The sequence below is a fragment of the Pelodiscus sinensis genome, chromosome 1 (genome assembly GCF_049634645.1).
Source record: "Pelodiscus sinensis isolate JC-2024 chromosome 1, ASM4963464v1, whole genome shotgun sequence".
NCBI lineage: Eukaryota > Metazoa > Chordata > Testudines > Trionychidae > Pelodiscus > Pelodiscus sinensis.
The window spans coordinates 335386061-335456403 of NC_134711.1; the positions used below are offsets into that span (position 1 = coordinate 335386061).

A 70343-nucleotide genomic window follows, 5' to 3' on the forward strand; every position below is an offset into this window, starting at 1 on the left:
CCAGCAGACCCTGCAACTGCCACAACATGAGCCAGCCACCCGAGGACTCCCAGTCCCTCACTGCTCCCCAGGACCAGCCTGGCGGCTCCCAGGAGCCTGCCCAGGGGCATAAAAGGCGGGCACCCACCTGGTCAAGTGCGGAGATCGTGGACCTCATCGACCTGCTCGACCGCTTCCCATTTCCTCCTCCTGCTGCTCCCCCTGCTCCTCCTGCTCCCCCTCCTCCTCCCCCTCCTGCTCCCGCTCCCCCTCCTGCTCCTGCTCCTGCTTCCGCTCCTGCTTCCTCCACACCCCCTGTCCCTCCTGCCCCCCCTTCCACAACAATTTCCCACCGACGCCCCCGGACCCGCAGTGTGGCGAGATGGGAGAGGCAGCCGGACTCCCACCCCTGAGCTTTCCTTTCCCTTCCTCCCTTCCCTCCCCTTCCAGCTCCCTCATCCCAGGTTTCCCCCTCCCCTCTCCATCCCTCATTCCTCCCTTCCCGCACCCAGTTATGTTAAATAAACAGACGTTTTTCTTTCAAAAACAGGTGTCTTTATTTTACAGTAGATAGGGAGGGGAAAGGGGAAGGGAGGTAGGGTGGAAGAAGGCCCCAGTGGGGCATGCAGGGAGAGGTCAGTCCTCCTCCTCCTCCACCTGGAAGCTCTCCCGCAGGGCTTCCCAGATCCGGACGGCCCCCCGCTGGGCTTCCCGGATGGCGGCGGTGCAGGGCTGACCGTAGTTTCCAGCCATGCGGTCAGCATCAGCCATGCAGGCTGGCAGGAAAGCCTCACCCTTTCGCTCACACAAATTGTGGAGCACACAACATGCCGCCACCACGGGAGGGATGTTGTTCTCAGCCAGGTCCAGACGGGTGAAGAGGCATCGAAAGCGGGCTTTCAGTCGACCGAAGGCCCCCTCCACCACGATTCGGGCCCTGGTCAGCCTGGCATTGAAGGCCTGGCGGGAGGGATTGAGGTGCCCCGTGTAGGGCTTCATGAGCCAGGGCTGCAGTGGGTAGGCGGCATCCCCCACCAGGCACACGGGCATGTCCACGTCCCTGACCCTGATGTGGCGGTCGGGGAAGAAGGTCCCGGCCTGAAGCCGCTGGCACACGGAGGAGTTGCGGTACACCCGGGCGTCGTGTGCTTTTTCGGACCAGCCCACATTAATGTCCGTGAACTGGCCCCGGTGGTCACACACGGCCTGCAGGATCACGGAGAAGTACCCCTTGCGGTTCACGTACCGGGACGCCTGGTGTTCCGGGGCACGGATGGGGATGTGCGTCCCGTCGATGGCCCCCCGCAGTTGGGGAAGCCGAGGGCGCTGAATCCCCGGATGACGGTGTCCGGGTCGGCGAGGCGGACCACCCTGCGGAGCAGCACCTGGTTGATGGCCTTGACCACCTGCGGAGAGAGACACAGCAAAGCGCCAATCAGTGGGGCACCCGGGTGGCTGGGAGTATTCGTGCCCTGGCAGTGCCCCGCGCCCCACTCCCAGTAGCAACCCCCTGGCGGCGTGTAGTACGGCCGGGACAGACCGACCCCTCAGGTGTGGGGCGCTTTCGCCTCCTCCCGCCCCCCTTTGTCCCTGGGGCGGCCCATCCCCTCCTCGCAGCCCGCCTCCCCCCCGGCTTGGTGGCCGACGAGTGCCGTACCTGCATGAGCACCGCTCCGACGGTGGATCTCCCCACGCCGAACTCATTCCCGACGGATCGGTAGCTGTCCGGCGTGGAGAGCTTCCAGAGGGCGATGGCCACCCGCTTCTGAAGGGGGATGGCGGGCCTCATGCGAGTGTCCCTTCTGCACAGGGCAGGGGTGAGCCACTCGCAGAGCACCAGGAAGGTGTCCCTCCTCATCCTGAAGTTCTGGGTCCACAGTCGGTCCTCCCAGCGCTCCAGGACAATGCGGTCCCACCAGTCGGTGCTGGTGTCCAGACGCCAGACGCGGCGGGGCACGCCGGTGCCGGGGTGCCGCTGCGGCTCCTCCACGGCCCCCAGGGCGGCCAGGTGGAGAGGCAGGGGGCTGACGTGCACCAGGTGGTGCCAGGCAGCCTCGAGCCATTGCTGGCAGGCTTGCAGCAGCAAGTCCAGAAAGTGCACCAGAAGGTGCAGGGCGAGCTGTGGCTCCATGTTGCCATCTGCGGCGGCCCCCCCGAAGGGAAGCACCAACACAGACGGGCACAGAGCCCAACGCTTTGCTGTCCCTCGGCGAGGTTGGCAAGCAAGCAGGAAAAGCTGAGAACCGGCTGTCCAGGGGGGGTCCCTTTAAGCACGAGCCTCAGATAGCCTCAGACAGCAGCCACACAAAGCAACTACTGACCTGATGCCCTGCCAGAACCGGTTTCAGCTGCCCTTAAATGCCCCCCTGCATCCAATCTGTGTGGACGCGATAGTTCGAATTAGCAAAATGCTAATTCGAACTAGTTTTTAGTTCTAGATGCGCTAGTTCGAATTAGCTTAGTTCGAATTAACTAATTCGAACTAAGTTAGTTCAAATTAGCGCTGTAGTGTAGACGTACCCTGAGTCGTTTGTCCCAGGGAATTGTGAAAGGTCAGTGTCCCTTAGCCTGTCCTGTAGGTGACTCAGGGAAGAGGCCCAGCACTGCGTCACCAGCCAGTCCTGCACTGAGCTCAGGGGGAAAGCCAGAGCACAAGGAGAAAATGTTTAGTTCTTCCTAGGAGTAAAGAGCCGAACCAAATTGACACGTATCTGCTTGGTCCTCACCCCATAGATGATGGGGTTCAGCGTGGGGGGCACCAGGAGGTACATGTTGGCCATGAGAATGTGGACATGGAGGGGCATATTGGGAACAAAGTTCTGTGTGACGAAGGTGAACAAAGCTGGGATATTAAAGGTTAAGATGGCGCAGAGGTGGGAGCTGCAGGTCCGAAAAGTCTTAAGCCGGGCTTCCTTTGTGGGGAGGCGGAAGATGGCCCTGAGGATCTGGGTGTAGGACACAGCGATAAGAAACAGATCCAGACACAACCGACAGAATGACACAAAGAGGCCATAGTAGTTACTGATGCGGATGTTGGCACAGGCCAGACTCACCACAGACATCTGCTTGCAGTGCGTGGAGGGGATGATGTTGGTTCTCCAATATGGCCACTGACTGGCCAGGAGGGGATAGGGCAGTATGAGCATGACTCCCCGCAGCATCACAGCCAGGCTGATCTTGGTTACCATGGAGTTTGTGAGGATGGTGGAATGTCTAAGTGGATCACAAATGGCCACGTAGCGATCGAAAGCCATGGCCACACAAAACCCAGATTCCATCGTTGTCAGAGAGTGAAGGAAGAACATCTGGGTGAGGCAGCCACTGAAACTGATTTCCCTGGAATTGAACCAGAAGATGCTCAGAGTTTTGGGCATGGTGGATGTGCACAGGACCATATCGGTGATAGCCAGCATGCAGAGAAAATAGTACATGGGCTCATGAAGGCTTGGTTCCATCTTCACGATGAACAGGATGGTGAAGTTCCCCAAGAGGGCTATGGCGTACATGATGCAGAAGGGGATAGAGATCCAGACATGGGCCCACTCCAGTCCTGGGATGCCCAGCAGGATGAAGGTGAAGGGGTTGGTAAAGTAGGTTGTGTTGGAATCTGACATGGAGCAGAGGAAACGGTGTCCACCTCTGAAGGTTATTAAGAGACAACGCTACCAGAGGTTGTTCCGATGGTCAAAACTGATGATCGTTCTTTACACACCTTGAAAAATGGTAATATTGTTATGCAGAGAAATAAATGGTAAACAAGCATCCCTCCTCCTGCCAATCCCAATCCGACGGGGCTCTGCGGGTCAGTGTTCCAACGAACATCCCTGTGAAAAAGCTCAATAGCCACCAGCAGGAAAGAGGAGTGTGGATCGGATCCTGCCTGGCCTTTACTGTCCCATCATGCGCTGAAAGCCAAACCGGCCCACCAGCGCTGTCAGGACTTCCCCGTTTGTCCGGCTGCACCACAGCTGAGAGCTGAACAAACTCAAACTTTTGCCAACACCTGTGCCGGGGGGACACCCCCATTGGAACGGCCCTCGAGAAAGACCCGGGTGTTAGAGCTGGCAGGTCATGGAACCACCGGCTCAGTTGTAGCAGTTGGCAGACACAAAGAGAATTCGGCTGCCTAGGGAAGGGGCTGGAGAGTGACCTGCTGTGGAGAGGTCAGCAGTTTGGTTTCTCAAAGACATAGCGATGCATTAGGGTCTGAGAACGTCGGGGGCTGCTGTCGGAAGGAGACTGTAAAGTTTGGGGCTGTTTGGTTTGGAGAAGAGACAAACAAAGGTCACGCTAAGGACGAAGGAATTAAGGAGTAGAACTGACAATATTCCAAAGGATGGTCATAAGAACGGTCAGACCTACCTGTCCGATGGACTGATGGCCCTAGCCTCCATGGATTAATCTAGTTCTTATGTGAACACTGTTAAAGTCCTAATCTGCACAACATCCTCTGGAAAGGAGTCCCCTTCCTTTTGTTTGTTTGAAAATTGCTACCTACTAGTTTCACTTGGTGACCCCTAGACAAGTATAATAATATGGTATAGTGGAGATTGCCTATCTCCTAGAACTGGAAAGGACCTTGAAAGATCATCAACTCCAGTCCCCTGCCTTCACAGCAGGACCAATTACCATCCCTGACAGATTTTTGCTCCCAATCCCTCAATGGCCTCCACAAGAATTGAGCTTACAACCCTGGGTTTAGCAGGTCAATGCGCAAACCACTGAGCTATCCCTCCCCCCAATGTCTAGTCACAATCAGTGGTTGAAAATGGCTCGTTCCCTAAAATTGGAGGAACTTGTCAATAAAACTGATTGGATGGGAATATTTAGACAGAGAAATGGGATAGAGCATCGGGGACTATTTTAGAAGTTTTTTATTAAAATGTTAAAGAGCCAAGTAGCCAGTTTTAGACAAACCCAGTTCTGTAGTGAAGCGAGTGCAGCATTAGGGGGAAAAGGGGTGGGAAGGAACGTGTAACTAACTGTCGAAAGGAAAACACACAGCATATTGGACACATTGGAAATTAGGGAAACTGATAAGGAACTTTTAAAACAGCATTGAAAATCTGTGCTTAGCAGGGCCAAGGATAAACAAGAAGGCAATTCAGAATGCTAAGAACCAATGAAATAATGGGGAAGGATTAGGCTGGTTACTAGAGGGAAAGTGGAAAATTCTGAGTGTTAAAAATGTAAATGTGCTCAAGAAAAATCTTTTCTTCTGCATTGGGGGACAAGCCGTGTGAGGTTCTCAGAACATCTGAGGGGATGAAAAACTTCCCAGCCCATTAGCCGTCAAGGAGGGGGTTGAACAGCATCTAAAAGAGAACCCATAGAGGTATGAACACCATGTTTAGGAACCGACTGGTTTCATTTGGAACTAGAATTGTGCCACTAGGCAGCAGCAGAGCCAAAAACGGTAGAGGAAGAGGAGGGTATAGGACAAAGACTGAGTTACAATGAAACTATTAATGAATAAAGGGAAAGTTTACCAAGAAGAGCTGACAAAGAAATGACGGAAAAGTTGGTCTGGAACTAGCTTAAAACAGGAGAGGGGTATGATTAACGCCAGTCCACAACATGGAATCACAGCAGAGCAGGGTTGGAAGAGACATGAAGAGGTCATCTCATCGACCCCCTGCCTGACGCAGGACCAATCCCAACTAAATCATCCCAGCCAGGGCTTTGTCAAGTGGGACTAAAAACCTCCTTTTAATGAGGCTATGAGATTGTTTCACCAGGGGAAGGGCACCGATTCTTCAGTCTTTGATTTCTCTGAGTCATTGGATTGAGCAGGGAAAAGATTTCGATTACATAAGGAACCTTGGGCCGTCTCAGCAGAGCACACTGGGAATGGATTAGAAGCTGGCAGCCAGGTCTCAGAAATAGCCAGGGGAGCTGTGGGTGACCAAAGGTATTTCCACAAGGGTGCTACGCGGATACGTCTAGGTCTGTTGTTAGTCACTAGTTGGATTATCGATCTGCAGCAAATCAAAATGGTTTCAGATCCACGCTGCAAGTGTCCCAAAGATCGGCAGAGAGATTTTTTCTGGACATTTTGGCCAACGTACGGGAATGAACTTACACCCCCTGGTCAGGGCCCCGAGATGCCCGGTGGCTCTGCAGCCCACAGAGAATCACAGACTGACCTTCTCCCCACATTGCGCTGTGTCCGTGGAGCAGGGGGGCCCCTCGCCAGAGCTGGTACCTGTGAGTGCTGAGAGGGACGTGTCTTCCCTGGAACCCCCTCAGGCAGCCGCGTCCTGCACCTCTCTCAGCCCAGCGTCTGCAGCAGCGTCCCGCGCCGAGAGCCGGCACAGGGCCATGCACTGGTTATAACCCACGCTGGAAGTCTGTACGGGCGCTTGCTCCATTTCTAATATAGCTCAGTGCAGCCCCAGTGGGGATCGCTGAGCCTCTGATGGAAAAAACCGTCTGGATGCCAAATGTCTAGAGATCGGGGACTCTCGAGCCCATGTCTCCGTTTCCATGTCTGCCCTTCTGTGTCCTTCCTGCAGCGGCAGGAGTAAACAGCCATCAACGGCCTTCCCAAAGGGCGAGGAGACTCGTGGGCCCTGGGCTGAGTCAGGGAGGAATTGGCTGCTCCGTGCTTTGTGTATGTCTGAAAAGAATTGAGGATTGGGAAGAAACTTTGAGATAAGGCCCCGGTCCCCCTAGAGGCTGATGCTCTGTAAACATTCCGTCAATGGGCAGGTGCTGAGTGTGAGACTCTGGGACTGGTAGGAATTTGTACATCAAATCGTAGAAGATTCGTTTTGGAAGTGACCTCAGCCGTCATCGAGTCCAACCCTTGCTCAAAGCAGGACCAGCCCCAACTAACCCGTCCCAGACAGGGCTTTGTCAAGCTGGGATTTAAATAACTGGGGAGCTGGAGATTCCACCACCTCCCTAGGGAACCCATCCCAGAGCTTCCCCACCCTCCTACTGAAATAGTTTTTCCTAATATCCAACCTGGACCTCCCCCACTGCAACTTGAGCCCATTGCTCCTTGTTCTGCCATCTGCCCCCACTGAGAACAGCCTCTCTCCAGCCTCTTTGGAACCTCCCCTCAGGAAGTTGAAAGCTCCTCTCCAATACTCTCTCACTCTTCTCTTCCGCAGAGTAAACAAGCCCAAATCCCTCAGCCTCTCCTCATAGGTCAAATTTCCAGCCCCCTCATCATTTTGGTTGTTCTCTGCTGGACCCTCTCCAATGTGTCCATGTCCTTTCTATGGGGTGGGGGGGAGGGAGAACTGGACACAATACTCCAGATGTGGCCTCTCCAGAGCTGAATAAAGGGGAATAATCACTTCTCTGGATCTCCTGGCAATGCTCCTCCTAATGCAGCCTAATATGCCATTCGACTTCTTGGCTACAAGGGCGCCCCGTTGACTTATATCCAGCTTCTCATCCACTGGAATCCCCAGGTCCATTTCTGTAGAACTACTACTTAGCTAGTCAGTCCCCAGCCTGTACCAATGCTTGGGATTCTTCCATCCCAAGTCAGATCTCTGCACTTGTCCTTGTTGAACCTCATCAGATTTCTTTGGACCCATTCCTCTAATTTCTTAATTCGCTCTGGACCTGATCCCTGCCCTCCAGCATATCAACCTCTCTCCCCAGCTTAGAGTCTTCCACGCACACACAGAGGGGGCCTGTCAGGCTGGCTTGTTTCTGTGTCCTCAGTAATTTTTCTTTACCACACAGCCAGCCTCCCAGACACCTTCCCTGCCGTGTTACTCTTTCTAGAAGGTGCATTGTTTACCCAGTGCTAGTCTAGTGCGCCAGCCTGCCTGGTCTGGTGGCCTGCAGCAGAGAACCCCTGTGACATCCCCTTTGTCATTCTCCTCTACAGTCTGAACCCAAAGACTCTCCACAGACTTTTCTCCCTCTACGTGCTGGAGTTCTGGGCAATCCTACTGCTCCCTGACCTACAGGGCAACTCCTCCTCCTCTTCTCCCCCCCCCCCCACGTCCCTCCCAAGCATTTTATTCCCCTCCACGTCCTTGCTCCCCTCCTGTGAGTCGCCCCCCAAGTCTCTCTTCTAACAATCACATCAGAACACTGTAACTGGGCCAGGACTTGCAGTTCTTCCTGGTTTTTTCCCAGGTGTTTTGCGTTCGTGTGCAGGCACCTCAGATGAGTAGCTAACTTCATTTGAATCAACCTGGGGCTGGAAGGCAGCTGGTAAAACCTGGCTCTGGCCTGGTGGGTTGGTGAACTACCCACGTTGGCCCCTAGAATGTGCCTGTGGTTGGCGCAGGTGCAGCCCCCAGATGTAACATGGCAGGAAGTGATGTCACTGCATGAACCGGGATGGACAGTAGAGCAGCCCCATCCCCCGCTAGAGGTTCTCCCACATGAGCCAATCAGCATAGGGGAGGCAGGGCTGAGCTTGCTTCCCCTTCACCAGCTCTGCCTCTGCAGCGCCCCCTGCTGTTCCAGCTTGGAGCTACATGCTGCATGGCCGGGGCCCCTCACTCTTGGCCTGCAGCACCCCCAGCTGCTCCAAGTCTTGCGGTTTCACAACAGAATTCTAAACAGCTGTGGGCAGCCATTGCTAACCACCCACCTTTGTGTCATTTGCACCCTGGGCCTTAGCCTGTCTGCTTTGTGCCACATGCTTATGAGACTGCTTGTCTCACCCCATCAGCCTTTCAGGGTGTGCACGTGTGTCTGGCGCTGCTCGGGCTGAGCCGTTTGCCTTTGCTCCTCACCAGGGTGTTGTCAGAATCGCGGCTCCTGCCATTCATCCCGCCATTCACATTATCCTGTTTGTGGTGGTGTTTTGGGCCAAGAGCACCAGGCCATGGCACTTGTGTTGTAACATCCCTGTTTGTGTGATGCACACAGCGATATTTCTGCTGCAACTCTGTATCATGTGCCTGGGTACATCGATGGGCCAGAGCCCTTGTGCTGTGCTGGGGGGCAGCATTACAGTTCGATTCCCTGTGCTGTGAGGTGTGACCATGGGGCACGCTGGGGCTATGGGGAGTGGCAGCAGTATGCCTGCACCATTCTGCTGACAGACTTGTCATTTCACAGGGTCAGGGCCAAGCAGGATTCTGGATTCACTTCAACACAGAGTCGATGAGGGATTACTAAACACTACATCACTACTATTACAGGTGTAACACTGCCAGATGGTTACACAGCTTCTGCAAAGTAACAGGCCAATAAGCACAGGAAGAGCAATGCATAAGAGAACTACATGCACTTAGAAATGCTTATGCCCTTTCAGTCTGTGGGGAGCCCCATTCCTGTCACCTCGCACCAGGCTGCAGTGGACATGGCTCCACCTGGGGGATCCAGGGCACCCTGTGAGGTCTAGGTCCCTGCTGAGACTCACTGGGCACAGGACTCCCTACACCAGCTATACTGCAGGGCTGTGTCTACACTGGCATGAATTTCTGGAAATGCTTAAAACAGAATAGTTTTCGTTATAAGTATTTCCGGAAAAAGAGCGTCTACATTGGCAGGCTGCTTTACGAAAAAGCCCTTTTTCCAGAAAAGCATCTGTGGCCAATATAGACACGCTTTTCCGGAAAAGAGCCCCGATCATCATTTTCGCGATTGGGGCTTTTTTCCAGAAAAGACTACTGGGCTGTCTACACTGGCCCTTTTCCGGAACAGTGTTCCGGAATAAGGACTTATGCCTGAGCGGGAGCAGCATAGCTTTTCCGGAATAACGGCTGATTTTGTACAGTAGAGCGTCGTTGCTTTTCCGGAAATTCAAGGGCCAGTGTAGACAGCTCGCAGCTTATTCCGGAAAAGCGGCTGATTTTCTGGAATAAGTGGCCCAGTGTAGACACAGCCCAGTTGTTTACTGGGTGTGTGCATACCTGGCTCAACGCCATTCTTATCACTTTCATGGGCTGAGACTGAGGACAAACTAGTTCACCACTTAGTAGTTTTCCAGCTCAAGCATGGCTTAAAGCTGGGAAAGCCCAGCAGCTGTTTTCACTTGTAGGGTCCCAGCCTATGCTAAGCTGGGTTCAGCAGGGATGGAAACTTCCATCCCGGGCCTGCTGAGCTGCAAGCCCCACATATGACTTTTATGTGACTATTCTGAATTGCTTTGTCAACTCCTGTCAATTTCGCCTAACTTTCATTTCAGAAAGAAGGATGGAAAATCTGAGGGTGGTGCTGCATGGCCATGTGTTCACATTGCCCTACCTGGTCCTGGTGTGGCACTGGCCTTTACACAGAATCATTCCTTCACACACTGCAAAAACATAGTCAGGGTGAATCTCGACTGCTCTGATGTCCATGACATCACTTACTAAAACCTCTCTGTGACATTCTTGTTGGCAGGTTTGAGGGGGGTTTTTTTATCACTGCCTCCTGTACTCAGATCCTCAGGGCTATCTTCAACCTTCCCACAAAGGACGCCTGGTTCAAGAAATTTGGGATACGTGGCTCCCAGCTCTGTGCCATCGTAGCCTTTTACATCTCAGGTCTCTTCTTCCTTACACACTTTTGGCCACAACATGCCCCTCCATCTCCACATTCTCATGGCCAACGTGTACCTCCTGGTGTCCCCCATGCTAAAGCCCATCATCTATGGGGTGAGGATCAAGGAGATCCGAGAGAGGTTGCTCAGGATTTTCACTCATCACATGGTGCTCTGGCTCTCAGAAAAACTCCTTGCAGAGCTAGTATCAGTTTGAAAAATGTGGGGATCAGTCTATGTACAACTCACAGGTTTGCCACTTTTCCAGCTACTGGTGACTGAGCCCTTGAAGCCCCACCCACCTCTTTTGTGTAGTCTCAGCTCTTCTTCTCAAGGCACTTTCCCTGTTCCACACCTTCATCCTCCCCTCCCTCTGATACTCACATAAGAACATGAAAATGGTAATAGTGTATCAGACCCAAACCATGTCTAGCCCGGTGTCCTGTCATCCTGTTTAATAGTCATAGATGGACTGAACCTCCAAGAAATTATTAAGCCTTTTCTTAATTCTGTGATAGTCTTGATCTTCACAAAATTCCATGGGTTGATTCTGTGTTGTGTGATACAAACTTTCCTTTTGTTTCTTTGAAACTTCCTGTTTATTAATTTGTGGTGGCCCTTAGTTATTCTAAGCTCTATGTTCTTATTCATGTTCTCCAGACTAGACATGACCTTAGTGACCTCTCTTGTATCCTTGGGATGGGTTGTCCCTTTTGTGTTGCTACCTGATGTACTGGTAGACCGCCGAGTTGGCCTGTTCTGCCAGCCTTTGTCCCCTCTACCTGGTCTCACCGGGCCATGTTTACAAGCCTCTTCCGGCTAGGCCACAGGCAGGGTCACCCCAGCTGCACAGAGAGACAGAGGTCAGCTCTGGAACATTAAGCCTTAGGGACTTGCCCCAACATTCTGCTGTGCAGACACTTTAGGTCAGTGTTTCTGTTTAAGACTGAGGAACACCAAACAATATTTTTTTTAATGGGGAACACCAAGGATTTTTTTGTTGAGAGGAAAAAAAAAGGGAAGCTTGCTCCTTTAAGGGTGGCCATTCCCAAGAGAAAAGTTGTTGGCCCCAAAAAAACAAAAAAAACAAACAAACAAAAAAAAACCACCACGGAAAAGTTGTTGAGCAAAGCAACCATACAAAAAAGGGCGGAAAAGAACTTGTTAAGCAAAAAAAAACAAAAACAAAAAACAAAACCAAACATTTACCCTTTCATCAAGAGAGCAGGCATTGCCCTTTTAAGAGCAGCCATTTTGAACTCTGTTCTCCATGGCACACCTCCAACTGCCAATACACTTTAAGAAACGCTGCCCTAGGGCAAAAACCAGGTTTTCTGACCTTTTCACTCTCCCTCAGTGTGGAGAGGGGCATGCTCAGCTCCCCGCCCCCGCCCCAATATGAATTGTACAAACTGGTTTCGAGTATAAAGGAGACAGAAGTTTTAATAAATTAATGGGAAGTTTGAAGTGACACCAGGAGGTAACACACAGAACAAAGACGCTCACCTCAGCGAATGCACAAACTGTGCTTGCTACTGTGAAGGGGCTGGACCTTTGGCACTCAGGGTTCAAACACTCCTAAGAGGGGGATGGGAACCAGCTAGGCCCTAAAGGAAGGGCACTTACACAGGAGAAGCCCAGTCTGACTTCTGCAGAGGAGCGAGATGGACCCAGCTGCCTGCTAGCTGGGGTACCTGGGACAGAGCAGTGCTGGGGGGAGGCCGGGTGATCCAGGGAAGCTCAGAAATAAAAAATCCCCAGATTGAGAGCTAGTGAAAGGGCCCAAGGAGGTACGAGGGCTGCGGAGAAGCAACCAGGGCAGAAATAGGCAATACCCCCCCCTCTCCCACCCGTACCAAAGATGAAGTGGCCAGTTCAGACTGCGCTTTGCCTGAGGGCAGGGGCTAGCTGATGAATGGCAGTGGGTCACCGAGGCAAGAGAGGGCTCAGTGATAACAATGTTCCCAGGAGTGTAGGCCCTCAGAGCATGGGCACGGCTGTGTAGACAGGGAAGGGGCACCAAAGTGGGACCTGACAAAGCATGGTGCTGAACTGGAAAAAGGCAGGTATGAGCGGGTGAGACACCAGCCAGAGGAGGGTTCTCCACAGCGGAATGAGCTAATTCCCAAGTCTGGCCAGCAGGAGGCGCCGTGGCAGTGAGCAAACCTGTCACACTCACCTTGATACATAAAGAAACTGGCTACAACTAGAACATAAGAACGGTCGTAGTGGGTCAGACCAAAGGTCCTTCTAGCCCAGTAGCCTGTCTGCCGACAGTGGCCAGCACCAGGTGCCCCAGAGAGGGTGGACCGAAGACAATGATCAAGCGATTTGTCTCCTGCCATCGCTCTCCAGCCTCTGACAAACAGAGGCCAAGGACACCATTTTATCCCCTGGCTAATAACCTTTTATGGACCTAACCTCCATGAACTAGTAATTTCTCCCCCATCTGAGCTTTTATGTAGATTCCCTTTGAGGTGAAATGTCTTTCCAGCCAGTGCCCAGCACTTCTTCCCACCTCTCATTCCAGACCTGTTGTTACCAGCTGTTTCCTCTTGGCAGGGAGGTAGAGGAGAAGCAAACAGAAGACCTTGATTCCTTCCCTCCCCCATTTTAAATGAGATGTCCTGAGGCTGGAATCCTTGAATTTCTCCACCTCCCAGTGGGAATGTTCAGCAGGGCAAGTTAGGGGTCACTCAAACCACCCAACGGCAGGGAGAGAGCTCCTCGACGGCCCTCATCTTACTGCGCAAACCTGTTGGAGAGACCGTTCTCGTACTTCAAGGCTGAGCTTGCTCGTGGAATGAGGAGTAACGGTAGTTCGAACTAGGAAGCCTAGTTCGAACTACCTAGTTCGTGCCCCGTGTAGCCGCGCGGCACGGGGTTCGAACCAGCGGGGATTTAAAAATGGTGGCGCCCCGCTTATGCAAATGAAGCCCGGGAAATTCAAATCCCGGGCTTCATTTGCAATTGCGGTATGCCTACATTACCCTCCTATTTCAAAATAGGAGGGTAGTGTAGACATACCCTTATAGATTAACAGGTATATTGGAGCATAAGCGTTCGTGGGTAAAGACCCGCTTCGTCAGATGCAGATTCAGATTAACACAGCTACCTCTGATACTTGTCACCAGGAAAGGGTGACATTCACGGCAACTCCTGGAAAAAAGCAGACCCTGGTGGCCAGGTAAGAACTGTCGTTTCCAACAATGGTGAACTGTTCTGCTAGAGCCCCAAGAAGTTCCAGGAAGAAATCCGTGGTGTTGCGTGGTTGGAAGAAAGGTGAGTATGACCCCAGCAACCGGAGGCCCATCTCTCGCTGTTCCACCATGTACACACTACGTGTCAGCTACCTCCCAGCTCGGATTACAGATTGGTTCGAGAACAGATGAGCCATCTGCTCCCTACAGAAGGGCTTGATGTCCTGCAAAGATTTCCACAAACCCACCTTCGTCCCCCAGACTGCCAGCCCCGTGGCCAGCAGGGCGTGGACGCAGTGTGCCATAGCGTGGCTGGACTGGCTAATGCATTTGGATCAATGTCCTCCCAGCACATTTTTGAGACCATGAAGGATCCCTGACCAGTCCAACTTTCCCAAACTTTCCTTCCCTATTTATCTGTTACTATTATAGCACATCACTCAAAGAAAAGAAAAAAACTGCATCACCAGTCAGTCCCGCACAGAGCTCAGGGTGAAATCCAGAGCACCGGGAGAAAACTTTTAGTTCTTCCTAGGAATAAAGAGCCGAATCAAACTGCGGCGTATCTGTTTGGTCCTCACCCCGTAGATGATGGGGTTCAGCATGGGGGGCACCAGAAGATAGACGTTGGCCATGAGAATGTGGACATGGAGGGGCATATTGTGGCCAAAGTATTGCGTGAGAAAGGTGAAAAGAGCTGGGATATTAAATGCTAAAATGGCAAGGAGGTGGGAGCTGCAGGTCCCAAAAGTCTTGAGCCGGGCATCCTTGGTGGGGAGGCGGAAGATGACCCTGAGGATCTGAGTGTAGGACACAGTGATAAGGAACAGATCCAGAAACATCACAGCGAATGCCACAAAGAGGCCATAGTAGCTACTGATGCTGATGTTGGAACAGGCCAGGCTTACCACAGACATAAGCTTGCAGTGCGTGGAGGGGATGATATTCGTTCTGCAATATGGCCACTGACTGGCCAGGAGGGGATAGGGCAGAATGAGAATGACTCCCCGCAGCATCACGGCCAGGCTGATCTTGGCCATCATGGAGTTTGTGAGGATGGTGGAATGTCTCAAAGGATCACAAATGGCCACGTAGCGATCCAAAGCCATGGCCACACAATACCCGGACTCCATCACTGTCAGAGAGTGAATGAAGAACATCTGGGTGAGGCAGCCACTGAAACTGATCTCCCTGGAATTGAACCAGAAGATGCTCAGTGTTTTGGGCAAGGTGGACGTGCACAGGACCAAGTCGGTGACAGTCAGCATGCAGAGGAAATAGTACATGGGCCCATGAAGGCTCCGCTCCGTCTTCACAATGAAGAGGATGGCGAAGTTCCCCAAGAGGGCTACTGCATATATAGCACAGAAGGGGATGGAGATCCAGACATGGGCCGCCTCCAGGCCAGGGACTCCTAGCAGTATGAAGGTGGAGGGGTTGGAGAAGTCGGTTCTGTTGGACTTTGACATGGAGCAGGTAAGAAGGTGTCCACTTCTATATGTTACTAGGAGACACCACATGCACTTCTGGAGGCTGTTCCGATGGTCAAAACTGATGATCGTTCTTTATACACCTTGAAAAATGACAATTTAATTAGGCAGAGAAATAAATGATAAAGAACCGACCCTCCTCCTGCCAGTCCCAATCTGAGGGGGCTCTGCGGGTCAGTGTTCCCAACACCTTCCCTGTGAGAAAGCTCAATAGGCACTGGCACAAAAGAGGAGCATGGATCCTGCCTGGACTTGATTGTCCGTCATGTACTGAAAGCCAAACCGGTCCATTGGCACTGTCAGGAATTCTCCATTCGTCCAGCTGCTCCACAGCCAAGAGTGGGACAAACGCAAATCTTCACAAAGGCCTGTGCCGGGGACACCTCCCCATTGGAACAGCCCTCAGGGAAAGACCCGGGTGTCAGAGTTGGCAGGTCATACAGCCACCGGCTCGGTCGCAGCAGTCGGCAGACACAGATAGTGTCCAGCTGCCTAGGCAATGGGCCAGAGAATGACCTGCTGTGGAGAGGTCGGCAATTTGCCCCCCCTAAGACATAGCAATGCAAAGGGGAGCTCCACAGTAGGGTCTGAGAATGTGGGGGGCTGTTTGGTTTGGAGAAGAGACAAAGTTCAGGCTAGAGAAGAACAAATGAATGAGTAGAACTGACGACATTCCAAAGGACACCCCTAAGAACACAAGAATGGCCGGACTGGGTCAGCCCAAAGGTCCATCTAGACCAGTGTCCTGTCTGTCGACAGTGGCCAGCACCAGATGCCCCAGAGGGATTGAATTGAACAGAGAATCATCCTGTGATACCTCCTCCGTCATCCATTTCCAGCTCTGACAATCAGAGTCTAGGGACACTGTCATTGCTTGTATAATATTATTGATAATAATAGTGATGGACCCAACCTCCATGAATTTATCTAGTTCTCTTTTGAATCCTTTAAATTTCTGGTCTTCACAAGATCTGCTGGCAAGGAGTTTCACATCTTAACTTTGCACTGAGTGAAGGAGAAAAATAACCCCTTCCTTTTGTTTAAAACTACCTAGTAATTTCATTTGGTGACCCTAGAAAAATGTAATGTTTTTTCATAGTTAGTGTTTGAAAATGGCTAGTTCCTTAACATTGGAGGAAATTGTCAACCAACCTGATCGGATGGAAATGTTTTGACAGAGAAATGGGAAAGAACACCGGGGCTAGTTTAGAAGATTTTATAAAAACTCTAAAGAGCCAAGTTCCCATAGACAAGAAAGCAGCCAACTTTGGACAAAACCCAGTTCTGCAGTGAGGGCAACATTAAGGGGAAAAGGGGGAGGACGGAACATATAACAAATGGTCGAAAGGAAAACACGGCATATTAAAAAAAACGTAAAAAACTACAAATGGTCTGGTAGCACTTTAGAGACTAACAAAATATGTAGATGGCCTCATGAGTTTCTGAGGGCATAACCCACTTCTTCAGATGACCGGAGTGTTGGATGTCCAGAGCCAAAATTTATTTTTGGACATCCAACGTTTCAGTCATCTGAAGAAGCGGGCTGTGCCCACGAAAGCTCATGATGCATCTACATGTTTTGTTAGGCTTTACAGTGCTACCAGACTATTTGTTGTTTTTTAAGTTTTTCCTGTTACAGACTAACTTGGCTACCCCTCTTAAGGTTTTGAACACAGCATATTGTACACATTGGAAATTAGATAAATGATAAGGAACTTTTAAAGCAGTATTGAAAATCTATGCTTGGCAGGGTGAAGCATAAACAAGAAGACAATTCAGTATGCTAAGAACAAAAGAAATAATGAGAAAGAATTAGGCTGGTTACCAGAGGGAGAGCGAAAAATTGTGACTGTTAAAAATGTAGATGTGCACAAGAAATATTTTTTCTTCGCATTGGGGAACAAGCTGTACTCAGAACATCTGAGGGGATGAAAAACTTCCCAACCCATTAGCTCTCAAGGAGGGGGTTCAACAGCATCTACAATAGATCTGGTAGAGGTATGAACACAGTGTTTAGGAAATGACTGATTTCATTTGGAACCTGAAGTGTGCCACCAGGCAGCAGCAGAGCCAAAACGGCAGAGAAAGGGGGAGATCTAGGACAAGGACTGAGTTAAAATGAAATTATTAATTAATATAGTGAAAGTTTAAAAAAAAGAGTTAACAAAGAAATGACGGAAAAGTTGGTACGGAACTAGCTTAAAACATCTTAGGCGTAAAATTAATGCCAATCCACAGCAGATCAGGGTTGGTTCTTTTTTTTTATCCTTGGTTCCAGAGCAGACTGGAAATGAATTAGAAGCTGGCAGACAGGTCTCAGAAATTGCCAGGGACGCTGTCAGTGAGCAAAGGTGTTTCCACGGAGATGCTACATGGATATGTCTAGATCTGATGTTAATCTCTATTTTGATTATTGATCTGCAGCAAATCAAAATGATTTCAGATCAAAGTTTCAAGTGTCTCAAAGATTGTCCCAGAGATTTTTTTCTGACCTGGCATCTTGATTAATCTGGAGCATTTGGTGAGCAGGTACAGCTAACAGGAGAGTTTGGAGAGGGAGTTCTCCAGGTAAAACAGCTCGTTAATTCAAGCTAGGGAGGCAAATGAGGCGACTGGAGTAGCAAATGAAGCCCGGGATTTAAATACCCGGGCTTTATTTGCATGTTCCCATCCGGTCGCCATTTTGAACTTTCACTTGCCCGAACTCACTGCTGTGCGGCTACATATGGCAGTGAAATGTTAATTCAAACTAAGTCCTTAGTTCAAATTAACTGAGTAACTCCAGTCACCTCATTTGTCTACCTAGCTCAAATTAATGAGCTAGTGTAGACATACCCTTAGAAACGAACATTCAAGAGAGAGATCTTGGAGTCATTGTGGATAGTTCTCTTAAAACATCCATTCAGTGTGCAGCGGCAGTCAAAAAAGCAATGTTAGGAATAATTAAAAAAGGGATAGAGAATAAGATAGAAAATATCTTATTGCCTCTATATAATATAATGGTATGCCCACATCTTGAATACTGCGTTCGGAATGTGGTCGCCTCATCTTAAGAAAGGCATCTTGGCATTGGAAGAAATTAAGGAAAGGGCAACACAAATGATGACGGTTTTGGAATGGGTCCCATAGGAAGAGAGATTAAAGAGACTGGGACTTTTCAGTTTAGAAAAGAGGAGACTAAGGGGGGATATGGTAGAGGTCTATAAAATCATGACCAGTGTGGAAAAGTCAATAAGGAAAAGTTATTTACTTAGTCCCACAATATCAGAACTAGGGGTCACCAAATGAAATTAATAGGCAGCAGGTTTAAAACAAAGAAAAGGAATTTTTTCTTCACTCAGCACACAGTCAACCAGTGGAACTCCTTGCCAGAGGATGTGGTGAAGGCTAGAACTTTAACAGGGTTAGATTCATGCAGGTTAGGTCCATCAATGGCTATTAGCCAGGCTGGGTAGGAACGGTGTCCCTGGCCTCTGTTTCTCTGGAAATGGGTGACATGGGAAGGATTAATTGTGGCTTACCTGTTGTGATCCCTCCCTCTGGGGCATCTGGCATTGGCCACAGTCAGCAGAGAGGACACTGGGCAAGATGGACGTTTGGTCTGACCCAGTCTGACTGTTCTTATGTTAAAACCTCAGAAACAAAGCAAAACAAAAACTGAAAACAACAGCCACTTATGGACACTGGGGGAAAGGAGGTAGATGATACCTATCAGCCTGGGAGGGTTTAGACAGAACGAATCCTGCATCCAGGCAGGGGTTCAGACTAGAGAACCCTCCTGGTCTTGGCTAACTCTGGTCTCTGATTTAATTGGGACTGGTCCTGCTTTGGGCAAGGGGCTGGACTTGATCACTCCTGAGGTCTCTTTCAGCCCTGGGAGTCTATGAATCTCTGCTAACCCCCTGGCTCCATGATTCTACATTGTAGGGTGTGTCTAGACTACAGGGTTTTGTCGACAAAAGTCCACTTTTGTCGACAAAATGATACCTGCGTCTACACTACCGCTGAGTTCTGTCGACATAATGTTGACAGAACTCAGCAGTTTTGTCGACGCTGGTAAACCTCATTTTACGAGGCATAACACCTTCTGTCGACAGAGTTCTGTCGACAGAAGGTGTTATTGCATGTCAACTGTCCTTTGCGTCTACACTACCATGTCGACAAAGCGGCTTGCTTTGTCGACAGAACTGAATGTAGTGTAGACGCTCTTTGACGACAGAAGCTTTGTCGACAGTATCTGTCGACAAAACTTCTGTCGACAAAAGCCTGTAGTCTAGACATACCCGTAAAGTCCTGGAGTAGAGCAGGTCTTAGTTCAATACAAGTTGTAGAGCTCAATAGAGGGGTAACCTGGTGAAATCAAATGGCCTGGATTAGACAGGAGGCTGGACAATCTAATGGTCCCTTCCGACCTGCAACTCTGCAGATTTCGCAGAAAGCCATGAGATCAAGTATTGGCATTTACTGCTTCTCTGTGCACACAGGCAGGGGGCCATTGCATCGTGGGATTAAAAGTCTGACATTAGAACACTGGTCAAGGAAATGTGTTTAGCTAATCGATATTTCTCCTGTGGAACTTATCGCCACTGGCATCACTGGAGGGAAGTGCTTAGCTCAGCAGGATTCACAAGTGAACGGGAAGTTGTGTCTGGTGCCGGTGGGCCCCCATGTCGCTAACGCCACCTGCCATTAGAGTGCCTCAGGTTGTGATACATTTGCCAAATATTCAGCCTTAGATTGGGAATTTCCCACACTGGGTGTCTGCTTCCAGCTGAATTGATCCAAGTTTCAGATGTAAATGACCTCAGCCGACTTCTGGAATCAAGCTGGGAGAAAAGAGGTCCTGCCTGTATAGAGCAATTCTTATAATTCTTCTGGGAGAGGGGGCCCTAGCAACCCCAGGCTTTCTATCAGATAAAACCCAATTAACAGCCCTCTCGTTAACAGCCTGGGCCCTGAGAGGCAGGAGGAGAAGGTGACAGTGTCTGCGTAACACACAGCTGGTTCCTGAGATCTTTCCTCAATTCTTATTCCTGGAGGAATTTTGCCTCTATGAGACCTGATCACACGACAGACCCTGGCCTCAGAACGTGGCCTTGTATCGCTCATCTACTCACCCCGCTCGGCCCCACGGATCTGCCGTGCCACTCACATGGCCCAGCCTGGCTGCTGGAGGTCCCTAGCTGGGATGGGGGCAGGGGAGGGGCACAGAGAAGAAGGACATTTTGGCCAATCTACGGGAATGAACTCGTGCCCCGTGGCCAGGACCTCGAGATGTACGGTGGCTCTGCAGAGCAGAGAGAATCACAGACTGACCCTCTCCCCCACCATCCCCACATCACGCCGTGTCTGTGGAGCAGGGGAGCCCCTCAGCTAGAGCTGGTACCTGTGAGTGCTGAGAGGGACGTGTCTTCCCTGGAACCCCCCTCAGGCAGCCGCGTCCCCACCTCTCTCAGCTCAGCGTCTGCAGCAGCGTCCTGCGCTGCAAGTCAACACGGGCTTTTGCTCTGTTTATAACACAGACCTGTGTAGTCCCAGCGGGGATCGCTCAGCCTCTGACAGAGAAGATGCGTCTGGATGCCAAATGTCTGGAGATCAGAGACACTTTAGTTAATGTCTCTGTTTCCATGTCTGCTCTCCTGTGCTCCTCCTCCAGCTCCACGAGTAAACAGCCATTAAGGCCCTTCCCAAAGGGAGAGGAGAACTCCTGGGGCCTGAGCTGAGTCAGGGAGGAATTGACTCCTCTTTATATTGGTGAATTTTTGAAAATTAGAGATGATTGGGAAACAAATTGGGGTAATGCCTGGGTTTCCATTGAGTCCGATACTCTATAAATGAGTGAATAGGAATCATCTGTAATAGTGTGTTTAGGTAAGAGCTGAAATAGTCCGTCAATTGGCAGGTGCTGTGTGTGATCCTCTGGGACAAGTAGAAATTTTTCCATGAATTCATAGAATCATAGAATAATAGGACTGGAAGGGACCTCGAGAGGTCATCGAGTCCAGCCCCCCGCCCTCAAGGCAGGACCAAGCTCCGTCTACACCATCCCTGACAGATGTCTATCTAACCTGTTCTTAAATATCTCCAGAGAGGGAGATTCCACCACCTCCCTTGGCAATTTATTCCAATATTTGACCACCCTGACAGTTGGGAATTTTTTCCTAATGTCCAATCTAAACCTCCCCTGCTGCACTTTAAGCCCATTACTCCTTGTCCTGTCCTCAGAAACCAAGAGGAACCAATTTTCTCCTTCCTCCTTGTGACACCCTTTTAGATATTTGAAAACCGCTATCATGTCCCCCCTTAATCTTCTTTTTTCCAAACTAAACAAGCCCAGTTCATGAAGCCTGGCTTCATAGGTCATGTTCTCTAGACCTTTAATCATTCTTGTCGCTCTTCTCTGTACCCTTTCCAATTTCTCCACATCTTTCTTGAAATGTGGCACCCAGAACTGGACACAGTACTCCAGCTGAGGCCTAACTAGTGCAGAGTAGAGCGGCAGAATGACTTCACGAGTTTTGCTTACAACACCTGTTGATACAACCCAGGATCATATTTGCTTTTTTTGCAACAGCATCACACTGTTGACTCATATTCAACTTGTGGTCCATTATGACCCCTAGATCCCTTTCCGCCATGCTCCTTCCTAGACAGTCAGGGTACGTCTACACTACAGCGCTAGTTCGAACTAACTTAGTTCGAATTAGTTAATTCGAACTAAGCTAGTTCGACCTAACGCATCTAGAACTAAAAAGTAGTTCGAATTAGCGTTTTGCTAGTTCGAACTAGCAAGTCCACATTGAGTGGACTCTGAACAGGGCTTAAGGATGGCCGGAAGCAGTGCTGGCAGGGCATAAAAGGAGGACTTAGAGCATGGAGATGCTGTCTCAGGCTAGCCGAGGGTTGCGCTTAAAGGGTCCCGACCCCCACCCCGGACACACAGTTCTAAGGGGTGCCCCGCTTGCAAAGAAGTTCTGGCTTGGAGTGCCCGGAGTGCCCACACTGGGCACATCACACCACTCGGCCATCAGCCCGGCTGCACTTGCCGCAGGCTGCCATCTGGGGAGAGGGGGTAATTGGGGGGCTGCAGGAGAGCTTCCACCCCCAGAAGCCCGCAGAGCCAGCCCAGTCCTCCCCATCGGGGGCTCGTACCCCATTCCTCCCTCACCTCCTTCCACTTACCCTTCCCTAGCCCCCCTTCTTATTGATGTACAAAATAAAGATAACGTTTCTTCCAACATTGACTCTGTCTTTATTGAACAAAACTGGGGGAGACTGGGAAAAGGAGGTGGGAGAGGGGAAGAGAAAGGCTGGGAGAAGGGAGGGCAACTAACATGATCAGGGGTTGGGAACAGGTCCCAGATGAAGAAAGGCTACAGAGACTGGGACTGTTCAGCTTAGAAAAGAGGAGACGGAGGGGGGACAGGATAGAGGTCTCTAAAAGCAGGGGTTGGGTGGAGAGGGTGCATTCAGAAAAGTTCTTCATGAGTTCCCATAAAGAAGGACTAGAGGACACCAAAGGAAAGGAATGGGTAGCAGGCTTCAAACTAGTAAGAGAAAGTTGTTGTTCTTGACAAAGCAAATAGTTAACCTGTGGAACTCCTTGCTGCAGGAGGCTGTGAAGGCTACAACTAGAACAGAGTTTAAAGGGAATTGAGATAAAGTGATGGAGGTTGGGTCCATGGAGTCCTATTAGCCAGAGGGTAGGAGTGGTGTCCCTGCCCAAGGTTTGTGGAAGGCTGGAGAGGGATGGCACGAGACAAATGGCTTGGTCACTGTCTTCGGTCCATCCCCTCCAGGGTCCCTAGGGTTGGCCGCTGTCGGCAGACAGGCTACTGGGCTAGATGGACCTTTGGTCTGACGCAGGACGGACATTGTAAGCTCAGGGCTCAGGGTCGGGGGTCTCAGTGGACCCCCTTGATTTTCATGCAAACCTGCTCCTGGGTGGCCAGGCTGGCAGCTCTCCTGCCCTAGACGGCCACTTTCCTGTGCCTAGTGCGGAGTTTGTGGACGAGGTCCACGATGTCCGCACTAGCCCAGGAAGGTGCCCGCCTCTTGCGGTCCAGGGCAAGCTCCCGGGAGCCGCCAGCCTGGTCCCGGCAAGAGGGGGTGGGCTGGGGGGCATCGGGTGGGTGACTCTGTGCCGTGCCAGGTGCAGGGTCTGCTAGCTGGGTGCTGGCAGGCTTGCACCTGGCACGGGCACCGTAGCCAGCCCGTGCCCCTTTAAGGGGTCCGGGGCCGGGAGGGGGGCATAGAGTTTCCCTGGTGTTGGCCAGAGTGGCCACCAGGGAAACCTGGGGAGGGCTAGTCTCCCACTAGTTCGAACTAAAGGGCTACACAGCCCTTAGTTCGAACTAGCTAGTTCGAACTAGGCGATAGTCCTCGTAAAATGAGGTTTACCTAGTTCGAACTAAGCGCTCCGCTAGTTCGATTCAAATTCGAACTAGCGGAGCGCTAGTGTAGCGCCTATTAAAGTTAGTTCGAACTAACGTCCGTTAGTTCGAACTAACTTTGTAGTGTAGACATACCCTCACTTCCCATCTTGTATGTATGGAACTGATTGTTCCTTCCTAAGTGGAGCACTTTGCATTTCTCTTTATTAAACCTCATCCTGTTTACCTCTGACCATTTCTCTAACTTGCTAAGGTCATTTTGAATTATGTCCCTATCCTCCAAAGAAGTTGCAACTAATAGAAGATTAGTTTTGAAAGAGACCTCAGGAGTCATCGATTCCAACCCAACACTCAAAGCGGGACCAGCCCCAGCTGATCTAGGGGAAGGCTTTGGAGCAATGAAGCTCTGAAGGGGCTCTAACAGCTGGCATGGAAAAGTCTGACAGTCATCGGTGGCTAGGCATTGAAAGCAGAGAAACCGCGACTAGGGACATAGGGTACGGCTAGACTGTGGGGCTTTTCAGGGAGTGTCTCTGCACCTTTAGAGAATCCCATAGTCCAGTAGTTTAGAAAACTCTCATGGATGGAGACTCCGATTCGCATCCTTGCTCCACCGAATGTGTATTTGTCGAAAGTGGAACAGATAGAAGCAGACACACTGTGAGCTCCACCCAGAATAGTGCTTTGCCTGGTGCTTGGGGCACCGCTATGGGACCTGAGAGACCACAGCGTAAGTCCCTGCCTCAAATCAAGTGTAGTAGGAAGCGGGCCTGAAACATAAGCCCTTGTATCCGAGGCCTGGTGCAAGGCCTGAGGCTTGAACTAACGTCGTTTCCAAGCTTTGCTAGTATAAAGCAAGGAAGCAAAGTGAGCCGAAGTCATGTCCTGTCCACTTGAAGCCAGACAGAATCTGGCAAGAACTGGGCGGATGCTGCAGAAACTCACACTCCGAAGTAGTGCCAGGCACAAGACTAGATGTGGGAACACGCTCCAGAAAGGCTGTGACGGACTCCCCCGTACTTTGGGAAATGGACGTATGGACCAAACATACCTCACTCAACGGTGCTTAGGACAAATGGCGTCATGTAACCTGTCAATCCTTATGTCCTAATCTGCTGGGTCTGTGTATCTTATTGTGGGGTGTGTGTCATTGTTGTGTGTAAAGTTAGAGAGTGTGGGGTGCTTTATGGTATTAACTGTGCAAAAGGAAAGTCATCAAGGGTGTTTCCAAGGCTACTTCAAGGTCTGGGCACTCGCATGTAAGCACCCTCTTTTGTCCTTTAAATCTTAGCAGTGCTTGGTCTTAGGAAGTCACATGACCTCCCTAACTGGTAGAGACTGGCCAGGTAACTTCCCATGTAACAGGGAATCCATAAAACATTGGTAAGTTTAGCAGGGTCGTTGTCTTTGACTGGCTGGCTGGCATGGCTCCCTAGTTTGGAGGCTTAGCTGGACAGGGAACAGTTTTAGGGTGAGGTTGTAATGAGTTCATACGGAGGTTTCAGTGTCAGAATTAGCCAAGTGTTTCCTGCCATTTAAATTTGTAATCTACTTTGCTCTGCTTTCCCATTAATAACCACTGCAAACCTACCGCTTGTACTTAATAAAATCACTTTTATTTACTATCAAGCCCAGTGTAAATAATTGTTTAACCACCATGACAGGTAGGAAGTTTTTCCAAATGTTCACCCTTGCTCCCCCAGTTTGAATTATGACCCTCTCCTCCAAAGCACTAGCAACCCCTCCCAGCTTGGCACCAGCTGCAAACTTAATAAACTTAACTACTGTGCCAGTATCTAAATTGTTGATGAAGATATTGAACAGAACCGGTCCCAAAACAGACCCCTGTGGAACCCCACTTGTTATACCTTTCCAGCATGACGCTGACCATTAACTACTCTCTGAGGGTATGTCTACACTACCCCGTTAGTTCGAACTAGGAGGGTAATGTATGCATACCGAACGTGCTAATGAAGCCCGGGATTTGAATTTCCTGGGCTTCATTAGCATAAAGCCGGCTCCGCCATTTTTAAAAGCCGGCTTGTTCGAACCCCGTGCCGCGCGGCTACACGCGGCACGGGCTAGATAGTTCGAACTATGTAGTTGTTCCGAACTATCTGTACACCTCATTCCACGAGGAATAAGCCCTCTTGCACAAGAGCTCTTGTGCAAGAAGGCTGTGTGGACAGGCAAAGAAACTCCTATGGTTAAAATGGCCATTAGAGCTTTCTTGCGTAAGAGAATGTCTACACTGCCATGGACGCTCTTGCACAAAAGCACATGGCAGTGTGGGCGTGCAACAGTTTTTGTGCAAAAAGCCTGCAGTGTAGACGTAGCCTAAGACTTCTGAGAAAGGGATTCACAGAAGGGATCCCTGTTCCATGGCACCAGGCAGTACTTCAGGGAGCCTGAGAGCCAGAGCAACAGAAGAAAACTTTAGGTCCCTCTATGAGTAAAAAGCCAAAACAGCCTGTCCCGGATCTGTTTGTTCAACACCCCATAGATGATGGGGTTTAGCGTGGGGGGCACCAGGAGATACACATTGGCAGTGAGAACATGGAAATGCAGGGGCACGTTCTGGCCAAACCGGTAAATGAGGGAGGAGAGGATAGTTGAGATGTAAAAGGCTAAGATGGCGCAGAGGTGGGAGCTGCAAGTCCCAAAAGTCTTGAGCCGGGCGTCTTTTCTGGGGAGGCCGAAGATGGCCCTGAGGATCTGCAAATAGGACAGGCCAATAAAAAACACGTCAAGACCAATGACACAGAATACCACAAAGAGGCCATAGTAGCTACTGACACTGATGTCAGAGCAGGCCAGCTTCACCACGGCCATATGCTCACAGTGTGTGTGTGGGATGACGTTGGATCTGCAATATGGCCGCCACCTTGCCAAGACAGGATGGGGAATTACGAGTATGCCACCACGCAGAAATACAGCCAGGCCAATCTTGGCCACAGCATGGTTTGTCAGAATGGTGGAATGTCTCAGGGGATGGCAGATGGCCACATAACGATCAAATGCCATGGCCACGAAGATCCCAGACTCTATCACTGAGAAGCAGTGAATGAAATAGAGTTGGGTGAGGCAGGCATTAAAATGTATCTCCCTGGAATTGAACCAGAAGATGCTCAGCGATTTGGGCAGGATGGAAGTGGACAGGACCAGGTCGGTGGTGGCCAGCATGAAGAGGAAATAGTACATGGGTCCATGAAGACTTTGTTCCCTCTTGATGATGAAGAGGATGGTCAAGTTTCCCACAAGGGCTATGACATACATGGTGCAGAAGGGGATGGAGATCCAGACATGGGCCACCTCCAGGCCAGGGATGCCCAGCAGGATGAAATTGGAGGGGTTGGTGAAGACAGTGGTGTTGGAATCTGACATGGCGTAGGGCAGAAGTTGTCCAACTCTGAGGTACAATGACGTCTCCTTCATGCACCTTATGTTCCCCAACTTCTTGTATGTGCCCAGACTCTCAGATGATGGTCCTGGATGGAGAGACAATGTCGATATTAGACACTACATCTATTACTGGAGGCTGTTCCCATGGGTGATGAAGATTGGTCATTGTTCAGAGAAATAATTACGAACAACTGACCCTATGAATGTCAATTCCATTATTTTACTATACTCTGTGTGTCAGGAGTTGTTAAATATTGTGGTGTGAGAGAACATAATAGAGGCACCAGCAGAAACAGAAACGTGGACACTTGTTTTCCCTCATTGTTCCTTAATTGTCAGGGTGGTTAAACACTGGAATAGGTTGCTTAGGGAGGTTGTGGAATCTCCATCTCTGGAGATATTTAACAGCAGATTGGACAGACACCTGTCAGGGGTGATCTAGACCAGCATATGTGCAACCCAGGGGTCACGACCCTCTTGGGGGTCGCAGGTGTATTCAGGGGCCAGTGTACTACAGAACGTCAGACTGGATCGTCTAATGGTCCCTTCGAACCTTATGCAGAACGAGGCACAATGCTCTCAAGGTGCAGTGGGGGAGGTCTAGATTGGATATTAGGAAAAACTATTTCCGTAGGCGGGTGGTGATGCACTGGGATGGGTTCCCTAGGGAGGGGGTAAAATCTCCATCCCTAGAGGATTTAAGTCCTTTCTTGACAGAGCCCTGGCCGGGATGATTGAGTTGGGATTGGTCCTGCTTTGGGCAGGGGGCTAGACTTGATGACCTGCTGTTGTCTCTTATAGCCCTGGGATTCTATAGGATGATATAAGTCCTATGGATCTCTGGATAAGACAAGTAGATCAGACAGGTATTTACTGTCTCATAATGCATCAATGCAGGGACGTTCAATTACAGTAATTCCTTATTTAACACGTGCCTGCTTCACACGTTTTTGAGATAGCGCAGGGATTTTTTTAGGGAACGTCTTTTGAATTACACGACCGTCCCTGGAATAACATGATTTCCCCAGCTGGCCCATTGACTGCGGATGCACGGGGCTTCCCCCGCCTCCCTGCAAAGAGGCAGAGGGTTCACCACTCACCGCGCTGTTCCCCGGCGATCCCCCCTCGCCGGACGCAGTGCAAGTCCCCGTTAACCCATCACAGGGGCATACTCCCATCCCAATTCCCCTCTCCTCTCTTCCCCTTCCCTTCCCCAGAGCCAAACACCTCCCCTTCCTGCTGTAACCCAGTCCCCTTTCTCCCCCAACCTTATGCCTTGGTCCCAACAGACACCACTGCTTGAAACACAACCCCCACCTTTTCCATTCTTTTCAATAGGAAAATTGACCTCGCATAACACGTTTTCATATAACACTATCATTTTCTGAAACATCTCGATAGTGTTAAATGACAAATTACTGTACATTGCAAATCTGAACATATAACACTGATCAAACCGGAGTCTTAAAATAACCCATGTTTGACCTGTGGAACTCCTTGCCACATACATCGCTGGAGCAAATAGTTTAGCTGACTAGGAGTGGCCAATGGGCTGGCCATTTTAGCCTTTAGTAAAGACTATCTGAATCCTTCAAAGAGAAGACCTCATTCAGATTTGCTTATACATTTGCCAAACATTAAGATTTGAGACTGAAAATTCTGCTTCTGGCAGGCTTTTTTTTATTATTCAAATTCAGGCAATATAGTTCCACAGAGTTCATGAATGAAGCTAGGAGAGAAGTCTTGAGTTCATTAAAAAAAACCTTGTAATTATTCAGGTAAAGAGCCCTAGCACCTCCATGCTTTCCAGCCGATAAAAGTCAGGGAGCAGCTCCCACCCGTGAACAAATGCAACCCTGAACGCACAAGGGGAGGTGACCGTTTCTGTGTAGTAACACACAGCTGGCTCCTAAGGGCTTTAATCAGTTTTTGCTCCAAGGGGACATTTGCCTCCGTGAGACCCGAGTCTCAGAATTTGTATCATACGTATTCTAAACGTTTTCACCCCGAAGGATCCACTCTGTCACGGACATGCAGCCACCCAGGGATGGAGGCCATGAGCCTGAGGAGGGGAGGCAGGGGTGCAAGAAAGGGGGACATTCGGGTAATTGATACTAGATCATTGTGTTTGGCGTGGGCTCTGGGATGTTTAATGGCTGTGCAGAAAGGAAACCGCCCCAGATTGTCAATCCCATCTTGCCCAAGCGGCCCTAGCTCTGTGGGGCAGGGGAGCCCATCAGCCAGAGCTGGTACCTGTGAGTTCTGAGAGGGACGTGTCTTCCCTGGCAATTTTCCTGAGGGAGCTGTGCTCACGACAGCATCTGCAGCAGCATCCCACGCCGAGAGCCGACACTGTGATGTCAACCGTTTATGATGCAGCTTTGAAATGCTTCTTCGGTTCCTCAGCATCGGAGGGAGAAGTGGCATCTGATGGTAACCAGGCTGGAGACAAGCCTGTCTGAGCTTCTCTGTTATTTATCCGTGTTTAGAAGTAAACAGCAATCAAGGGCCCTTCCCAGAAGGAGAGGAGAATCTCTGGGCTGAGCAGGGAGGAATTGGCTGCTCTGGGAATATCTCTGTGTTTAACAATTATAGTTGATTAGCAAGAAAACGAGTGATAATATCCACATCTCCCTAGTGTGTGATACCCTGTAAGTGCCCAGGATGGAAGGGAAGATCGTATCCACACAGGTCTCCAGACAGATGACTGAGGATAGATGGGAACAGGGACACTTTCTGACGGATCTACAAATCCCCTAGCAAAGGAAAGTCCCAGTGAACATCTCGGTACACAGATCGGTAAAGAGAGGCGCAGGAGACGTGACGTGGCCAATGTCACAGACAGTGACCAAGAGAACACCAGAGTCCTGACTTCTCTGCTGTAACCTCAGTCCCCCTGGGAGTAACTGAGCCCAGGACAAGAATGAAATTGATTCGAGCTCCAGTGATGCCTGTGTATTGGGTAGTTGTGAGGCATTTGCCTGGAGAGTAACCTGGAGCTAGGGTGCAGCTAAAGCCTTTGGCAGTGTCTCTGGCTCCCTCTCACACCGAGGCTGTGACCAGCAGTCTGTTCCAGAAGATGCGCTAACACAACCAAGGACACTATCCGCTGGGGCACAGGAAGGTTTTCCCTAGCCAGTCATCAACCGGCAATACAGTGGCTGCAGCCAGTTGTGTGCAATGCCTGAGCCTAGGACCCCAAAGCGGTGTTGTCATGCCTTGGTTGGAAGACTGCCCAGTGCAATGTATTACCCATCCCATCCCTCCCTCAATGTGGAGAGGACAATGCACCAGCACCCATCCCAGAGCAGACTTCTCTTTTGTATTCCAAACCAGCATTCAAGTGTTGCAAAACGTTGTAGGGTTATCCCCTTGTGTTATTGTAACATTCTGTGTACCTTGGAATGCTGCATGGATCAGCCTAGTGATCTCACAACTCAGCAAGTGCCCCTGCTCTGGGTCGTTAGAAAGCCCCTCTTTGTGTCTGTGCAGTATTGTCAACCATTGTGCTCCTCCAGCAGGTGATAACTCAACACGGCTACTCCTCTGTGCTGTGAAGTGGCGTGTCTCTGTTCACCCTGCCACAGAGCAGAGCAGCTTTCTTGTGGGTCCCCTGCTGTGACAAGATTTGAGCCAGTGTTCAGGTGTTAGTGGAGTTTCTTATGTACTACTACATGATCACAAAACCTTTTCCAGACTCAGACATGTTCCACATTTTCACAGGGTTTATCATCGGTATCGAATTCTTTATTATAGAAAAGAAACTCTTAATAAAAGGGAGGGAAGTAACTTGGCAGTAATTTGGGAAAATACCACAGAGTTCATAACCGAAACCATGAGCAACAGTCCCACCCCAAGCAGGTTGGGCAATGTCCCTTTTCCTCCTTGGTTCCTCAGTCCAGCAATAGTATAGACCCATAAACCAAACACTGAGGGCAGCTCCAGCCAGCATCTGTACACTTGCAGTTGTGAGGAGCAATGGAAGCCAATAGAATCATTTGTTTCCATTGGTCTCTGCTGTGTGGTCAGCAAGACTAGGCTTAAGGAAAACTGATGTGGGTGGCACTGCAGGAGTTGTGTACCTTAAACTGACCTCCCAGGTCTAGGCTATGTCTACACTGGCAGCTTCTTGCGGAAGAACAGCCATTCTTACGCAAAAACTTGCCAGCTACACTGCACGAGTGTTCTTCCAGAAGTAAATTTACAGTAAAGCGTTGTAAAACAGGGCTTCTTCTGGAAGAGTTATTCCTCTCCCCATGAACAATAAGCCCTCTTGCGCAAAAGCTCTGCCAGAAGAGAGCAGTGTAGACAGGTAACATGAATTTTTTGCACAAGAAGCCCCTATGATTAAAATAGCCATCAGCTCTTTCTTGTGCAAGAGAGCGTCCACACTGCCATGGACACTCTTGTGCAAAAGCACATGGCAGTGTAGACACTCTCTTGTGGTAGAGTTTTTGCACAGGAACTCTTCCGCAAAAGAGTTCTTGCGCAAGAAGCTGCCAGTGTAGACGTAGCCCTAGAGTAGATCTGCCCCCAAAGTCTCTACCTCACTTTCTGAGTGGACCATGAGGTTTGTTCAATGCTAGCATGTCTTTCACCTCTTCTCTCAACTTTCACATGTGGCTAGTTCCTTCCCCCTCAGCGTCCCCTCAGGAGGGATCTCAGTTTGCCATCTTCGGGGGTGTTACTATGCCAGAGTTAGGAGGAATAAGGATGTAAGGGGAGATTGTGTATTGGCCAGTCCACTGTGGTGCTGCTTCCCAAACTCAGGGTTATACCCATGCAAAAGTTCCCCTCTCCATTTTGGGGGTTTCCCTGAAATACCCATTCCCTGCAGTGGGATTTCCCTGTCCTAGAAGGATGTGATCCTTGCACCTTGGGTTAAGAGGTGCAGTCAAAGTTGTAACTTACAAAATATTTATTTATTTATTTATTTATTTTTATCCTGCCTTTCTATTTAAAATATTCAAGGCGGCTTACAAGAACAACAACAAATAATACAAATATATATAAAAATTTAAAAATTTAAAATATGAGACCTCAGAGGGACATAACCAGCTAAAAACATATTGGCTAAGTCTAGACTGGCATTATTTTCCGGAAATGCTTTTAACGGAAAAGTTTTCCATTAAAAGCATTTTCAGAAAAGAGAGTCTAGCTTGGCACGGACGCTTTTCCACAAAAGCACTTGAGGGTGGTGAAGCACTGGGATGGGTTACCTAGAGAAGTAGTGGAGTCTCCATCCCTAGAGGTGTTTAAGTCTCGGCTTGACAAAGCCCTGGCCGGGTTGATTTAGTTGGAATTGGTCCTGCCTAGAGCAGGGGGCTGGACTTGATGACCTTCTGAGTCTCTTCCAGCTCTATGATTCTATGATTCTAATCTAGACGCGCTTTTCCGAAAAAAAGCCCCGATAGCCATTTTCGCAATCGGGGCTTTTTTGCGCAAAACAAATCTCAGCTGTCTACACTGGCCCCCTTTTGCGCAAAAGTTTTGCACAAAAGGGACTTTTTCCCAAACGGGAGCAGCAAAGTATTTCCGCAAAAAGCACTGATTTCTTACAGTACGAAGTCAGTGCTTTTGCGGAAATTCAAGCAGCCAGTGTAGACAGCTGGCAAGTTTTTCCGGAAAAGCAGCTGATTTTCCAGAAAAACTGGCCAGTCTAGACACAGCCTTTGAGAGGAGGATCACACACATACAGACTCAAACTTTAATAAAAGCACGAATAAAAAAGGTGGCTTTAGCCTGACGCCGAAACAACACTAGCGTTGGCGCCATGCGAATATCCCGAGGAAGAGAATTCCACAATCTAGGAGCAAAAGCTGGGAATGCCCTGTTCTGCATAGATGTTAATCTTATCTCCACACTTGGGGGAACATGGAGCAAAACTTCACCAGCTGACCTCAATCCCTGGGCAGGTTCATATGGGAGAAGACGGTCCTTCAGATACCCTTGACCCCACCCATTTAAGGCTTTATAGGTCATAACTAAAACCTTAAATTGTGTCCAGAAACATACCGGAAGCCAGTGCAGCTGCCGAAGCCCTGGAATAATGTGCTCCATATAACGAGTGTTAGTTAAAACTCGAACAGCCGCATTCTGGACCAGTTGAAGATTCCGAAGGCTCTTTAGAGGCAGCCCCACATAAAGTGCATGACAGTAATCCAGTTGGGATGTAACAAGAGCATGGATCACTGTGGCCAAGTCATGCTTGTTCAGTACGGGTCGCAGCTGGCGGATCAAACAAGTTGCCCAAAGGCACTCTTGGCCACCAAAGAAATCTGATTTTCAAATGTTGAAAAAGGGTCCAGGTGGACTCCCAAGCGTACCTGTTTTTTCAGGGGAGAGTAACCCCTCCTAGAACAGGTGCCATGCCACATTCACACACAGATGGCCTCCTGATCCACAGAACCTCAGTCTTATCTGGGTTCAACTTCAGCTTATTTGACTTCATCCAAACCATCACTGTCTCCAGACACCGAGTTAGATCAGTCACTGCCACACCTGGTTCTAATGTCACAGGGAAATAGAGTTGGGTGTCCTTTGCATATTGATGGCACCGTCCTCCAAAACTCCTTATGACCTCGCCCAGCGGCTTCATGTAGATATTAAACAGCATAGGGGACAAGATGGAACCTTGCGGGACCGCATAGCACAATCGCCACGGGGTCGAATAGCAGCCCCCTAGCTCCACCTTCTGAAAGCATCCCGACAGGTTGGACCAGAACAGTGCCTCCAATTCCCAACTCCACAAGGCGTCCCAGAAGGATATCATGGTCAATGGTATCAAAAGCCGCTGAGAGGTCTAGGAGAATCAACAGGGATGCACTCCCCTTGTCCATATCCCAGCATAAATCATCTACCAGGGCAACGAAGGCTGTTTCAAACTGGAGGTAGAGCTGGTGTATGTTCTCTGTCCTTTGTAGCAATGGTGGGCTGGGTAATACATTTGTACTGGCTGGGTTTTCACCAGAGCAAGATGGGAGAGCTTAGCCTGAGGAGCCAAGAATATTTTCCCTGTAGCCTCCCAACACTGGCTTCTGAGCTGGCTAGCCACAGTATTTATGAACACAGCTGGGGGAGGGGGTGTTCCCGCCCACGGACGTTCATGTGAGTGCAGCTAAGAGGGCTCCACAGCTCGTCGTGTCACTGTGCAAGAGGGAATCCAGGATAGTGAGTCTGAGGGCTCCGCTGCACCTCAATCGCAGGTGTCCCCCAAGGCCCACCAGCCACCAGATGATCCACAGAGTGACAGGGGGAGCAAAGGAGCAAACGAGCGTGGGAAACCATGGGGGGAAGGCATAGAAGTGGTTGGGACCGCAAGGGAGGACTTGGAGCAGAGGCGGGGCCTTGGGAGAAGAGGAGAGGGAGGGGAGGGGCCTTGGGTGTCAGTTACAATGACAAATACAATTAGAAAGGGGGCAAACATATGAGTTAACAGATTGTTCACAAAGGGTATGTCTACACTACTGCGTTAATTTGAGTTATCTTAATTCAAAATAGTTAATTTGAATTAACGCATCTACACACAAAATGCAGCTCTAATTAGCATTTTGGATTTAAGACCAGCCAGAACCAGGTCAGGCAGGGCATCAGGTCAGGAGTGTCTGTGTGTGGCTGCTGCCTGACGCCTGTGCTTAAAGGGACACATCCCCTCACCCCTGGGGAAGCCAGTTCTCAGGTGTCCCTGCTTGCTTGCCTGCCTCGCTGAGGGACAGCAAAGCATTTATGTCTCTTTGTGCTCTGGTTGCCCTCACTCGGGACACCACAGCACTCAGCACCATGGAGTCAGAGTTGCTCCTGGGCACTCTGGTGCTTCTCGTGGATGCGTTGCTGCGAGCCTGGCTGCACTTTCTGCAGGCTGCCATCCCAGAGGTCCACTGGGGGGCTGTCAGTATCCAGGAGACCCTGCGGGAGAGCTTCCACCCTGAGGAGCACTAAGAGCCTCCCTGGTGTGCCCCACTGGGCACTTGTGCCTCATTCCTCCCTCATGTCCTTCCACTTACTCCTCCCTAGCCCCCTTTCTTCATAGCAAATAAAAGCACATTTCTTGCCAAAAACAAACTTTCTTTATTGACCGAAATAAAGAATGAGGGTGGGAATGAGGGTGAGCCAGGGGAAGGGGACACCTGGAAGGAGGGAGCTGGAAGGGGGATGCAAAGGGAGGAAGGGGGAGGAGAAGCTCAGGGTTGGGGATCTTGCAGGACAAATATGATTTTCATGCAAACTTCTCCTGGGTTCACATGTGGCCTTTGGTAGCCAGGCTGGCAGTTATCCTGCTGTAGACGGCTGCATTCCTCTGTCCAGTGCAGAGATCATGGATGTTGGGGGCACTCCCCCAAACCTGAGTATGGTCCACCATGATCTCCGCCCTGGACCAGGCAGTCTCCTGGGAGCTGGAAGACTGCTCCTGGGGTGCAGTGGAGGGTTGGCTGCCAGTGGCTTGGAGCTGGCACAGGCACTGTTGCCAGAGTCTGCCCCTTTAAGGGCTCTGGGGCTGGTGGGAGGGAGAAGAGTGTTCCTGGTTTTGCCCAGAGTGGCCCCCAGGGGAAACTGGGAAGGTTGGAGGCCAGCTAATTGGGACTAAGTGTCTACCCAGCACTTATTCTGAATTATCTAATTCGAGTTTCGTGTTACTCCTCATAGAATGAGGTTTACCAAACTCGAATTAAGTGCCCTGCTATATCAAATTTAATTTGATATAGTGGTTTGCTTGTGTAGATGCTATGGAAGTTAATTCGGAATAACGGCTGTTATTCTGAATTAACTTTGCAGTGTAGACAAACTGATTCCCCTGTGTATCACAATCAGAATGCACAGCAAGGTCATCACAAAAAACTCTCACTTTGACTGGCTCATCCATGATTCAGGGAAGAGGGCCCAGCACCCCAGCACTCCCCCTAGCCCTGCACGGGGCATGGTCTGAGAGCCAACGCCCTAGGAAAGAACTTTAGTCCCTTTATGTGGAAACAGCCGGATCAGACTTTCCCGGATCTGTTTGGTCCTCACCCCATAAATGATGGGGTTTACCATGGGGGGCACCAGAAGGTAAACATTGGCAATGAGAACATGGAAATGAAGGGGCAAATTGTGCCCAAACCGGGATGTGAAGGAATAGAAGAGAGTTGGGATGTAAAAGGTCAAGATGACACAGAGGTGGGAGCTGCAAGTCCCAAAAGTCTTGAGCCGGGCATCCTTCGTGGGGAGGTGGAAGATGGCCCTGAGGATCTGGGTGTAGGACAGGGCAATAAAAAGCACATCAAAAGTGATCCTAGAGATTAGTGCAAAGAGGCCGTAGTAAGTACTGACACGGATGTCAGCACAGGCCAGTTTCACCACGGCCATGTGCTCACAGTGTGTGTGGGGGATGATGTTGGTTCTGCAATACGGCCACTGCCTGACCAGGAAGGGATAGGGCAGTGCAAGTACGGCACCTCGCAGCACCACGGCCAGGCCGATCTTGGCCACAACATTGTTTGTCAGGATGGTGGAATGTCGCAGGGGATCACAAATGGCCACGTAGCGATCAAACGCCATGGCCACATAGATCCCAGACTCAATCACTGAGAAAGTATGAACAAAGTACAGCTGGGTGAGGCAGGCACTGAAACCGATCTCCCTAGAGTTGAACCAGAAGATGCTGAGCAATTTGGGAATGGTGGATGTACACAGGACTAGGTCGGTGATGGCCAGCATGCAGAGGAAATAGTACATGGGCTCATGGAGGCTCGGCTCCCTCTTCACTATGAACAGGATGGTGACGTTCCCCAAGATGGATAAGATGTACATGGCACAGAAGGGGATGGAGATCCAGACATGGGCTGCCTCCAATCCAGGGATGCCCTGCAGGATGAAGGTGGAGGGGTTGGTGAAGTGGGTTGTGTTGGAATCTGGCATGGAGAAGGGGAGAAGGTGTCCAACTCTGATGCAGAACAGTCTCTCCTGCATGCGCTGTATGTTTCACTGATTTTATGGATGAGCCCAGGATTTAGAGTGATTGAAGCATTTCAAATGCCTGCAGGAACAGAAAATGTTAATGTGAGACTGATGGAGGCTGTTGTCATGGCTGACAGATTCATTGCCCTTCACATACTGAAAACCAACATTTTGCTTTATTCAGAGAAATGAAGTATGAACAACTGACCCTCCACATGCCAGCGGTGTCCCTGGGTCAGTAATTTCATACATCATTTTGTGAGAAACCTTAAGAGGCATCGACAGGAAATACACCTCGGGGAAAGACTCGGTCCTCGTTGAAAGCAACACGAGGGGGTCAGCTGCTCTTTGCAGCTGTGTCCAAAGTACAGACCATGGTTGGACACATACGGAATGAGATGGAGAATAACCTGCTCTAGCCACGCCCTCGGGTCTGGTCGCCCAGTCGCTGTGCAGGATACAGCAGATAGAAAAGGTATTTCTAGGGCAGGTTTTGAGAATGGGGAAGCTGCCATACGTGGACAGACAGGAAAGTCTGGAGCTGTTTGGTGCAGATTCAAAACACAAGAGAGCATATGATAGAGGAGAAGAAAATAATGGAGCTGATGACACACAAAAGGAGAAAGAGAAAATATTTTGGAACCAGTAACATCTGTTGACAGTGCTGGAAAAGGGCTAATTCCCCAAAGCTGAGACAAATTATCAGCACATTTCAGGGGGAGGAAAAGTGAGACAGAAAAACGGGAACGACCCTTGGGAGAGCTTTAGGAAGAGTTTGTTGGGTATCTACAAAGCCATGATTCCAGAGTCAAGGAAGAAGGCCATTTTGGCTAAAATCCCAATTCAGTGGCAAGGGGATGGCAACAATTACAGGGGAAGGAGCAATATACGGCCCGTGGGAGAAAAGGAAAATAGATGGGAATCACTTAAAATTGGAAGCATTTTAAAATGATGAAGGATGTTAATGATTTCAGAGAAAAATCCATGCTTGGCTTCGTTCAGAGTCACAGAAAAGACGTTATTTTATTGTATAATTTAGAAATGTTCATATTTCAGTCCGTCTGTTTCTGCATCCAGTTGTTTCTCCTAAAATAGAAAGGGGGGTGTCTTGTAGAAGGGACAGTTATACAGTAGACTGACCAGAAGGGGGCAGCAAGGAGACAGAGATGGGAAGGCAGGACAGCTATACCCCCAGTGTGCCAGGAGGAGACCGGAATGCAGAAAGTGACAGCTACCGACTACACATTTCAGAAAGTTTGTCTGTTTGTGTTACTGATTTTCTGTGTGTCTGTCTGTTGCCCAACCAGGGGACATTCAACCTTTCTCCAGCTGCAGCGACCATGTACAGGTGCTTTCCCCCATACCTCAAGATGCTATAGTAAGAGAAGGCTCAGGCTGTCCCTCTCCCCAGGGCAGCCTGCATCCTGCACCCCTCATCTCCAGCCTCACCCCCACAGCAATGGTTTAAATGAAAAAAAAATATTTGAGTTAAGGACTCAAGAAATGTCGGGTAAATATTCTAGTTGGCTGTGTCTACACTGGCAAGTTATTCCGGAAAATCAGCTGCTTTTCCGGAAAAACTTGCCAGCTGTCTACATTGGCCCCTTGAATTTCCAGAAAAGCACTGATGATCTAATGTAAAATCATCAGTGCTCTTCTGGAAAAACTATGCTGCTCCTGTTCGGACAAAAGTCTTTTTCCGGAAAACTGTTCCGGAAAAGGGCCAGTGTAGACAGCACAGTAGTGTTTTCCGCAAAAAAGCCCCGATCGCAAAAATGACCATCGGGGCTTTTTTGCAGAAAAGCGCGTCTAGATTGGCCACGGGTGCTTTTCCTCAAAAAGTGCTTTTCCGGAAAAGCGTCCTTCCAATCTAGACGCACTTTTCCGAAAATGCTTTTAACAGAAAACTTTTCCGTTAAAAGCATTTCCGGAAAATCATGCCAGTGTAGACATAGCCGTTAAGTATATTAAGGGAAAAAAGGAAATCCTAGAAAAAAAAAGTCACCAGTTCCTGGAGGGAGAAAGCAAATGTTTCAAGGATAGTGTTAAACAGCATCTACTGTAGCAACTTTGACTTTGGAACACCAGAGTTATGAAGTGAGCAGTGAATCACATTCAGAACCAGAAGTCCACAATCAGGAAGCAGCATAAGAAAAAGAAAAAGAAAAAGAAAATGCAGGGCAGGTCTCTTTTAAATGTAAATTAGTAGAAAATAAAGAAAACATTTTTTAAAAGGCTTGGACAAACTTAGGAAAGAATGAAAAAAATGGTACGGAATTAGTTAACAAAATGTCAAGGAATATAATTCGTGCCAGACAACAATATGTTTTTTGGAAAATAGTTGTCATGAAATAAACTAATTTCCTCCTTTAATGAGAGTAAATGTTTGGTTGATCATGGGAACCAACAGAAGTAATAACCTTTAATTTCTCTGAGCCATTTGATTTAGTAGGGGAAAACATTCACATGAAGACACGAGCACTCTACAATTTCAGTAGCACACACACGAATTGGATCCAGGGATTTTATAAAATGGAAGTTATACCGACCTGTCTCAGAAAGCCATTCTCAATGCACCACGGAGAGTGACCAGGGCTGTTCGTAGTAGGATCTGCAGGGAGCAGTTTAGACTGATGCTAGTTAATGTTTTCATGAATGATCTGGAAGCAAACAGAAAGACGCTGCAGATAACGGCAGAGCAGTTACAGCGAGATGTGAGAGCAGGCAAACCTGTTGATTTGCCACATTTGATAAGCTGAGCCCATGCCAACAAAATGTTTTAATACGGACCAATGAGAAGTTTCCCTCTCTGAACAGGGACTGCAGGTCTGACCCACACACCAGAGTGCTGTATGGTGGAGTAGCAGAACTCTGAGTAGTAAACAGCAAAACTCACAACTGACAACAACTCCGTGGGATCTGTCCGTGTGCTGCTGTGGCCAAAGGAACCTAGGCATGGACAGGAGTGTTGTGAGTGGAAGGGTTTCACTGGACAGTGGTGAAACTGACTGTTTATTTCTGGGGTCCATATTTCAAAAGGGCCGTTGGAAAACTGGAGGGTGCAGAAGAGGAGAGCAACCAGACCAGACGCCCAAAGCGCCGACACTGCGATGTGTCTTGTGGTTGGCTCCAAGCAAATGTGATTCCAGTTTCCTGCCTCCTTCATTTCCTCTTAAGCCTCAGTTTATAGAGTAAAATTGGAATTCTGCCCAGCTCGACCCTCACCAGCTGTTTTACTGAAATGTTACTAATCAGTCCCAGTAGTGTAGTGGTTACCTCTCTCCATTCTAATCCATTTACACCTAGCGAAATTAATCATACAGCAAACAAACAAACAAAGAGCCAGAGAGAGAACATCCAGCTTAACAATAGAAAAGTGGGGGCGATAAAGGAAAAATAACAATGCGATGAGGGTCCCACAACCACAACTAGGGATAAAACAAAAGACAGGATGATGCCAGACCAGACTCGCACGACTACATCTCTAGAACTAGGGATCAGTGAGCTCCTGCCGGACACAAATCACACTAAGTTTTCTTTTGTTCTGGGATCTGTCCTGTATCTGGAGGGGTTAGCTTGACTCAGCTTCTGTACCGCCTGATATCACCTGATCTCGGTGCGGCTGGCTGGGAATGGGAGGATGTGAGCATACCCTGCCCAGCCTATGGCTGCCCCGCTGCTCGGCCAAAGCACAAGGCCTCAGACGGTCAGTGTGAGCAATGACCCCTTCACAGGCGGACGTGTGGGTCTGATTCTTTGGTTTATATCTCCACGCCTAGCTAAGTGATGGGAATACACCGATGTCCTGAACGTAGCAGCCTTTGCTGACTGGCCCGGATGCCTGTTTCCTCTCACTCTGCCTGGTGCTTCCTTGTGGACACAATTCTTGTCCTTGGGGGGTGGAGGGTTGGGAAAAAGGTGGACCAGCAGCCCCCATCAACTCCTCTGAGTTCCCTGGAAGCCCCTCCCCTACTGGCCCAGAGCTACACCTGGGAGCCCCCTGCTTGCTGTGGGGGGGAAGGGTGGGGAAGATGGCAGTTCATAACAGCTTGTTCCCCCTCCCCCAATCTAGCCAACCACTCCTTGCCCCGGGATATCACAATCTGAACTGGCTAAAAGGGCAGTATACTTATAGTGGGGCTCACATACTTAAAGAGGCAATGCACATCTCTTGCTGCCTCTCGCAAATGCAGATATGCACACAGAGACACACAGAATGACACACACACACAGGGTGCACGTCTCCGTCCATCTCTCACACCCAGTGCGCATGTCTCTCTCTTATGCAAACACCCCTTGGTACTGTGGAAACACCGCACTGTGCTGCCATGCACGCTCAGTCCGGAGGAGAGGGGGCGCTCCGGCGGGATGATGCAAGTTCACCACCACGTTCAGGTTCCCCTGCAGCCACGGCCGTGTGTCTCTTGTGTGTCCTCCCTCCTGCCCCCAGCCACACTGCCTCTAGATTGCGGGGCCATGTTAACAACTCAGCCAAGTGCTAGTTCAGCACTGAGCAGCCAGACGGTCCCTGGAAACTATCCCAGCCTCTTACGCCACCGCCTCCACCCAGCTTCCCAGCCATCTCTGCTGGGCACGCTAACAAATTGATTAAAATTGTTAAAATCTTATTTGGTACCTACTGTCCTTTGTCTCCTAGAAAAAAATTCCTGGTAACCTAAGGCTCCTATTTCCATGATTTCTTACAGGGGAATTGGGGTCACTGAACATGATTTTGCTTTAAGTCATATGTTTTTCAGGAACATCGCAGCAACGTTAAATGAGGAGTTATTGTACTGTGTCCGATTTCAGTCACTGCTGAATGGAGGGAAACAGGAAAGGGTCACGAGAGAAGGCATCCAGATGTTCCCAGGGACAGAATGTAAGCTGTTTATGCGAGCTGAAGGACCCAGGTGTGTTTAGGTTTGAAGGGGAACATGACACGGGTCTTCAAGTACCAGAAAAACTCGGGTCATCTGAAGAAGTGGGCTGTGCCCATGAAAGCTCATGATACCACCTGTGTTTTGTTAGTCTCTAAAGTTCTACCAGACTATTTGTGGGTTTTTTAAGTTTATCCTGTACAGACAAACTCGATTACTCCCTCGAAGGCTTCTGAAAGGTTACAAGAAGACAGGAGGGAAAGTTCTTCGCACTTGACTCAGAGAGCAGAACCAGCGGCTTTAGATGCTTCAAGAGGTTGGGGAGGCCCTTCACTGGAGGTGTTCGGAAGGAAGGGGGCAGCCATCGGTTTGGGAGGGTGCAGATTCAACACATTCTCTCTTTGCCTGGGATTAGATTACCTGATATTTGTGGCGCCCTCTCATATTTACGATTCTACACCACAATCCTGGTATAAACTGGGCCTTAGTGACACACAGGTCACAGGACTTAATATGGGAATAACTAGGTGAAATGTTTGAACATCTAATAATAAGAAAAGAAGATGTCTTATAATTTCCATATTTGGCCTGCGGCGCTCCTTGCCACAATAATTATTGCAATTAAATGGGATTCACAAATGTGCCAGCCAACCATCTTTTATTGAGACTCTCTGATACCTTCGATTTTAGTGGCTTCTGGCAAATAGGGTTTTGTTGTTGTTGTTTTGAAAGGTTCATGAAGAACAGTTCAGCCGACTGGTTGAAGGAAGGCAGTCTGGATGGGATAAGTGGACTGTCAGGTGGATAGAAAGACGGCTAGAAGGTTGGGCCCAACATGTAGTGATCAATGGCTCGATGTCTGGTTTGTGGTCGCTTTGAAGCGGAGTGCCCCAAGGATCGGTTCTAGGACCGATTTTGTTCAACATATTTACTAATGAGCTAGATAAAAGGAAGGATTGCACCCTCAGCAAGTTTGCAGATGACACTAAGCTGCTTTCCAGCAGAGAAGCCTCAGGTAACACTCCCACACCCTCAACCTGCTGATTCACAGCCAGAGTCCTGAGGTTCAGGAGCAGGAGGGGAACATTTCTGGGCACTAACACACAGTGACTTCTCAGATCTATGGTTGGTTCCAGTCCAGGGGAGCTGGGCCTCACTGGGGCCTGAGCAAAGTCCAGGCCAGGACCTGCGAGCTGGGCATTGTCCTGTACTTCTACAGGCACCTTTCAACCCGACAGAGCCCCTGGGCCACTTCAGTGTGGCCACTTCGGAGCCGGAGGCATCAGCCGGGCTGGGCTGGGGTGCACTGAAATGAGGGACATTTTGACCCATGAAACTGGAGGAAACTCATCCCCTAATGCAAGGGCCCTGGGATGCTGAATGGCCGGGCAGAGAAGAGAAGACCCCCCCATCAACTCTATCCCATCATACCCACATGGCACTGGGTCTGTGGGGCAGGGGAGCCCCTCAGGAAGAGACGGTACCTGTGAGTGCTGAGAGGGATGTGTCCTCCCTGGGAACCCCCTCAGGCAGCCGCGTCCCCACCTCTCTCAGCCCAGCGTCTGCAGCAGTGTCCCGCGCCGAGAGCCGGCACAGGGCTGGGCACTGGTTATAACCCAGCTCTGGGCCGTCCCAGGAGGGTTTGCTCTGCCTTGCGGGAGAGGCACCATCTGGATGCAAACAGGCTGGAGAGGAGCCTGACTGCACTTCTCTGCTCTTTCTCCAGCTTCAGGAGTCAACAGCAATTAAGGCCCTTCCCAAGGGGGGAAGAGAACCCCTGGGCTCTGGACTGACTCAGGGAGGAATTGCCGGCTCTGTGCATTTGTGTGTATTTTAAAATGATCTTTGATTAGAAAGAAATCCCCGGATTTTGCCTACTTTCCCATAGGGCTGCTCCCTTGGAAGTGCCCAGGAGGGACGGGTCAATAGTCCCCACACAGACCTGGGCACAGACGCCTGAGGGGAGACACAAACCCTGTCTGGGGCATCACAGATCAGTCGTTCTCCTCAGTGATTCTCCTCACACTGGGCTGCACCTTCCACTAAAGGCTTTTCAGAGGCCCTGGTACAGGAAAATCCCCCTCACTACATCCCTATGCTACAGCTGGGTAAACTGAGGCTCAAGAGACATGATTGGTCAAGGTCCCTTCTGGCCAAGGGCATGTACCCACAAGCTCCTATTCCTATTTCCTGTGGGAGACTGAGACAGAGCGATTGCCCTGCGCTGGCCCTTTAAGGGCAAAATCCCAGCCCTGAGCAAGCCCCAGCTGAGGCAGCTCTGGCTAAGGAGGGCCCAGCTGGGGGCTGTATAAAAAAGGGCTCCTGGATGGAGGGGAGAACTCACGGCTGCTCTGGACAGAGCAGTAGGCACCTGGGTGCTTGGGAAGCAGGCGGCTTCCTGGAGGTAGAGCAGGACTGGGGAAGGCAGGCAGGGCTGGGCATCTCTGGCCAAGCAAACTCCCAGGCTGCAGGGCCTGAAGCAGCCATGTGGGCAAAGGTAGCAGGTCCACCCCCCTTGGCCAGTGATGAGTGGCCATGACAGGCTGCAGTTTGCCCTGAGGCAGAGGCTAGATGGAGACTGGCCGTGGGTCACTGAGGCAAGGTGGGGGCAGGGGAACTGGGTGTTCCCTGGGAGGAGAACAGGGCACCCTGGGGAGGGGAGGACCTGGAGAACAAGCAGGATAAACACCCCCCCCGGGAAGGGGGGCTCAGACATTGGCATGGGCGCTGCCAGAGGGCTGTGTCCTGGAGGGGATGCCGTGGTGAAAGAGACACCAGGGAGAGGGAGGCATCCAGTGAGCCAACCAGCTAATTCCCAGAGCAACCCGCTGGCGCCGCCGTGGTGAGGAGTCTGCCCCATGGGGGAGACCCACACCCCGCCCTTGTGTGTGGAATGTGCCCACGAGACGCAGACACGCTGGGTCTCTGAGAGGCGAGTGAGGCCGGGAAAGGCAGACGAGCGCCTGTCTATATGCACATATCATGGTTCTGCCTGAAGTTACGGATATTGGCCGTGTGCTGGTGTCAGAGGAGCAGAGCCAGTTTGTGGCCAGAGCAAAGGTGCTGGCATGGGGGTCAGGGCCACCAGTTGCCCAAAAGAGGGCCACGAGCTGTGGGGGTCCCGGCCTGCAGATGTCGGTGTGAGTGCAGCTCGGAGGGCTCCACAGCTTGTTGTCTCGCTGTGCAAGAGGGAGCCCAAGCTGGTGAGTCTGAGGGCTCCGCTGCACCTCAATGCCTGGTGTCCCCTGAGGGGGACCCACCAGTCACCAGCTGATCCGCAGAGTGACAGGGGGAGCAAACGAGAGTGGGAGGCAATGAGGGGAGGGGAGGGGAGGCAAAAATGTTCTGTAGGCTTCACAGGAAGATTTGCAGTAAAGGTGGGGTCTTAGGAGCAGGGGGAGGAAGGGCCTTGGGTGTCAGTTGCAATGACAAATACAATAAGAAAGGGGGAAATCGACGTCTGATGGAGCGGTACACAGACAGATTCACCAGAATGTCACACTCAGGAAGCACAATAAAGCCAGGAAAGGATTTAATTTGTCTTTGGCTGGCTCGTAAGTGATCCAGGGAAGAGGGCCCAGCAACATGTCACCCGCCAGAGTTACATGGGGCTTGGTCTGAGAGCCAGAGCTTCAGGAGAAAACCTTAGGCCCTTTACGAGGAAGTAGCTGGAGCAGCCTGGCCCGGATCTGTTGAGTCCTCACCCCATAGATAACGGGGTTTAGCATGGGGGGCAGCAGGAGGTACATGTTTGCAAAGAAAACATGGAAATTAAGGGGCAAATTGTGGGCAAAACGGACCATGAGGGAAGAGAAGAGAGTTGGGATGTAAAAGGCCAAGATGACACAGAGGTGGGAGCTGCAGGTCCCAAAAGTCTTGAGCCGGGCATCCTTGGTGGGCAGTCGGAAGATGGCCCTGAGGATCTGGGTGTAGGACAGAGCAATAAAAAACACATCGAGACCAATCCTACAGATTAGTGTAAAGAGGCCGTAGTAGCTACTGACACGGATGTCGGCGCAGGCCAGGCTCACCACGGCCATGTGCTCGCAGTGCGTGTAGGGGATGATGTTGGTTCTACAATACGGCCACTGCCTGGCCAGGAAGGGATAGGGCAATGCAAGTATGGCACCTCGCAGCACAGCAACCGGGCCGATCTTGGGCACCACAGCATTTGTCAGGATGGTGGAATGTCTCAGGGGATGGCAGATGGCCACGTAGCGATCCAAAGCCATGGCCACAAAAAGTCCAGACTCAATTGCTGAGAAGCAGTGAACGAAGTACAGCTGGGTGAGGCAGGCACTGAAATCGATCTCCCGGGAATTGAACCAGAAGATGCTCAGCATTTTGGGCAGGGTGGATGTGGACAGGACCAGGTCGGTGATGGCCAGCATGCAGAGGAAATAGTACATGGGCTCATGGAGGCTCGGCTCTGTCTTCACTATGATCAGAATGGTGATGTTCCCTAAGATGGTGATGGTGTACATAGTGCAGAAGGGGATGGAGATCCAGACATGGGCTGCCTCTAGACCAGGCATGCCCAGGAGGATGAAGGTGGAGGGGTTGGTGAAGTTGGCTGAGCTGGAATCTGCCATGGAGCAGGGGAGAAGGTGTCCAACCCTGAGGCAGAACGGTGTCTCCCGCATGTGCCGCACATTCCCGTGATTCTGTGGATATCTCCACAGCTTGCAATGCTGGTCGCAATACAAATACCTGGAGGGATAGACAATGACAATATGAGACCCCACATGCACTCCTGGTGGCTGTTCTCGGGGGCAGAGCAGATTGGCGCGCACACACACACACACACACACACACACACACTTTCCTTATGCAGAGAAATGAATTATGAGCAACCGACCCTCCGGATGCCAGCGGTGTCCCCGTGTCAGTCATCTCCATACATCAGTTTGTGAGAAACCTCGATAGGCACCAACAGGAACTACACCCCAGGGAAAGACCTGGCCCTTGCTGAGAGCAACACCCAGGGGTCGCCTGCTCTTTGCAGCCCTGGCCAAAACACAGACCATGGTTGGACACGTACGGAATGAGATGGAAAAAAGCCTGCTCTGACCACACCCTCAGGTCTGGTCGCCCAGTTGCTGGGCAGGACACAGCAGACAGAAAAGACATTTCTGAGACAGGCCGTGGGAATGGGGGAGTTGGGGGGAGCTGTTCTAAGGGGCTGGGAGGAAAGTCTGGAACTGGTTAGTTCAGAGATGAAACACACAAGGGAGCACGTGGTAAAGAAGAAAACAATGGAGCTGATTTCACACAAAAGGAGAAACAGCAAAGATTTCCTGACTAGGACTAGCTATCGACAGTGCTTGACAAAGGCTAATTCCACAAAACTGAGACAAATTATGAGCAAAAGTTTTGGGGAGGAAACGTGAGACAGAAAAATGGGAATGAACATGGGAGAGCTTTAGGAGGAGTTTGTTCACTGCTACAAAGCAATGATTCCAGAGTTGAGAAAGTGGGCAATTTGGGCTCAAATCCTAACTCAGTGGCAAAGGGAGAGCAACAATTATGGGGGACAGAGCGATATTTAGCAAACTGGAGAAAAGGAGACGAGACATCCATCACTACAAATCGGAAGTGTTTAAAACTGATCAGGGACATTAAAGATATCAGGGAAAAATCCATGCTTGGCTTAGTTAAGGACCACATAATGTGGGTTATCGGATGGCATATTTTAGAAATGTGCATCTTTCTGTCTGTCTGTGAGTCCCTTTGTTCAGAAGTCCACTTCATTGGTAAGAGCTAGGGCTACCAAACTTGGTATGCAGCTTCCTCTTCTCATCACTTCAGACAAGGTCGGGGTTTGGTTGTGCCAGGTTACTCGGATGTACCTAGAATTGGATTGTTTCTCACCAAATGGAAAGGAAGGGGGCTGGTAGAAAGAACAGTAACGTGGTAGAATGTTAGCAGAAGGGGGCAGCAAGTGGCAAGAGCTGGGAACCCGGGGCAGCTCTAACCCCATGGGGCCCTCAGGGGTCCAGGGTTGAGAAAGGGACAGCTACCTACTCTGTATTTCAGGAAGTCTGTCTGCTTGTGTGTCTGTTTGCCGCTGTGTCCATCGGTCCCTCAGACGGGGGACGTGCATCTCTTTCCCGGCTGTGCCCACTGCAGCGGCCATGGGCAGGGGCTTTTGACCTAACCTCATGCTACGGAGGTGAGAGAGGTCTGGGGTTGCCCTCTCTTCCCCGGGGCAGCCTGCAAACTGAACCCCTCACGCCCACCCTGGAACAAGGCCTTACATGAAGAGAAACAAAACAGATCTGAGTTAAGGACTGGAGCAATTTCAGGCAAATCTTTTAGTTAAGTATTTTAAGAAAAAAAAGTGATAGAAATGTAGCCGTGTTAGTCTGGGGTAGTTGAAGCAAAATGCAGGACAATGTAGCACTTTAAAATCCTAGAAAAAACACACTAGTTCCTAAAGGGAGAAAATACTCCAGTTTTTAAAGGGAGAAAGCAAATGTTTCAAGGATGGTGTTAAACAACATCTACTGTAGAACCTTTGATGTTGTGAAGTGAGCAATGAATCGCAATCAGCATCAGAAGTCCACAGTCAGGAAGCAGCCAAGCTGAAAAAGCAAAACAAAGCAAATACAGGACAGGTCTCTTTCAAATGTAGATTAGTGGAAAATAAAGGAAAAGGTAAAAAAAGGGGATTTGACACGGTTAGAGAACAATGGAAAAGGATGATATGGGATTGTCTAGAAAAAGTCTAGGGGTGTAATTAATGCCAGACGATAGTATGGTTTCTGGAAAACAGGTGTTTGGAAATAAACTAATTTCCTCCATTAATGAGAGAAAATGTTTGGTTGATCATGGGAACCACACGGATGTAATAACCTTTAATTTCTCTGAGCCATTTGATTTAGTAGGGGAAAATATTCAGATAAAGACACGAGCACTCTACAATTTCAGTAGCTCACACATGACGTGGATCAATAGATGTGATACCGACCTATCTCAGAAAGCCATTCTCAATGCACCACGGTCAGCAAACCGGGCTGTTTGTAGTGGGATCTCCAGGGATCAGTTTAGGCTGACGCTAGTTAATGTTTTCATGAATGATCTGGAAGCAAACAGACAGACACTGCAGATAACAGCTGAGGACGACCCTAACATCGGCAGAGATGTTACAATGAGACGTGAGAGCAAGCAAACCTGTAGATCTACCACATTTGGTGAGCTGAGCCCATGCCAACAAAATGTTTTAATACTGTCCAATGAGAAGTTACCCTCTCTGAACAGGGACTGCAGGCCCGACCCACAGACTAGAGTGCTGTGTGGGGCAATTCCAGCATGTAGTCATCATAACGGACAACTCTGAGGGTACATCTACACTAGCCTCCTAGTTCGAACTAGAGAGGCTAATGAGGGCAACCGAAATTGCAAATGAAGCGCGGCATTTAAATATCCCGCTCTTCATTAGCATGTTCCCTTGCGGGCGCCATTTTAGAAACTGACTAGCCCGGAATAGCTGCTCGCATCTACACGTGGCAGAGAAGCGCGATTCCGAGATAAACCCCTTAGTTCGAATTAACCGTTAAACCTCATGGAATGAGGCCCTTCACTGGGGGTGTGCGAACGGAAGGGGACAGACATCTGTCTGGGAGGGTGCAGATTCAACACATTCTCCGTCTTTGGCGGGGGTCAGATCACCTGACACTCATGGTGCCCTCTCACATCTCTGCTTCTGCCCCACAAAATCCTGGTACAAAGCAGGCCTTAGTGACACACGGGACATGGGACTTAATATGCAAGTAAGTGGGTGACATGTAATGACCTGTGTTACGGAACAGGTCAGATTTAATGATCTAATTGTCCCTCCTGATTTTCAGCTCTATGAATCCAGCACTAAAGAAAGTAATCAGGCATTTCTATTCACCGTCTCTCATAACACGCAAAAAGGGAACATTTAATTCCATTGCATGTTTGAACATTGAAAACAAGAAAAGCTAAGTTTTTACATTCTCCATACGTGGCCTGTGGAACTCCTTGCCACAGACATTATTACAAAGAAGAGGTTTGCTGAATGGGCTTCCCAAGAGCAGCCAACCATCTTTGGGTCAGGCTGCCTGACACCTTCAGTTTTAGCTGCTTACACAGTTTCCCAGCTTCAACTGTCGGGAGTGAAACATCCAACGCTGCGGATCCGCTTCTGGCTGAGCCGTTTCCCTTTTTTCTTTTCCTTCTTTTGAAATGTTCGGGCATAGCAGTCCAGCCGGCTGCTTGAATGAAGGTGGGAGAAAATATGTCTTGACCAGGAGGTGGAGAGGCGGGGTGAGTGTGGGTCGCCAAGAAGGGGTCCTCCCAGGGACTGCCCAGAGCCAAGGGTGGGTACTGCCTGGGAGCCTCTGACACCATTGTTCCAGAGAGGAGCCCATCCACTTCCATGCTTTCCAGCAGAGAAACATTAAGGAAAAGCCCCCACCCCCAATCCACCAATTCACAGCCAGAGCTCTGAGGTTCAGGAGCAGGAGGGAAACGCTTCTGGGCACTAACACACGGTGGCTTCTCAGATCTTTGCTCGGTTCCAGTCCAGGGGAGCTGGGCCTCACTGGGGCCTGAGCAAAGTCCGGGCCAGGACCTGCGAGCTGGGCATTGTCCTGTACTTCTACCGGCACCTTTCATCCTGACAGAGCCCCTGGGCCACTGCAGTGCGGCCACTTCGGGGCTGGGGTGCACTGAAATGAGGGACATTTTGACCCATGAAACTGGAGGAAACATCTCCTAATGCAAGGGCCCTGGGATGCTGAATGGCCGTGCACTGGGTCTGTGGGGCAGGGGAACCCCTCACGAAGAGACAGTACCTGTGAGTGCTGAGCGGGACGTGTCTTCCCTGGAAGCCCCCTCAGGCAGCCGCGTCCCCACCTCTCTCAGCCCAGCACCTGCAGCAGAGTCCTGCGCCAGGAGCCAGCACAGGGCTGGGCACTGGTTATAACCCAGCTCTGGGCTGTCCCAGGGGGGGTCGCTCTGCCTTGCGGGACAGGCAGCATCTCACTAGTAACAGGCTGGAGAGGAGCCTGACTGCACTTCTCTGCTCTTTCTCCAGCTTCAAGAGTCAACAGCAATTAAGGCCCTTGTGAGGGGGTCACTCACCACCGTAGCGGGGGTCCGTCGTCTGTCCCCGGGATCAGTCCATTCCGCCCGCACCGGCCTCCGCTCACATAGCGTTTCCCCTCTGGAATCTTCCGGTCACGTTGCTCTCTTCGCCACACTGCCCTCCGGCAGTGCCCAAGTCACTCGCTCTGAGCCCCCCTTCTGGGGGTCTGGTGTCTCTCCGGCAGGCCTCACCGTAGGCCTAGCAGGCTGGCTGGGGGGCTGTCCGAGCACCCTGGCCCAGCCTGACTCTCTAGCCCTGCCCTAGCTCCAGAGAGCATCCTGCTCCCTCAGCAGCCAGGCTCACACTGCCTTGGCTGAAGCAGCCCTTCCCTTTTATAGCCCCCAGCTGGGCCTTAATTGGCCAACGCCTCCCAGCTGGGCTGAACTCCCCGGGCCTGCTCCCGGCTGGGGTTTGGCTCTTAAAGGGGCCAGTACAGGGCAGCTGCCCTGTTACAGCCCTTCCCAACAGGGGAGGAGAACCCCTGGGCTCTTGGCTGAGTCAGGGAGGAATTGCCGGCTCTGTGCATTTGTGTGTATTTTAAAATGATATTTGCTTAGAAAGAAATCCCGGATTTTGCCTACTTTCCCATAGGGCTGCTCCCTTGGAAATGCCCAGGAGGGATGGGTCAATAGTTCCCACACAGACCTGGGCACAGACGCCTGAGGGGAGACACAAACCCTGTCTGGGGCATCACAGATCAGTCGTTCTCCTCAGTGACTCTCCTCACACTGGGCAGCACCTTCCACTAAAGGCTTTTCAGAGGCCCTGGTACAGGAAAATCCCCCTCACTACATCCCTGTGCTACAGCTGGGTAAACTGAGGCTCGGGAGACATGATTGATCAAGGTCACTGTAGAGGACTCACCCTTTCTAGTGCGCCCCTTCTGGCCAAGGGCGTGTACCCACAAGCTCCTACTCCTACTTCAATGTTGCCTAGGAGCTGGAGTCTTACTGCTCCTTTTACTAGCCACTGAGGGGCAGAGGTGGAGGAGGGTGAGTTGAGGCTGCACACAAGGGGCTGACCTGGAGCACAGGGGGCTTTGTCTCAGGCCCCACACACTCCCTGGCTGGGAGTGCATTGGGGCCACAGGTGAAGACAAGTGTCCAGGCCCTGTGAGGGGAACAGGATCCAGAGACCAAGACACATGCCAGGCCAAGGGGCGAATTGGCCCAGGGCCTGGGGATACAAAGGCCCCAATGAAGGCTGGAGCACCATGCCCATTCAGTCACCACTGGAGCAGCACACAGCTCTCAGGGCTGCTCCCCCCTTCTGCCTGAGGCCTGCCCCTGTCCGCAGCTCAGAGCTGGGCCCTCCCTACAACTTACCTGGGGCCCTGCAGACGCTGTCAGCCCCCATGGACATGTGTACACACCTGGTCCTTTTGAGGGGCATAAGGTCAAGAGACAAAGACACACGCCCAGCCCCTGTGGGAGACTGGGACAGGGGGCTTCTCCTGCATTGGCCCTTTAAGGGCAAAACCCCAGCCCTGGGCAAGGGCGGAGAGCAAATCTCCAGCCGAGGCAGCTCTGGTTAACGAGGCCCCAGTTAGAGGATATATAAAGAAAGATTACACAGAGTGTAGTCAACCTGTGGAACTCCTTGCCAGAGGAGGCTGTGAAGGCTAGGACTATAATAGAGTTTAAAGAGAAGCTAGATAATTTCCTGGAGGTTAGGTCCATAAAAGGCTATTAGCCAGGGGATAAAATGGTGTCCTTGGCCTCTGTCTGTCAGAGGCTGGAGAGGGATGGCAGGAGACAAATCGCTTGATCATTGTCTTCGGTCCACCCTCTCTGGGGCACCTGGTGCTGGCCACTGTGGGCAGACAGGATACTGGGCTAGATGGACCTTTAGTCTGACCCAGTACGGCCATTCTTATGTTCTTATGCTCCTGAAGGGAGAAGGAGAACTGGTGGCTGCTCTGGACAGAGAGCAGTAGGGACCTGGCTGTTTGGGAAGCAGGAGGCTTCCTGGAGGTAGAGCGGGACAGGGGAAGGCAGGCAGGCAGGCAGGGCTGGGCGTCTCTTCCAGGCTTCAGGGCCTGAAGCAGCCATGTGGGCAAAGGCAGCAGGTCCACCCCCCTTTGCCAGTGACGAGCAGCCATGACAGGCTGCAGGATGCCCCTGAGGCAGAGGCTAGATGGAAACTGGCCATGGGTCACTGAGGCAAGGTGGGGGCAGGGGAACTGGGTGTTCCCTGGGAGGAGAACAGGGTGCCCTGGGGAGGGGAGGACCTGGAGAGCAAGCAGGATAAACACCCCCCTGGAAGGGGGGCTCAGACACTGGCGTTGGATCTGCTGGGGGGCCCTGTCCTGGAGGGGATGCCGTGGTCAAAGAGAACATGGGGAGACACCAGGGAGAGGGAGGCGTCCAGCGAGCCAACCAGCTAATTCCCAGAGCAACCCGCTGGCGATGCCGTGGTGAGGAGTCTGCCCCGTGGGGGAGACCCACACCCAGCCCTTGTGTGTGGAATGTGCCCACGAGACGCAGACACGCTGGGTCTCTGAGAGGCGAGTGAGGCCGGGAAAGGCAGACGAGCGCCTGGTGCCTGTGAGGGACGTGGAGCAGACGCAGATACTCGCCCACCCTCGGCGAGGGGAAGGAGGAAGAGCGGCACAGACACACAGATGTACACAGGGAATGGGGCTGACACACCCAGGACATGTGAGGGGACAGTGCAGACACACACCCGGTTTCCATGAGAGGAAGGGGATAGACACACGTGCCCATGTCCTACTCACTGGGAGGAATGCACTGAGAGAGGCAAACTCAGGCCTGGCCTTAGTGAGGATCCTGGAGAACACCTGGAGAATGCTCCCCCCATGCTTCATACACGGGGCCCAGGATAACTCCAGTCCTGCTCCAGCTCTGCCTCTGCTCCACCCCCATGATGCACCTACTCTGCCCCTTCCTCAAACTGTCCCCCTGCTCCACGTGAACCCCCTTCCCCAAGCAACATGATCCAAGGAATTGCGGGGCTTAGGGAGGGTGGCAACAGGGGTCTGACCCCCACACTAACAATGGTGGGAGCCAGAGCAGACCGGCCGCCTGCTCCACTCTGCCCTGCCATGCTACCATCTCAAACCACGTCTCTTTCCTCTCTCAAGCCGGGTTTGGAGGAGAGAGGAGAAGGACTGCAGGAGATAAGGGTGTCAGAGAAGTACCTAGATGAGACTTCCTGGGATGGAGTCTCACTGTCCCATGCCTGGTCTGACTCCAGGGGCAAGCCAATGAGAGTGGGGGGCCATTGGGGAGCTGGGGGTGTCAAGGGAAGATTTGCAGTAGAGGTGGGGCCTTAGCAGAAGAGGACGGGCAGGGGCAGGGCCGTGGGTGTCAGTTGCAATGACCAATACAGTAGGAAAGGAGCAAATCTGTATGTTACTGAGCTGCACACAAATGGATTCCCCAGAATGTCGCACTCATGAAGCACAATAAGCTCAGGCAACGATTGAATCTTTCTTTGACTGGCCCATCAGTGACTCGGGAAGAGGGCCCAGTAGCATGTCACCCCCCAGGGTTACATGTTGCTTGGTCTGAAGGCCAGAGCCCCAGGAGAAAAATGTAGTCCCTTTATGCAGGAGTAGCTGGAGCAGCCTGGCCTGGAGTTGCTTGGTCCTCACCCTGTAGATGATGGGGTTCGCATGGGGGGCACCAGGAGATAGACGTTGGCCAAGGAGAATGTGGAAATAAAGAGTCAAAATGTAGACAAGTCGAGTCATGAGGGAGGAGAAGAGAGTTGGGATGTAAAAGGCCAAGATGACACAGGAGGGAGCTGCAGGTCCCAAAAGTCTTGAGCTGGGCGTCCTTGTGGGGAGGCGGACGATGGCCCTGAGGATCTGGGTGTAGGACATGGCAATGAGAAACACATCCAGACTCATCCCAGAGATTAGCACAAACAGTGCATGTACGGGATGATGTTGGTTCTGCAATATGGCCACTGCCTCGCCAGGAAGGGTAGGGCAGTGCGAGCATGACACCTCGCAGCAATACAGCCAGACCAATCTTGGCTACAACACGGTTTGTTAGGATGGCGGAATGTCTCAGGGGATGGCAGATGGCCACGTAGCACTCCAAAGCCATGGCCACATGTAGCCCAGACTCAGTTGCGGTGAAGCAGTGAATGAAGTACAGCTGAGTGAGGCAGGCACTGAAATTGATCTCCCTAGAGTTGAACCAGAAGATGCTCAGTATTTTGGGCAGGATAGATGTACACAGGACCAGGACAGTGGCAGCCGGCATGCTGAGGAAATAGTACATGGGCTCATGGAGGCTCGGATCCTTCTTCACAATGAAGAGGATGGTGAAGTTTCCCAAGATGGTTATGACGTACATGGCACAGAAGGGGATGGAGATCGAGACATTGACCTCCTCCAGGCCTCTAATGCCCAGCAGGATGAAGATGGAGGTGTTGGGGAAGTGGGTTGTGTTGGAGTCTGACATGGTCTACAGGAGAAGGTGTCCAACTCTCAAGCAGAACAGTGTCTCTTGCGTGTACTGGTCATTCCCCTGACTTTACGGCTGTGCCCAGAATTCACAATATTGGTCGCAGTACCAATGCCTGGAGGGATAGACAATGACAATATGAGACACACATGCCCTGCTAGAGGCTGTTCTCGGGGGCAAAGCAGATCGGTCGCTCTTCACACACACACACAACATTTTCCTTATGCAGAGAAATGAATTATGAGCAACCGACCCTCCGGATGCCAGCGGTGTCCCCGTGTCAGTCATCTCCATACATCAGTTTGTGAGAAACCGTAATAGGCACCAGCAGGAACTATACCCCAGGGAAAGGCCTGGCCCTCGCTGAGAGCAACACCAGGGCGTCGCCTGCTCTTTGCAGCCGTGGCCCAAGCTCAGACCATGGTTGGACACGTACGGAATGAGATGGAGAGTAACCTGCTCTGGCCACGCCCTCGGGTCTGGTCGCCCAGTGGCTGTGCAGGACACAACAGACAGAAAAGGTGTTTCTGAGACAGGCTGCAAGGTTGGGGGGTAGGGGGGGATGGGGGGGGCTGTTCTAAGGGAGTGGGAGGAAAGTCTGTAACTGGTTAGTTCAGAGACGAGACACACAAGGGGGCACTTGATAAAGGAGAGGAAGCTAATGGAGCTGATAACACACAAAAGGAAAACAGCAAAGATTTCCTGACTTGTACCATCTATTGGCAGTGCTGGAAAAGGGCTAATTCCCGAAAGCTGAGGCAAATTATCCGCAAAACTCTTTGGGTGGCGAATTCCATGGCCAAGGGAGGGCAGCTGTGAGCGGGGAAGAGCAATCCATGGCACTGGGAGAAAAGGAAAAGAAATGCCAGAGACTGAGACGGGACCTGACAGGGATCTCGTCCCCTCACCTGTGTCTCTTTGATTGTGCGCTACAATATCCCAGTGTAAACCAGGCCTTAGTGACACACAGGTCCTGGGGCTCAATATGTGGAGTCAGCGGGTGAAAATGGAACGGCCTGTGTTGTGTGGGAGGTCAGACTCACTGATCGAACCATCCCTTCTGGGCACAAGCTCCATGTATTCAGCCGTTTCTGTTAACTATGTCTCATCACATGCAGCACCAAGAAAGGGAATTTTCTTACACAATCCACATGTGGCCTGGCAGAGAGGGGACCCCTAGAAGAGCTGTCACAGCAGCAGGTTCCTCCAGGGATGGCCCGGAGACAAGGGCGGGTGCCACCTGTGAGCCTGTGACACCATGTCCCACCTCCATGCTTTCCAGCAGAGAAATGTCAGGTAACACCTACTGCCATCGCCCCCAATCCGCCGATTCACAGCCAGAGCCCTGAGGTTCAGGAGCAGGAGGGGAACGTTTCTGGGCACTAACACACGGGTGTCTTCTCAGATCTTTGCTCGGTTCCAGTCCAGAGGAGCTGGGCCTCACTGGGACCTGAGCAAAGTCCAGGCCAGGACCTGAAAGCTGGGCATTGTCCTGTGTTGGAATTAGAGTTTTATATCTTTTTATATTTGTATTTTAGGTTTAATAATGTAGTAAGGTAACATAATACATTTAACAATTAAGCCCTTTAGTTATACATATGGCTGCGTCTAGACTGGCAAACAGGCAGTCTACAGTACAGCTGGTTCGGATTAGGAAGCCTAATCCGAACTAGCTAGTCCGTGCCACATGTAGCCGCGCGGCACGGGGTCCGAACTAGCTGACATTTAAAAATGGTGCCGGCCGGCTTTATGCAAATGAAGCCCAGGAAATTCAAATCCCGGGCTTCATTTGCAACTCCGTATGACTACATTACCCCCCCTAGATCAAACTAGGGGGGTAGTGTAGACATACCCACTGTGAGCTGTGTGAAGAAAAGAGCCATTAGCAATTAGGAAGACATTCCAAAACACCAGCTAAGGAAGGGGAAATACAAACAACCTAATGAATTACAAATCAATCATCTCCATTTCTCTACCATAAGATAATGGAGCAAATATTTAACAAATCAATTTGCAAACATTTACAACACAATAAGGTCATAAGGAACAGTTAGCATGACTTGTCAAGAGCAAATCATGTTAAAACAACCTGATGGCTTTCTCTGACAGGCTAACAAGCCTGGTGGATGGAGGAAGCAGTAGACGTGGTCGATCTTGACTTGAGTAAGTACATTAGGATTTGATTGAGGTTTTGTTTTATTACTTACAGTAGTCTACTTTGATCTGTTTGCTCTCACCTACAACCACTTAAAACCTTTCTTTCTCAAGCTAATAAATCTCTCTTATATTTTACATAAGACACAGTGTGCTGGTTGAAGTTCAAAGGGTAAAAACAGTAGCTCATTAAGAAGAGTCGGGACATGTCCCCTTTCCTTAATAGAAGTGGGGCACTGCGAGTGCGGCGCTTCAGGAGGGGAGGGAGGGCAGCAGTCATGTGTACCAGGACGTGGCTTGCTTTTCTGCCCATTCCGCCGACAGTAAAAGAGCAAGGGGAAAGTACTTGCATGCTGTGAATTATTCCTCTGCCCTCTCCCTTCCCCAGCCAAGAGTGAGATGCGTGCACGGCAATGCAAGTACTTGCCCCTCGCTCCCTGATAGTCATGGGAATGGGAAGAAAAGCAAATCATGTCCCGGTGCACATGGCTGCCCGTGCCCCCGCCCTCTCACCCTCCTGAAACTCTGCCCTTGGTGCACTGGGCAATCGAGGCACACTGGGTGGGTTTTCCCCAGGGAAAGATGGTAGAGCTCTGGGTGCTTAGGCTGGAGAGCCAAGAGAACTTTCTCTGTCTATGGTGGGTCTATAACTGACTGGCCAGAGCATTCAGGAAAACAGCTGGGGGTGTGGCCCAGCCTGCAGATGTTGGTCTGAAGCAAGCGTGTCATGTCGCAATGCGAGAGGGAACCCACATGAGTGATACAGAGGCCTCAGCTGCACCTCCATTCCAGGGGGCACCCGTCACACAGATGTTCCAAAGAGAGATGGGGGAGGAGAGGAGCAATCAAGAATGCAGGGTGCAAGGGATGGGGTGAAAGGCATAGAAGGGATGGGAAGAATCAAGGGAAGATTTGGAGTAGAGGCGGGACCTTGGGAGAAGAGGAGTGGGAGGGGGCAGGGCCTTGGGTCTCAGTTACAATGACAAATACAATTGGAAAGGAGGCAAATCCATGACGTAAAACATCTTAAAGGGGGAGTCGTGTTAGTCTGCGACTTTAAAAACAACAAGTAGCCCTGTGACCTCTAAGGGTATGTCTACACTAACCACCTCGTTTGAACTAGGAGGCTAATGTAGGCATTCGGAGTTGCAAATGAAGACCGGGATTTAAATATCCCACGCTTGATTTGCATCTTCCTGTCCAGGCGCCATTTTTAAATCCCCTTAGTCCGAACTAACTGCCCTCGGCTACACGTGGCAGTCAAATGTTTACTCATTCCATGAGGTGTAACAGTTAACTCGAACTAAGGACTTAGTTTGAAAGAAGATGTTAAGTTTATGGAAGGCTGCTTTATAATGGGCCATCCAGTTAATGTCTTTGTTCAAGCCCCACGAAACAGCATCAGGTTTGCATCATAGAATAATACAACACTAGGACCAGAAGGGACCTCGCGAGGTCATCGAGTCCAGTCCCCTGCCCTCACGGCAGGACCCAGTACTGTCTAGCCCATCCCTGATAGACATTTATCTAACCTGCTCTTAAATATCTCCAGAGATGGGGATTCCACAACCTCCCTGGGCAATTTATTCCAGTGTTTGACCACCCTGACAGTTAGGAACTTTTTCCTAATGTCCAACCTAAACCTCCCTTGCTGCAGTTTAAGCCCATTGCTTCTTGTTCTATCCTCAGAGGCCAAGATGAACAAGTTTTCTCCCTCCTCCTCATGACACCCTTTTTGATAACTGAAAACTGCTATCATGTCCCCCCTCAATCTTCTCTTTTCTAAACTAAACAAACCCAAGTCTTTCAACCTTCCTTCATAGGTCCTGTTCTCTAGACCTTTCACCATTTTTGTTGCTCTTCTCTGGACCCTCTCCAATTTCTCCACATCTTTCTTGAAATGCGGTGCCCAGAACTGGACACAATACTCCAGCTGAGGCCTAACAAGCGCAGAGTAGAGCGGAAGAATGACTTCTCGTGTCTTGCTCACAACACACCTGTTAATGCAGCCCAGAAACATGTTTGCTTTTTTTGCAACAGCATCACACTGCTGACTCATATTCAACTTGTGGTCCACTATAACCCCTAGATCCCTTTCTGCCGTACTCCTTCCTGAACAGTCGCTTCCCATTCTGTATGTGTGAAACTGATTGTTCCTTCCTCAATGGAGCACATTGCATTTGTCTTTATTAAACTTTATTAAGAATCTGAAGGTGAACTCTGTACTGTCTGTAATTGGCTGGGGAAAGTTGTTGGTAGAAGAACGGCTGCTTTGAAATCCATGACTGAGTGCCCAGGCAGGGTACAATGTTCCCCTGCGGGTTTCTGTGAGTTACAATGTCTGGTGTCTGACTTGTGTCTATTTATCCTTTTTTGCAGAGACCGTCCATTGGGCATGGTGGAGGAGCATTGCTGGCACTTGGTGGCACAGATCACATTAGAGGATGTACAGGTGAATGGGCCCCTGATGTAGCTGCTCTGGTTAGGTCCTGTGATGGTGCCACTTGCCTAGATGTTAATAATTTACACACAAACTCACATTCAGAAGCCACGATAAGGACAGGAAAGGATTTATTCTCTCTTTGACTGGCCAATCAATGATTCAGGCAGGGCCAAGAAACATGCCACTGGCCAGCACTGCATGGGGCTTGGACTGAGAATCAGAGCTCTAGGAGAAAACTTTAGTCCATTTGTGAGGAAACAGCCGCAGCAGCCTGGCCTGTATCTGTTGGGTCCTCACCCCGTAGATGATGGGATTTAGCATGGGGGGCACCAGGAGGTAAATGTTGCCAGTTAGACTGAGGAAATGAAGGGGCAAATTACGACCAAACCGTGCCATGAGGGAGGAGAAGAGAGTTGGGATGTAAAAGGCCAAGACAACACAGAGGTGAGAACCGCAGGTCCCAAAGGTCTTGAGTCGGGCATCCTTGGTGGGGAGGCGGAAGATGGCCCTGAGGATCTGGGTGTAGGACAGGGCAGTAAAAAGCACATCGAGACCAATCCTAGAGACTAGTGCAAAGAGGCCATAGTAGCTACTGATGCGGATGTCCGCGCAAGCCAGGCTCACCACAAGCATGTGCTCGCAGTGCGTGTGGGGGACAATGTTGGTTCTGCAATACGGCCACTGCCTGGCCAGGAAGGGTAAGGGCAGTGCAAGCATGGAACCACGCAGCACCACAGCCAGGCTGATCTCAGCTACGACACGGTTTGTCAGGATGGTGGAATGTCTCAGGGGATGGCAGATGGCCACGTAGCGATCCAACGCCATGGCCACATAAAGCCCAGACTCAATCGCTGAGAAGCAGTGAATGAAGTACAGCTGGGTGAGGCAGGCACTGAAACCGATCTCCCGGGAATTGAACCAGAAGATGCTCAGCATTTTGGGCATGGTAGATGTACACAGGATGAGATCGGTGACAGCCAGCATGCAGAGGAAATAGTACATGGGCTCGTGGAGGCTTGGATCCTTCTTCACAATGAACAGGATGGTGAGGTTCCCCAAGAGGGCTATGATGTACATGGCACAGAAGGGGATGGAGAGCCAGCCATGGGCCCCCTCCAGACCAGGAATGCCCTGAAGGATGAAGGTGGAGGGGTTGGTGAAGGCAGTTAGGTTGGAATCTGACATGGTGTAGGAGAGAAGGTGTCCAACTCTGAGGCAGAATGGTGTCTCCTGCACTTTCTATATGTTTCCCTTCCTTTCTGTATGTGCCCCGGGTTTATAATGATGCTCTCAGTACAAGTTCCTGGAGGGACAGAGAATGACAATATGAGACATGACATACTGTGTACAGATGTGGTCTCCTCACCTCAAAAAAGATATTTTGGCCTTGGAAAGGGTTCAGAAAAGGGCAACTAAAATGATTAGGGGTTTGGAACGGGTCCCATATGAGGAGAGGTTAAAGCGACTGGGACTTTTCAGTTTAGAAGAGAGGAGACTGAGGGGGGATATGATAGAGGCCTATAAAATCATGAGTGGTGTGGAGAGAGCCGATAAAGAAAAGTTATTTATTAGTTCCCTAAATAGAAGAACTAGAGGACACCAAATGAAATTAATGGGTAGCAGGTTTAAAACGAATAAAAGAAAGTTCTTCTTCACACAGCGTGTAGTCAACCTGTGGAACTCCTTGCCAGAGGAGGCTGGGAAGGCTAGGACTATAACAGAGTTTAAAGAGAAGCTGGATAATTTCATGGAGGTTAGATCCATAAAAGGCTATTAGCCAGGGGATAAAATGGTGTCCTTGGCCTCTGTGTCTAGACTACATGCCTCTGTCGGCAGAGGCATGTAGATTTGTTTTTTTGGCAAAGGCAAGTGAAGTCGCGATTTAAATGATCGCAGCTTCATTTACATTTACATGGCTGCTGCGCTGAGCCGACAAACAGCTGATCAGCTGTTTGTCCACTCAGTGCGCTAGTCTGGATGCTCCCCTGCTGAAATCAAAGCCCTTTGTCGGCAGCCCCGGTAAACCTCATCCCACGAGGAATAACGGGGCTGCCGACAAAGGGCTTTGATGTCGGCAGGGGAGCGTCTGGACTAGCGCGCTGAGCGGACTAACAGCTGATCAGCTGTTTGTCGGCTCAGCGCGGCAGCCATTTAAATGTAAATGAAACTGCGATCATTTAAATCGCGGCTTCATTTGCCTTTGCCTATGTGTCTAATCTACATGCCTCTGCCGACAGAGGCATGTAGTCTAGACACAGCCTAACAGAGTTTAAAGAGAAGCTGGATAATTTCATGGAGGTTAGGTCCATAAAAGGCTATTAGTCAGGGGATAAAATGGTGTCCTTGGCCTCTGTTTGTCAGAGGCTGGAGAGAGATGGCAGGAGACAAATCGCTTGATCATTGTCTTTGGTCCACCCTCTCTGGGGCACCTGGTGCTGGCCACTGTCGGCAGACAGGATACTGGGCTAGATGGACCTTTGGTCTGACGCAGTACGGCCGTTCTTATGTTCTTATGACATGCTCTGCTTGAGGCTTTTCCAGGGGCAAAGCAGACTGGTCACTCTTCACACACTAAACACAAAGATTTTGCAGTGAAATGACGTATGAGCAACTCACCCTCCGAATGCCAGTGGTGTCCCAGTGTCTATAATTTCCATACATCATTTTGTGAGAAACCTTAACAGGGACCAGCAGGAAATGCCTGCTCATCACCAAGGGGTCACCTGCTTTCTGCAGCTGTGGTGAAAGCACCGACCATGGTTGGACAGATATGGAATGAAATGGGTTATAACCCGCTCTGGGCATGCGCTCAGGTCTGGTTGCTCATTGCACTACGTAAATTGTGTAGCTTATTCTGAGTCAATTTTGAAATAGCTTATTTTTAAATTTCATGCTGGCTACATAGCACCACATTTTGAAACAAAGCGCAGGTCCGACAAGTCTGTCAAACCTCAGGGAATGAAGACCCATACACAGGTGGACTTATGGATTTATACCTCCATTAGATAAGTGATAAGAATACGAGTAAATTCATACTGGAGCAGCCTTTGTAGGTTGGCCTGAATATCTGTCTCCAATCAATCTGCCTGGTACGTCGATGTGGACACTTCACCATGGCTTCAGGGGGCTCCAGTGGAAAAGCAGCCTACCCTTGGGGGTGTGTGGACCCAGAGTGGGTTAATCAGAAAGGATCAGGAGAGAAGGTCCAAACATGTCCCAAGGCTGTGTAAGGAAGCTGAAGGACCCAGGTGTGTTTAGATTTGAATGGAGTTCGGGAGGGAGGGAGAGAGGGAGGTATAACAGGGATCTCCAAGGGTTTCAGAGCCTACAATAAGAAATGGAGGAAAGTTCTTCACTTTTGACTCGGAGAGCAGAACCAGAGGCAGTGGGTTTAGATGCCTCAGGAGGTTGTAGCAGGCCCTTCACTGGAGGTGTTCAAACGGAAGGGGACAGACATCTGTCTGGGAGGGTGCAGGTTCAACACATTCTCCGTCTTTGGCGGGGGCCGGGTCACCTGACACTCATGGTGCCCTCTCACATCTCTGCTTCTGCCCCACAAAATCCTGGTACAAAGCAGGCCTTAGTGACACACGGGACATGGGACTTAATATGCAAATAAGTGGGTGACATGTAATGACCTGTGTTACGGAACAGGTCAGATTTAACGATCTAATTGTCCTTTCTGATTTTCAGCTCTATGAATCCAGCACTAAAGAAAGTAATCAGGCATTTCTATTCACCGTCTCTCATAACACACAAAAAGGGAACATTTAATTCCATTGCATGTTTGAACATCGAAAACAAGAAAAGCTAAGTTCTTACCTTCTCCATACATGGCCTGTGGAACTCCTTGCCACAGACATTATTACAAAGAAGAGGTTTGCTGAATGGGCTTCCCAAGAGCAGCCAACCATCTTTGGGTCAGGCTGCCTGACACCTTCAGTTTTAGCTGCTTCCACAGTTTCCCAGCTTCAACTGTCGGGAGTGAAACATCCAACGCTGCGGATCCGCTTCTGGCTGAGCCGTTTCCCTTTTTTCTTTTCCTTCCTTTGAAATGTTCAGGCATAGCAGTCCAGCCAGCTACTTGAATGAAGGTGGGAGAAAATATGTCTTGACCAGGAAGTGGAGAGGCTGGGAGAGTGTGGGTTGCCAAGAAGGGGTCCTCCCAGGGATTGCCCGGAGCCAAGGGTGGGTACCGCCTGGGAGCCTCTGACACCATTGTTCCAGAGAGGAGCCCATCCACTTCCATACTTTCCAGCAGAGAAACATTAAGGAAAAGCCCCCACCCCCAACCAGCCAATTCACAGCCAGAGCCCTGAGGTTCAGGAGCAGGAGGGAAACGCTTCTGGGCACTAACACATGGTGGCTTCTCAGATCTTTGCTCAGTTCCAGTCCAGGGGAGCTGGGCCTCACTGGGGCCTGAGCAAAGTCCGGGCCAGGATCTGCGAGCTGGGCATTGTCCTGTACTTCTACCGGCACCTTTCATCCTGACAGAGCCCCTGGACCACTGCACTGCAGCCACTTTGGGGCTGGAGGGTTCGGCTGGGTTGGGCTGGGTTGGGGTGCATCAAAAGGAGGGACATTTTGACCCATGAAACTGAAGGAAACTCATGCCCTGCAGCAGGGCCCTTGGATGTTCATTGTCTCTGCAGAGCGGAAAGGACCCCGACTGACTCTGTCACACCCACACTATGCTGGTTATGAGGAACAGGGGAGCTCCTCAGCTAGAGCTGGTACCTGTGAGTGCTGAGAGGGACGTGTCTTCCCTGGGAACCCCATCAGGCAGACGCGTCCCACACCTCTCTCAGCCCAACGTCTGCAGCAGCATCCCGCGCCGAGAGCTGACACAGGGCTGGGCACCATCTATAATACAGCTCTGTGAGGTCCCAAGGGGGTTTGCTCTTCCTTGGGGGAGAGGCAGCATCTGAGTGTAAACAGGCTGGAGAGAAGCTTGTTTGCACTTCTCTGCTTTTTTCTAGCTTTAGGAACAAACAGCCATTAAGGGGCCTTCCCAAAGGGCAGTAAGAATTCTTGGGCTCTGGGCTGAGTCAGGGAGGGATTGTCTGCTCCATGTATTTTTAGTGTATTTAAAAAAACATGTGATTGGAAAGAAAACTAGGGACAAAGCTAAATTTCCACAGTAAGAGATGGAGGTAGGAGACAGACGTGTTGAGAGTCTCTGGCTTAGATTAAAAGGGGTAAAAAACAAGGGTGAAGTAATGCTACGGATCTACCTCAGATCACCTACCCAGGCTTCTTTACACAACTAACACAATGAAACAAAGCACAGGAATTGATGGTGATGGGGGACTTCATCTATCCAGACATTTGTAGGGAAACTAACACCGCAGGGCACGCATTATCCAATAAGATCTACTCTGCACTAGTTAGGCCTCAGCTGGAGTACTGTGTCCAGTTCTGGGCGCCACATTTCAAGAAAGATGTGGAGAAATTGGAAAGGGTACAGAGAAGAGCGACAAGAATGATTAAAGGTTTAGAGAACATGACCTATGAAGCCAGGCTTCATGAACTGGGCTTGTTTAGCTTGGAAAAAAGAAGATTAAGGGGGGACATGATAGCGGTTTTCAAATATCTAAAAGGGTGTCACAAGGAGGAAGGAGAAAATTTGTTCCTCTTGGTTTCTGAGGACAGGACAAGGAGTAATGGGCTTAAAGTGCAGCAGGGGAGGTTTAGATTGGACATTAGGAAAAAATTCCCAACTGTCAGGGTGGTCAAATATTGGAATAAATTGCCAAGGGAGGTGGTGGAATCTCCCTCTCTGGAGATATTTAAGAACAGGTTAGATAGACATCTGTCAGGGATGGTGTAGACGGAGCTTGGTCCTACCTTGAGGGCAGGGAGCTGGACTCAATGGCCTCTCGAGGTCCCTTCCAGTCCTATGATTCTATGATTCTATGATTCTATTATTCTAAGTTCTTGGACTGCATGGGAGACCATTATATAAGGTTGAGAAAGCTACTAGTGAGGGAAGCTTTTCTTGATTTGATTTTAGCTGGCTGAGAATTTGGAAGTGGAAGGCAGCTTAGGTGAAAGTGATCATGAAATCATAGAGTTCCTGATTCTAAAGAATGGTAGAAGGGAGAACAGTAAAGCAGAGACAGTGGATTTCAGGAAGGCCGATTTTGGTAAGGTCGAAGAGCTGGTAGGTAAGGTCCCATGGGAAGCAAGACTAACAGGAAAACCAACTGAAGAGAGTTAGCAGTTTTTCCAAGGGACATTATTAAAGGCCCAAAAGGAAACTATTCTGCTGCATAGGAAGAATAGAAAGTACAGGCAGTCCCCGCCCCCAGCAGACTAGGCTTTTCTCCGGACGCCTGTGGCAGAGCAGCTGGGGTGCTGCCGGTTGGTCCCACAGCGCCGCTCTGGGCACTACTGGTGCAACCCAGCAGCACCCCAGCAGCTCTGGTCCTGATTCAGCCGCTGCTGGTCAGTTTCAGCAGCGGCTGAATCAGGACACCTGGGGCAGAGCAGCTGGGGTGCTGCTGGGTTGCTCCAGTAGTGCCGAGGAGCGGTGCTACTGGAGCAAACCCAGCAGCACCCCAGCTGCTCTGCCCCAGGCGTCCCCAAGTCAGCTTCTGCTGAAACTGACCAGCGCTGACTACAGGAAGCCTGAGGCAGAGTTGCTCTGCCCGGGGCTTCCTGGAATCAGCTGCTGATCAGTTTCAGCAGCAGCTGACTTGGGGACGCTTGGGGTTCTTAAGTTGATTCTGTATGTAAGTCAGAACTGGCGGTCAGTTTCAGCAGCGGCTGAATCTGGACGCCAGTTCCGACTTACATACAGATTCAACTTAAGAACAAACCTACAGTCCCTATCTTGTACGTAACCCGGGGACTGCCTGTATGGCAAAAGACCTCCTTGGCTTAACCAGGAGATCTTAAATGATCTAATAATCCAAAAAGGAGTTGTACAGTGAAACCTCTGTTATCCGGCACTCTATTAACCAGAAAACTTTGTTAACCGGCATTGCCCCCAGCCATAATATTGTCACATCTTCAGGCGCACAGGCCTGGCTTGGTTTACCATGATTGGCTTAACAATTTTTTATTTAACAAGTACGAATCCTCCTAAACTCAAAAGAAAAATGTGAGACCAACTGCCTCACACTACAAAACTACCAATATTAAAAACTTGAGTTGTCCGTTGTTTTTTCCTAGGTTGATGGGACCTTCAGATAACTGGAATTTTTAGATAACCCTAACACCCTAATCCCTAAGCGTGCCAGATAACACAGGTGTTATTGTATATAAATTGGAAACTAGGTTAAATTACTAAGGATGAGTATAAGCAACTAATACTAATATGCAGGGGCAAGATTAGAGAGGCAAAGACAAAAAATGAGCTCAAACTAGCTACAGACATAAAGGGAACAAGATGACTTTCTATACATATATTAGAAGCAAGAGGAAGACCAAGGACAGGGTAGGCCCATTGCTCAGTGCGGAGGGAGAAACCATAACAGAAAATGTGGAAATGGCAGAGATGCTTAATCATTTCTTTGTTTCGGTTTTCACCAAGGAGATTGATGGTGACTGGATGCCTCACATAGCAAATTGGAAGGTTTGGAAGTTAAAATAGGAAAAGACCAAATTAAAAATTGCTTAGAAAAGTTCGATGTCTGCAAGTCACCAGGGCCTGATGAAATGCATCCTAGAATACCCAAGGGGCTGATAGAGGAGGTATCTGAGTCTTTACCTATCATCTTTGAAAAATCATGAAAGTCTAGTGAGATTCCAGAAGACTGGAAAAGGGAAAATCTAGTGCCCATCTATAAAAAAGGAAATGAAAACAACTCAGGAAACTACAGACCAGTCAGTTTAACTTCTGTGCCAGAACAGATAATGGAGCAAGCAATTAAGGAAATCATCTGCAAACATCTGGAAGATAATAAGGTGACAGATAGTACCCAGCATGGATTTGTAAACAACAACCCAATTACGTCAATTCAATCTAATAGCTTTCTTTGATAAGATATCAAGTCTTGCGGATAAGGGGGAAGCGGTGGACATGATATACCTAGACTTTAGTAAGGCATTTGACACGGCCTCCATGATCTTCTTATCAATAAACAAGGGAAATTTAACCTAGATGGGGTTACTATAAGGTGGGTGCATAACTGGCTGCATAACCATTCTCAGAGAGTGGTTATTAACAGTTCACAAACATGTCGGAAGGGCATAAGAAGTAGGGTTCTGCAGGGGTCTGTTTTGGGACTAATTCTGTTCAATATCTTCACCAACGATTTAGATATTGGCACAGAGAGGACAATTCTGAAGTTTGCAGAGGATATCAAGCTGGGAGGGGGGGCAAGTGCTTTGGAGGACTGGGTCATAATTCAAACTGCTCAGGACAATCTAGAGAAATTGTCTGAAGTCAATAGGATGAGGTTTAATAAGGACAAATGCAAAGTGCTCCACTTAAGAAGGAACAATCAGTTTCACACATACAGAAATGGAAGCGACTGTCTGGGAAGGAGTCCTGCAGAAAGGGATCTAGGGATCATAGTGGACCACAAGCTAAACATGAGACAACAGTGTGATTCTGTTGCAAAAAAAAAAGCAAACCTGATTCTGGGCTGCATTAACAGGAGTGTTGTGAATAAGACACAAGAATGATTATTCTGTTCTACTTTGCACTGATTAGGCCTCAGCTGGAGTATTGTGTCCTATTCTGGGCCCCACATTTCAAGAAAGGGATGGAGAAATTGGAGAAGGTCCAGAGAAAAGCAACAAAAATGATGAAAGGTTTAGAAAACATGAGCTATGAGGGCAGGCTGAAAGAATCAGGCTTGTTTAGTTTGGAAAGGAAAAGACTGAGGGTATGTCTACACTAGCCCCCTAGTTCGAACTAAGGACGCTAATGAGGGCGACTGAAATTGCAAATGAAGCGCGGGAATGAGGAATGAGGTTTAACAGCTAATTCGAGTTAGGGATTTACTTCGAACACTCGTTTCACTGCCACGTTCAGAAGTGGGCAGTTATTTCATGCTAGTCAGTTTTCAAAATGGTGACTACCTGGGAACATGCTAATGAAGCGTGGGATATTTAAATCCCATGCTTCATTTGCAATTTCGGTCGCCCTCATTAGCCTCCCTAGTTTGAACTAGGGGGCTAGTGTAGATGTACCCTGAACTGTCAGAGAGGACAATTCTGAAGTTTGCAGAGGATATCAAGCTGGGAGGGGTGGCAAGTGTTTTGGAGGACTGGGTCATAATTCAAACTGGTTTTCAAATATCTAAAAGGGTGTTACAAGGAGGAGGGAGAAAATTTGTTCTCCTTGGCTCTGAGGACAGAACAAGAAGCAATGGGCTTAAACTGCAGCAAGGGAGGTTTAGGTTGGACATTAGGAAAAAGTTCCTAACAGTCAGGGTGGTTAAACACTGGATCTATGTCTACACTACAAAGTTTTTGCGCAAAAACAGCTGGAGCGTCCACATCTCAAGCGCGTTTTTGTGTAAGGAAATCAACAGTAATATGGCAGAACAGAGGGCTTTTTGCGGTGTAGATATACCTCCTTTTACGAGGCATAACTCCTTTTTGAGCTACAGCTCTTGCACAAAAAAGCATGTGTGGATGCTCCACAGGGATTTCTTGAGAAAAAAAGAACCTGGACAAAAAAGCACATGTGCTCTGATGGCCATTCTGTGATTGGCCATCAGAGCTTTCTTGCACAAGAGCATCCATGCAGTGTGGACCCTTTCTTGCACAAAAGCACATCACTTTTGCCATGTGCTTTGTGGTGTGGTCACGCTTTTGCGCAATACGTTTTTGCAGAAGATCTCTTCCTCAAAAGACTTCTTGCACAACAACCCTGCCGTGTAGATGTAGCCTGGAATAAATTGCCTAGTGGGGTTGTACAGTTTCCATTCCTGGAAATATTTCAGAGCAGGTTGGACAGAGACCTGTCAGAGATGATCTAGACAGTGCTTGGTCCTGCCATGAGGGCAGGGGACTGGACTCGATGACCTCTCGAGGCCCCTTCCAGTTCTAGAGTTCTATGAAAAAGTGTGTCTCAGGGAATGGTGACGAAAACATACGAATCACTGTGCTGGATGAGGGATACATTCATTCTGCAGATGGAGGCAACATCTGTTGAGGAAAGAGATCATCTAGACAGCCACAGGAGTTTTTAAAAAGCAGTCCTCTTTTTCGAAAGAGAGCATTCAGGCAATCTGGATGCTCTCTTTCGAAAAAAGCCCTGTTTGCGTTCAAGATCGCCCGTTTTCAAAATAGCTCTTTCAAAAAAAAAGCATTCTTCCTAGTAAAATGAGGTTTACCGCTGTCGAAAAAACCACTGTGTACTTTCAATTTAATTTAACGCAACAACAGTCTCGACGCAGGTGACGTTTTTTTGAAAAAAACTCTCTAGTCTAGATATAGCTTGACCACATGGGGGAGGATGCTCAGGGCAGAGGGTCTGGTTCAGCATCTGTGCACCCAGGTACCCATC

At 50.0% G+C, this 70343-nt stretch overlaps 5 protein-coding genes and 1 long non-coding RNA gene across 6 annotated transcripts; all 6 read right to left on the bottom strand.

The window, feature by feature from the left end:
• Positions 1 to 14150: 14150 nt before the first annotated feature.
• LOC102449930 (olfactory receptor 52N1-like) lies at positions 14151 to 15104 on the bottom strand. The gene has a single exon (XM_075923526.1). The coding sequence runs from the start codon at positions 15096 to 15098 to the stop codon at positions 14151 to 14153; it is 948 nt and encodes a 315-aa protein (XP_075779641.1). The 5' UTR covers positions 15099 to 15104.
• Positions 15105 to 25948: 10844 nt separating this feature from the next.
• LOC142827777 (olfactory receptor 52M1-like) lies at positions 25949 to 26947 on the bottom strand. The gene has a single exon (XM_075923527.1). The coding sequence runs from the start codon at positions 26945 to 26947 to the stop codon at positions 25949 to 25951; it is 999 nt and encodes a 332-aa protein (XP_075779642.1).
• An 8901-nt stretch (positions 26948 to 35848) lies between these two features.
• On the bottom strand, positions 35849 to 36859 carry LOC102450413 (olfactory receptor 52E4-like). The gene has a single exon (XM_006123595.4). The coding sequence runs from the start codon at positions 36857 to 36859 to the stop codon at positions 35849 to 35851; it is 1011 nt and encodes a 336-aa protein (XP_006123657.3).
• Positions 36860 to 45356: 8497 nt separating this feature from the next.
• On the bottom strand, positions 45357 to 46426 carry LOC102450633 (olfactory receptor 52R1-like). The gene has a single exon (XM_006123596.2). The coding sequence runs from the start codon at positions 46365 to 46367 to the stop codon at positions 45357 to 45359; it is 1011 nt and encodes a 336-aa protein (XP_006123658.2). The 5' UTR covers positions 46368 to 46426.
• A 1733-nt stretch (positions 46427 to 48159) lies between these two features.
• LOC142827780 (uncharacterized) lies at positions 48160 to 51102 on the bottom strand. Its single transcript, XR_012902533.1, has 3 exons — positions 50836 to 51102; positions 48695 to 48805; positions 48160 to 48308 (listed from the first exon to the last, which is right to left on the bottom strand). It is a non-coding gene; the product is annotated as an uncharacterized LOC142827780 (long non-coding RNA).
• An 8998-nt stretch (positions 51103 to 60100) lies between these two features.
• Positions 60101 to 61060, bottom strand: LOC142819117 (olfactory receptor 52E4-like). The gene has a single exon (XM_075903790.1). The coding sequence runs from the start codon at positions 61058 to 61060 to the stop codon at positions 60101 to 60103; it is 960 nt and encodes a 319-aa protein (XP_075759905.1).
• Between the last annotated feature and the right edge of the window lie 9283 nt (positions 61061 to 70343).

Excerpts from the sequence above, each read along its gene's own strand:
- LOC102449930 (XM_075923526.1), bottom strand. The coding sequence starts at position 15,098 with ATGTCAAAGTCCAACAGAACCGACTTCTCCAACCCCTCCACCTTCATA.
- LOC142827777 (XM_075923527.1), bottom strand. The coding sequence starts at position 26,947 with ATGAAGGAGACGTCATTGTACCTCAGAGTTGGACAACTTCTGCCCTAC.
- LOC102450413 (XM_006123595.4), bottom strand. The coding sequence starts at position 36,859 with ATGCAGGAGAGACTGTTCTGCATCAGAGTTGGACACCTTCTCCCCTTC.
- LOC102450633 (XM_006123596.2), bottom strand. The coding sequence starts at position 46,367 with ATGCGGGAGACACCGTTCTGCCTCAGGGTTGGACACCTTCTCCCCTGC.
- LOC142819117 (XM_075903790.1), bottom strand. The coding sequence starts at position 61,060 with ATGTCAGATTCCAACCTAACTGCCTTCACCAACCCCTCCACCTTCATC.